Source organism: Silene latifolia, chromosome 11, assembly GCF_048544455.1.
Source record: "Silene latifolia isolate original U9 population chromosome 11, ASM4854445v1, whole genome shotgun sequence".
Classification (NCBI taxonomy): domain Eukaryota; kingdom Viridiplantae; phylum Streptophyta; class Magnoliopsida; order Caryophyllales; family Caryophyllaceae; genus Silene; species Silene latifolia.
The window spans coordinates 181,774,095-181,846,183 of record NC_133536.1 but is presented as its reverse complement, the minus strand read 5'-3'; positions in this window follow the sequence as shown (position 1 = coordinate 181,846,183).

Sequence of the window (72,089 nt, the reverse complement as noted above, 5' to 3'; positions counted from 1 at the left end):
TTTAGCTAAATGAAATGCACATTTTGCAATGTAAACTTTAAGTTTAGCCCAAAGATGTGACATGGGATTCAAAATGAGATATACTCCTAACATTTTATGACATCCTAACCTTAGGTAGACAAGCACATTGCTTTTTGACTCGGGATTTGACGTTTTAGGAAATGAAAACGGTTTTTGACCCGGACTCCAAATGAACTCTAATTACTATCAAAACGACCGTAATGACACCTAAATGACAACCAAGGGGTATAAACAAGTGTACGAGTTACCTTTTATTAACCGATTTATAAAACGTCATAAAATCGTAACATATGCTAAACATGCGGCCCAATCATCATTGGGTGTTTGGCGGGAGGTGTAGAAACGGGGTGTCTACAGTGGCTAACATAATCCCTGTACCAAAAAAGGATGCTCGAATCGAGGTTTGTGTTGATTTCAGAGATCTAAACAAGGCCAGTCCAAAAGACGATTTCCCACTCCCACACATCGACATATTGATGGATAATACAGCGGATCACGCACTCCTCTCTTTTTATGGACGGATATGCGGGATATAATCACAAATCAAAATGGTTGAAGAAGATATGCATAAAACGGCGTTTGTCACTCAGTGAGGTACTTATTGCTACACCATTATGCCGTTCGGATTGATCAATGCTGCAACAACGTATTAACGCACCGCAACTACCTTGTTGTATGACATGACACACAACGAAGTAGAAGTATATGTAGATGACATGATTGTCAAGTCCAAAGATAGGCAAGGTCACATCGCCAACCTTCAAAAATCCTTTCTCAGATTGCGGATGTACATCATGAGACTTAACCCTCAGAAATGTGCATTCGGAGTCACATCCGGCAACCTATTGGGGTATGTAGTTAGTCAAAGGAGAATATAGATTGATCCATCCAAGATCAAGGCCCTAATCGAGATGCCACAGCCGCAGACAGGAAAGTAAGTTTGAGGATTCCTGGTGAAGAGTCTATCACAACCGAAATACTCGAGAGGGAGGGGGGGGGGGGGGGTGAATTGAGTATTTAAAAACTTATGCCCACTTTTTATTTTATATCAACGATTAATTACTTAAAGTTTGTTGATTAAACTTTAACTAACTAATTAAATGATTATGAACGTAATGAAATTGATGTGAATATTATCTGCGCACATTTAGTCCCCTAATTGAGCCTATTTTGTATACTATTATAACATTTCATGGCCATTTTATCCGTCAAATGCTTTCTATTATTTTGCTTTCCTAGTGCATTTCGTATGTTTTGTAGGAAAGAAGATAATTAGGCGGAAATTCCCGTCTCCCGTGCATATTTAGAAGCTTTTTGACGATATTGGATGGATTAGTATGAAGAGGAGGCAAGAATGATGACCAAGGATGTAGGAATAAAGAGTATATAGAAGGATCATAGGGTTAAAAGTGAGGATGACAAGAAGGAAGGCATTACAAGAAGAAATTGCTCGGAACCAAAACGAGAGTTATTCCTTTGGCTCTGAAAGTATACTAGATGAAACGACGTCGAAAAATCAAGTGGTCTAGGCTTTTGAATCACTCCAATACGAGTCCGGATGAGGAAATGACGTCAGTTTTACAATCCGAGTTTAAGGCATGATACAGCTCAACCCGCTCGGGACAAATTCAACCCGCTCGGGTTGAGGCTCAGGATGCTCGTTTTCAGCTCGGGACGAGCGTATTGCTTGACAGAAAGCTTTTCCTTGCTACGTGATCCGCGCATATCCATATGGGACCATTGTTGAACCATATAGCTTATATGTTTATGTTTTGATGATGTCAAGGTGTTTTATATTTTATATACTTGTTGCGTGTAATCGTTTGTCAAAGTGTTTTAGAATCAACTTATTACAAACGAGAAATAAAGAAGATTGTGATAATTGTATGAAAAGTTCACGCCTCTATTCAAGATCAAGCATATAAAGATTCATTCAAGATTTATGTGAAGACGGAGTCTGTTTAAAGATTAATCAAGCTTGGATGATGACGTAGCCTATACTCGAAGATCTCCTTGAAGATTAGAATAGTATAGGTGATTATCTCGTAATGGTAATCAAGAATGAGTTTCTTGAATTGGTAAAGTTATAGCTTTGCAGCTATACCATTACTAGTAAAAGAGCTCAATGTTATAGCTCTTCTACTATAACATTGAGATGCTGAGTTCTTATACACGACTTATATTGTTTCGAAAATTGTTTTTAAAAATTGTTTAAAGTTTATTTTAAATGTTTTAATAAAAGTATTTATATAATAAAGCCCGGTTTAGTGCGGAGTTTGGTTTTATGTTGGACGTTGACTAGTAGCTATTTTGGACCAACTTATGAGTTGGACCATGCTACTAATTAGGGTTTCAACATAGCCTCTCTTAAAACCTAAATTCTAACTTATATGTTAAGACTAGGGTTTGCACGAGTCACGAGGTATATGAGCCGTGACATCTCGTGTTACCTGGGGTATATTTGGTAAAGATTTTATTCTATAATAATATCTTTACATATCTTATATATCTTACTTAATAAATTTGTTTATGATAAAAGATATTCTTATTTTAGGAAATCTTATCATATCTTGGAATTTATAGTAAAGATAATATTTGAATAAGATCATATTCTATCTCTTGGAATATTCTTTATTATCTTTAAGGCTTTTTAGGAAAGAGGTATTAGAAGATATGATTTGTTTACATATCTTATTATTTCGGCTATTAGGGTTTATGCAAAACCGTGTTGCCTAATCTTTCCTTCCTATAAATACTTTGATATTTACAACATCTAAAAGAGAGACCTTAAGCATAAAAATTGTTTTTAATTTTACAAAGCAAACCGTGTGTTTTCAAGCAGAAAAACCGATTTGTTATTTTGAAAGGTCGTGTGTTTTAGAGCTCGCATACTTGTTCTTATTTTATCGTTATAAGATAATAGTGCTTAGTTGATTTCTTACTTGTTCATTAACGTGAACCTTTGTTAGAATCATTAGTGCTTTCGTATTAGCGTAAGTTAGTCACTCGAGTATTTAACGGTACTCATTGAGCTACAGCTAGAGTTAGTTGTACGAGTTGGGTTAGTAAATTTGTAATCCGCAGAAAGGTACTAAATTTATTAATCGAGAATAGTGGACGTAGGTTTCGACTTGTGAAACTGAACCACTTCAAAAACCGTGTGTCTCTTCGTTCTTTCGTTTATCTCGCTTACTTTCATTAGTTGATTGGTTAAACTTTAATCAATAAACTTTAAATAATCAATTACATTCATACAATCGAAAAAGCTTTCAAAAGTTTTAAATCCTCAATTCACCCCCCCCTCTTGAGTATTTCGGATCGATAGACTCTTCAATTGGTATCAGAGCCTCGTGCTCTTGATTGCCTAACCGCAAAGAGACTGATCTATCTTGTTTTTCATTTATCTTATCGTTTTATTTTCCGCTGCCTATCACGTGATAAATGGATTCCAAATATCTCAAGTGTCCCGTCTTTGATGGGAAGAATTATGGATTGTGGAAAAACATGATGACTCGCTATGTAAAAGGTCACGATTGGGAGTGCTGGAGGATTATCCAAAACGGACCGCACAAAATTCTTGTGGCATCCGAGGAAGGCACTACCTATGAAAAGAAAGAAGAGGACTATGTCGAGGCCGACTACAAGAAGGCCGAAAAGAACTCCAAAGCAATAAGTCTCCTGCAAAACGGAATGACTCTACAGAGTTTGATCGGTTTTCTTCATGTTCCACGGCCAAGGAGATATGGGATGGGCTTGAACTAGCTTATGAAGGTACTTCCATTGTTAGGAAGCACCGAATAGATTTGCTTATGCAAAAATACGAGCTATTCATTATGGAGCCTAATGAGTCCTTAGATAATATGTCGGCAAGGTTTTCAAGCATCATAAACGAACTGAAAAACCTAGGTAGGAAATTCAATACTGAGGACATTGCTAGGAAGATTCTTAGGAGCCTGACTAAAAAGTGGCGTGCTAAAGTCACGGCAATGGAGGAATCACGAGATCTTGAAAACCTATCCTATCAAGAACTCATCGGTGCTCTTATGGCCCATGAAATTACTCTTAACAAGGATGACGCTGAACCAAGCCGTAATAAGAGTATAGCCTTAAAAAGCGAAGAAGTTGACTCGGAACTAGAGGATGAAACTGTTCTGTTTGCACGCCGTTTCAAAAATAAAATATTTCGAAACAAACAAACAAAATCATCCTACAACAACAACAACAAGTCGTTAAACAAAAAGGTCACATAATCAAAATCATCTTTCGCAAATAGAGGTTGCTTCAAATGTGGAGAATCTGGTCATATGATCAAGGATTGTCCAACATGGGAGAAGATAAAGGACAAGACAAAACGTGAGAAGACAAAGAGAGAATTCAAACAAGTTATGATGGCGTCGTGTTGGGGAGACCTTGACTCAGAAGATGAAGAGGAATCTGAAGACAATGAAGTGGCCAACCTTTGTCTCAGTAGTGTTTGTCTTGACCTAATCTTCGACAGTGACAATGAAAGCACAAACACTCACTCAAACTATTGCTTTCTCGGAGAATCAGACGAAGATGACGATGAAGAGGTAAGTTATCTTGAGCTTAAAAAATGCGTTAAGAAATTATCTAAAAGTGCTTTAATTGAATTCTTTGAACAATATCTTGATAAGTGTCACGAACAGGACTTGGAATTGAAAGATCTAAAGGAACAGATTCTCGAAATCGCAGAAGAGAATCATACTCTCAAGGCCAAAACTAAGAAGTTGAAATCTAAAGTTCTAGCTGAGAATGTAACACCCCCTCATACCAAGGTACCTTACCAGGACTACCCAAGCATGAAAAGCTGTTACCATCTCGGTTGCCCAAGGTTAGTATATATCAAAAGCGTCCGTCCTAAACACATTTATTAGAAGTACTGTAAAGTATTAATGTTTACAACAATCCAATTCCAAACCAAAACCAATAAAGTGAATACAACTGAGGACAATTAAAAAATAATAGCTAAGACTCGTGACTGTGATATTACAACTGGTGATGACGACTTCCCCATGACCGCCCAAGCTCACCAAATGCAATACCTGTCAAGTCTGCTCACCATCCCCGAATGGATCACCGCAGGTTTTACAAAACAACAACAACGGGGTCAGTACCATTCAATCAATGTAAGACAAACAAACAATGTAACCGACTGATCATCCTCCATAGTAACCGACTACACACCGAAGTGTGTAGCCCTGCCAGATTACCCATCGCAACAGGTAATCCACTCCGCCAGTGGGTGACCGCAGCCCATCCCCACCAAGTCCAGCTCATCAACGACCGACTAACAATCCCTGTCCCTTAATGTGCACATCCCCTCCCGTGACGGGTTCCACGGAGGGCGAACTAGGGTGTGAAGCCACTCCCGCAAGTGACTCCACCACAATCACACAACACCACAGCATCACAGCTGTCAAAACACCACAACCGTCACAACACAACCACATCACCACCGTCATCACAACACCCATACTCCGATGATCAACAGATAACAACAATTACAATACAAGCACAGTCTTAAATCAATTAACAGTAACTGAGTAGGGAAACCCTACCTTTTCGCAATTCGATATGCTCTAATCAATCATACAATATGCATAGCAATTACCACATCATCACCTACAACAATTATAATCAACAATCAACACACATATAATGACCAAACCCTAAACCCCCAAATTAACCCAAAACAATAATTAGGGCAAAACCCTAAAAGACAACTTAATGAGACTCATGAAATCAGAGACTTACCGACATAATCGACGCAAGGCAAGATTCGTTAGACTCACGAACAATCCACGTAAATGAGAGGGAGATTTGGAGAGGATTAGAGTTACGTTGTGTAGTTTAGGTTTTGTAAAATGTTTAGAAACTGTAAAATGCGTCTCAATATAACTCTAGTCCTTTCTAAATCAACCGCGGAACATATTGCCCTTCAAACCGGATACTCGGTCGAGTATAGAGTATATTCGGCCGAGTATCCTCTACTCGGTCGAGTATTACCCATACTCGGCCGAGTATTCCTGGGCAGTAGCCAAACAGAATACCCAACACACTTTGCTCGACCGAGTAGGCCATACTCGGTCGAGTACCAACCTATAAAATCCGTAGTGTTACAATCTTCCCCCCTTAAAAAGAACATCGTCCCCGAAGTTCCAACCCAACCTATAAAACATGAACACCTAACATTAACTCCACCAACCACTGTTACTAGTTAACATATCCTCTCGATATTGACTCCATAATATTATCGAATAACCACAATATAACGTTGCCAACCTTGTCTCACTTCCATAACACTCACTAGCAACTCAATACCAAGACAATCCACAAAACAAGATCAACCATCAAAACGGAATGAAACGGAATGTTACATTCTACCACCCTTAAAAGGAACTTCGTCCTCGAAGTTTACTCACACTCATAACATCCTCATCCAACTGTCAACACTATTGAAATATTCTCCCATTCCTAAACATCGAACTACTACAAGCACGGTCATGACCTTTAATAAAATCAATCAAAACAAATATCCGTCCTTTATGCTACACCAACACTCTACTTCCAATTATACTACCATATGCACAACCATCAAAATCTCTTTTATCGCATCCTACTTCTCTTAAGATAAATGTTACGTCCTCGTAACTCACTAATACTAAATCCTAGCTATATCGTCTCATTATCCTCATCACCACCGCATGTCAAAGATAACCACCTATAATCTAAACACTCGTCATGTATATATCCAAGGCTCTCTTACTTAAACATTTCTCATACCTCAACTCATTCGGCACACCACCTGACCTATACCATAAAACTCGTAGCAAAATCACCATACTAACTCTCCATTATTACTGCAAAACAACATACCTCTTTATGTGAAGCACCTATCTCCCAAAAGCATAACTCACGATCCACACTCGTTACGTACACTCACACTAGATCCTCAAGTTCTTTCCTTCATTACCGCAAAACTCATACATAACTTAACATGACACTATTTCCCCAACACGCTACACTCACTGTCTCAACAAAGGATTATGAACCACCTGCATCTTTCAGGTCATTACCACACATGTTTTACGAATCACTTGCCATTACCATGTCTACTAAAGCCTTATCTAGAACAAGATCAAAATTACTGTAACAACCTCTCACAACCGTGTCCCATCAACAGAATATCACTATACCATGACAACAACGAAAACATATATACAACTCTATTTCATATCATACTCTACCCTCATTCCCAAACTTAACCTGGTAAAGAAAACATCAATAAACAAGACAACTGTCTATCTGCACAAACTGAAACTCGCAGGGAGCAACATCAAACAAAACAACAATCTATGTATAACTGGTATGTACTGTCGAAACTCGAATCATAATCATCCCGCCTACTCCACCACAACCGGTGACGGCATCGCAACACCGCCACCAACCACCTTGATCAGCGATGCGAAAATGCCCGCATCACAACATGAAGTATCATGTCCGGACCACCACTCGAGGCACAACAACCACATCTATAATCATCACAATCACATATAATTCCCATAAACACTGACTCAGTATGACATTTCGAACAAGAAAACTCATTCAAAACCGTTCTACTAGATTATAACACAACATATTATACGGAATAAACTGACAAGAATCTCATGAACATCATCCTTACCATTTCACGGAATAAACATGTATCATCAATACACATACAATTTTAACTATCCATGCCAGATCAATCAAATTATTACCTTTTGAACCTCATTCCATTAGTATACCGTACCCAACATAAATTACAAAACATTCATATAACAACTTTATAATTATCACACCATACCACTTCTTGTGAGGTCAGAACCTCACACAAACATTTACACATATCATAGACCCGTAATCACATCCAACTAGTCAATCCTGATCACGTAAGTTACCCCCGATAAAGGTTACCTATCGCTTGAGTTTAACTCGTATGCCCCTCATAACACATTCTCCCATTCGCATACCCATCACCCCCTGCCAAATGTAACCATACCATTAATACTCAACTACTAACAACCGCTTCATATAACCACATCTTATGCTCTCTCACAGCCATACATATCAACCTGGTCTCTACAAAATCAACCTCTTTAGAATTGCTACTTTTCTAATATACCATTACCCTTAACCACTAGTCATAAACGATAACACTACCATTGTCCGGACATCAACCTCTTACACTCATCTCTAAACCTCACGATTTCTTTCCTAACTTTGGTTAACATCCCTAATAACGAACATCAAATCTATCAACAAAATTACCTTAACGTTCTTCCCAATAGTATTCTTAATTGTATTATTACCCGACTCACCACCAAGATTTCATATCGTGCAAATTCTCTACCCAACTTTTACTTTACTTAATTCCTCGAAACTCCTGACTAATCATGTTGTTCTGAAACTCCTATATAACCATTAACTCAAATCCTCATGATAGTATCATACATCTCGACGATTCCGTACTTTATATCACATAACTCCGGTGAACATTTTTCTTAGCTTTACTCCCCTCATTCTTTTCTTTTTACACTCGACAAAAGCAATTAACCACTCAACTCCTTATTACCTCTTACCTAACTCTTTAATGCTCCGGTTACCTTCTCATTGCTCCAAAACTCACATCTCATTATTTCATATCGATATCATCTAACTCTTTCTTACCATAAATATTATCTTATTATGCTATCACTCACCCTTGTCACCAATCCATCCATAGAATCAACGTTTATTTGTTCAAACAATCGCATCTCCCTTTTTACATCTCTAGAAATCAAAATTCATTTTATACCGTTTGTCCAAAGAATTACACACTAGGCTCACCCCTTGATATTCCAACTTCCCAAACTTAACCACTATCTACAAATCCACATCGTGATATAACTTCCTTTAAGTTCACTATATACCTCTCTTTCCTATCTTCTTACAACAACCTTCCATTACATATATCCTTAAGCAACTCTATCCTAGCTGTCTTCCTCCATAAATCCTTACACATCCAAATATGGCACTATTCGTATCCCTTATCTCAATCTTTCATTCTCATGCTTCTTTACACTTACATCACCCTTGCCCATATACACTTACTTTTATACTACTCAACACACGACTATATCACTCATCATATATCACAAAACATGCTCTTTACCTCGATTAGCTCATCATTCTTCCCTTTTCTTTTTCCACTATCCTTCACAACCACATTAACACATGTCTTCCTTACCCAACACATGTCCCTCATAAGCCATCATTCTCCATGTCATAACTTCCGGTAACTTACGTATCAAAACCGTCTCACATATAAAAGAATGCGTTAAGACTCAAAACATACATGTGTATATACCCTACGACTCAAAACAATGTAAAAACATAGCCACCGGCTCAAAACAAAATTAAGAACATAGCCACCGACTCAAAACAAAAGTAAGAACATAGCCACCGACTCAAAGTGGCCGCCCAATGAGGTACTCGGTCGAGTACTTAACATACTAGGTCGAGTACAAGGTACTCGGTCGAGTAACTATATTACTCGGTCGAGTTTTCGACTCCAGAAGCAAACTCAATTGTCGCAGAAGGATTACTCGGTCGAGTATTGGGAATACTCGGCCGAGTAGACCTTACTCGGTCGAGTATGAGACTAATTGGCCGAGTTCATGACTCCAGACGCTAAATAGTATTATCACAGAGAGATTACTCGGCCGAATATGGAATACTCGGTCGAGTATAAAAGATACTCGGCCGAGTAGGGACTACTCGGTCGAGTATCGGCGCTTCTCAAGACCGTCCGCCAGAAACAGTCATATCTCACTCGTTACTTGGTCGTTTTGGGCGTGTGACCTATCGTTAGAATCGTAAGAAGACAAGCTATCACCTTAACTTGAAATTACAGCAATATAATTTATAGAATTCGAATTATGACAGTTTTAAGACAACCCTTCCGTAATCGTTCTTTCTACAGATCAAGTTTCGTAAGTCAAAACAACTTGAACATACATAAGGCAACAATAACAATTTAAAACCTCTAAAAACCAGTACGTAGTTGAACTTTTATCATACTCACATTAAAATTAAACACGACATTCACATATATAAACGCATGCCCTTAACCATATGCTACTACCAACAATCAAGCATTATCATCATCATGTTCATATGCATATGTACCACTACCATACTTCATGCTCAAGATTGTATTAAACAGGTAACATGATCACATTCTCCATGCTCAATATTATTCAGATACGAATTCACAATTCACCTTTCATATTTTACCATGCTCCAACACTTAACATGCCAACATATTCACGCTCAAAGTTTAACATCAACAATCCTCGATACATCTTTCAACAACTATCACATTCCACTTCTTTCATCATTTCATCCAACCATGCATAAGATTCAAACTATAAATATCAAACACACATGACTCAAACCTACAACAGTTTCCCCCCATGTGACCGGCTTGAGATCGTAAGGGCCTTAATGCGACTTCGGGACGTCTCCCAAGTCTTTGCTGTTGGAGTAGTGTCCTCCACAATGAGTGCGTTTACATATTAAATCTCGTATAAGGAATATCAGGGATTTATTTATTTATTTGTCAGCTGGTCATCGTTAATTGGTAATGATTGGCTGACTAGAGTTTGACATTACTGTCGTGTGACGACGGTGATCAGCTGATCCCTTTAGGTCACACCTATAGGATGATGCCCAAATGGAAAAAAACTAATTATTTGTATGAGATACAAATTAATTAAATCCTTGTATTAATTGACTTTTAACAAGTCATGTGAATATATTATTTGATGACGAGTTACGGACTCGGGCCAAGGGGATTTATTATTTAATTATTTGATAATTAATTAATAAATTTATTAATTAATAGTTAATTAATACGAGTTGTGTATATAAGTTTTGAGGTAAAGGTTATTAGCTATTTAATTTACAAGAGGTTGTAAAATTAGCTAAATGGGATAATATTGACACATTGTATGTTGATAAAATGGTCTTATGATTACTTAATGGTTAAGTAGTCATTGGTAGTTAATTTGTATTATTTAAGTGTTAAATAATTAAATTAATATTTAATTATGTAAGATAATTAAATATAGGACTTATAAGCATTTGTGGGACAAATGTCGAAAATTGAAATGGACTAAATAAATCCACTAGTGCCGTTTTTTTCATGTGATTATAGTCATCACATGGTTAGACAAAATCCACTAGTTTTTGTCCTCCAATTGTTTACATTTGATGTAATCTATAAATAGTCTCATATACACACATCAAAGGAGAATTTTTAAGACAAAAAAATTCTTCATGAACAACCACTTGGTCGGTTGGAATAAGAAAGGAAAAAGAGGCTAAAATCTTCATCCTTTTCATCATATATCTTGATCAAAAGGTTGATCAAATCATCATCAAACTAATTCACATATAATAATATACATGATATAATATTATTAGTGTAATAATATTACATAATACAAGGTTACTACTAAAAATTACCTAGTTAGTATTTTAGTAGTTATTTGGGTTAATCTTGGGTGTTAATCTAAGGAGGTACTCTACTTTGGGTACTATAGTTTGGAGGATCTTCCTTAACATTTTATAGCTCAAGAACTACAAAGGTAGGAGACCTTTGTAGTGCCCATATTTTTGCCTTATAACAATGTAAGGAATTTTTGTCTTAAGATGGTTTTAGACCATCTCTTTTATACATTCTTTTGCATGCATGTAGATTTAGACCATTTTTAATTAACTTGTAATTTTAATATCATAAGATGAGTATTAATATGGTCTAAATAATTAACAAGTGGTATCAGAGCATTGTTAAATACATGCATGTTGTCTTAAGACGATTTTAGCAATTTATGAGATAAATTAATAAAATTGATATTATGTTACTAAAATTCGTTTTATCACATAATATAGTCTTGCATGTAAATAATATGGTCTTAGGATTATATGGGACGAAAATTTGATTTTTGTTAAATTTTTCCACTTTTTATAACTTAAATTGGCATAAAATTGAGTAAAAATGCATTAAAATTAATTAAGAGTTAATTAAATTGTGTTGCATGTTAATTTTATGCATGTTTATTTAGAAATAACCACATGCATGTTCTATTTATGAGATAAGTAGATACTATAAATTAATGTGATTAATTTAGGTTGTTTATTAATTTTTATTTGATAAAAATGGGTAAATAATGGTTATTTTGTAAATAAATATTGATTTAATTTTAGGGCTCGAAATTTCTGAATTTTTAGCTCCTGGAAATTGTTCCAAAATGTATAAAATTTTATTTTAAGTCATTTCAATTTTTATGGTTTGATTTAGAATTAAATCGTAAAAATTATCGCTTAACCGATTAAATTGTGAAATCTTTTTAAATAAATTTTAAAAACAAAAATTTTCACTTGCATGGCATTTTTGGTGTAAGACCAGAATGTTCATGGTTTTGAAATTTATTTTTCCAAGAATTTTTATATTAAATGAATTTTTTGTATGATAATTGTGAATTATTATATCATTTTTTGTCACAATTGTATTTTAATTCCCATATAAATTCAAGATAATTGTTGAGAATAATTATTTTGATATTAGACCAGATTAATATGATGAGTAAGTCTTAAAATTGTTTTAAGAATTGATTATGAATTTTTATTGGTAAAAATTCCGTCAAGGCAAGCTCAAATGATCATTGTTGGTAAGTTAGACGATTTGGCATGTCATTTTCCATAATGCATTTTATTATTCATTTAGATGAATGGTTTTTAGAATTATAATTATGTAATTTTTCCTAATATGGCCATAGGTAGAAGTTGGTATTTCCCGAAATGTAAGGGAATATCGACTTGTTTTGTAATTAATTGCGATTTCAGACGCCTAATTTGTAATTAATTAATAGTTTTTATTTTAATTTTATTACAAATTGTATAATAGGTTATTGTTATGTAATTTAATTATTAGTAATTAGATGAAGCATCTAAAGACGGAGTTTTCATGAAGACGGTGTTTTCGGAAAGGCGTTCCGAAATCCTAAAGAAGGAGGCCTATTTGTGAAGACTCAAGGGACCAAGGAGTTGGTTTCCGAAGTGTAATAATTTTAGTTAATTAGATTAACTAGGTGGCCATATTAGGACTTGTTTGTTTTAATTCTTTTATGCATTCATGCCAAATCGTCATTACATGTTTTATTTTTTTGTTATCGATTTAATTGTCTAGCATTCACCAATTTAGTTCACTTAAAAGTGATAGACAATTAAATTGATAGGATCTCTCACATTTTTTTAAAATTGAGATTAAGCCTTACCAAATAATAGCACCTATGAATCCCTTCTTCATTAGAGGTAGGTTCGGATCACCGAGGTACACTCTTTTTACGTTGGGTAAGTAGGGTAATAAAAGTTATTACGCGTGAAAATTGGTTGGACTCAACGGGATAAATATGGGTTGAATCGGTCCACCGTGCCCATATTTATTCTGGGGCTAAAAGATAGATTTTAAGAAAATCCGTCAACCAAGAGTTCTAGTAGTAGAATCAGTCAAAGTTGTTGACTCACCAAATTTATATAAATATGGGTTGAATCGGTCCACCGTGCCCGTGTTTATATAAAATTGGATCTTGGAATCATTTATATAATTCAGTGGGAGATCATTATATAAATGGGAACTTGTTAAATAGTTTCACAAGTTAAATATTTCTAGACGATAAATGTTAATCTTTCCTTTATTTCCTTTGTAGTAATCACGATGGCTTCTACTAGTGAAACCGCCACCATAGCTAGAGATTCATGGCTACGTTCTTTTATGGACAAATATGTATTAAAAGCCGACGGTAGTAATTTTAAATATTGGAAGAACAACTTCGATTAGCTGCCGCAGGTGATGGCAAATTACGCTACCTTGTCGATCCCTCTCCCCCTTCGCCTAGTACTAGGGCCACTGCCGATGTAAGGGAGGTTTTTTCAAATTATCAAAAGGAATCCGCTGCAATAAAAAATGTTTTGATTTTTTCAATGGATCCTGCTTTACAAAGGCAATGTGTCACGTTTCGTGATGCACATGAAGTATTCTCGAGGCTTTCAACTATGTTTTCTCAAGCCCCGAGAATAATTCAGTATGACACCGCTGTTCGTTTCTTTGAGGCTAACCGCAAAGATGGTCAACCTGTAATTTCACACGTACTTAAAATGATTGAGTACGTGGAAACTTTAGAGGGGTTGGGATGCAAGATCCCCGACGAACTTGTGGTGGACCGAGTGCTCCACTCTCTCTCGCACGTAAAGGGATTTACCCAATTTAGGGTAAATTACAATATGACGAACATGAAAAAGAGTTTACATGAGCTCCATTCTCTGCTTGTGCAAGCAGAGAAGGACATGGGATTGAGTGGGAGTACAAGGAAAGATGTGCTTGCGATTAACGTGAAGGGGAAGAAGCAGTTTAAGAGGAACGCAGGTAAGAAGCCCGTTCAGGAGGAGGGCAAAGGTAAAGCAATTGCGAATTGCTCTACCAAGCCTAAATCCATAAAGGGTAATCCTCTTAAAGATACTTGTAATTATTGTAATAACAAGGGACATTGGAGACGTAATTGTACAAAGTACCTGGATGACATAAAAGCTGGCATTGTGAAGCCGACATGTAATTTCTCAACTGAATCTTTTATGATAGACATAAATTATGCTTCAAATACAACTTGGGTATTAGATACTGGTTGTGGTTCTCACTTGTGCAATCATTTGCAGGGCCTAAAAAGCATAAGAAAGCTAAACAAAGGTGATGTCGATCTCCGAATGGGAAACGGGTCTAAAGTAGTTGCCGTCTCGGAGGAACTTATGTACTTAGTTTAGCTTCGGGTTTGGAGTTGCATCTTAATAATTGTTATTTTGTACCAACGCTATCTAGGAATATAATATCCGTATCTGTGTTAGACACAAAAGGGTTTTCTTTTGTAATTAAAGACAAGTGTTGTACTTTTTCCCTTAATGGGATTGTATATAGTCAAGCTATTTCAATCAATGGTATTTATATTCTAGATACTTGCAACGATGTTTATCATTTAGATAATAAAAGACTCAAAACAGGTGATCCTGATCTATCTTATTTATGGCATTGTCGATTAGGACACATCAACGAGAAGCGCATTAAAAGACTATTGTCGACTGGTGTAATTAAACCTTTTGATTTCGAATCATTTGGTACATGCGAATCTTGTCTTCTTGGCAAGATGACTCGTTCACCTTTTCTAGGAAAAGGATCTCGAGCTAGTGAGTTATTGGGTTTAATACACACCGATGTGTGTGGCCCAATGACAGTCACTGCTAGAGGTAATTATGACTATTTCATTACTTTTACCGATGACATGAGTAGATATGAGTATATCTACTTAATGAGGTATAAAAGTGAAGCTTTTGATAAGTTCAAAGAGTTTCAGAATGAAGTAGAAAACCAATTAAATAAGAAGATTAAAGCATTACGATCAGATCGTGGTGGGGAATACTTAAGCAATGAATTTAAAGATCACCTTATAAACTGCGGTATCGTATCTCAGTTAACTCCTCCTGGCACACCACAATTAAATGGTGTGGCTGAAAGGAGGAATCGAACTTTATTAGATATGGTTCGATCGATGATGAGTCAAACAGAATTACCTAAGTCATTCTGGGGTTTTGCCATTTTATCTGCTGTACAATCACTTAATAAAAGTCCCACTAAAGCAACTGACAAAACTCTATATGAGATATGGAAAGGGAAATTCCCGAATCTGCGATACATGAAAGTATGGGGTTGTGATGCTTATGTCAAGAGTAAATCTGACGATAAGCTTGCACCTCGTTCTGAAAAGTGTATTTTTGTAGGCTACCCTAAGGAAACTTGTGGATATTACTTCTACAATAGTAACGAGAACAAAGTGTTTGTGGCTCGTGAAGCTGTCTTTCTAGAAAAAGAGTTTATTTCTAGAAGACAGAGTGGGAGGAAATTTGAACTTGATGAAGTTCAAGAGCCACAAACCGATCGACTTTGCGCAGGAAGATGTTCCTTCTACGTCCGAATCGAGTTATTGTTCCTTCGAACCTAGGAGGTTAGAAAGGGTTAGTCGCCAACCTGATAGATACCTTGGTATTATCGAGGAAGATGGTGACTATGAGGTTTTACTTTTAGAAAGTGATGAACCCAAGACCTATAAAGCAGCTATTATGAGTTCTGACTCTAAGCTATGGCTCGAGGCCATGCAATCCGAAATGGATTCCATGTACGATAATCGGGTATGGGACTGGTTGACTTACTTACCTAAAGATGTTCGACCTCTTCAGTGTAAGTGGATATTCAAGATTAAAATCGGCATGGATGGACATAAAGATGTCTACAAAGCTAGATTGGTTGCAAAAGGTTTCACTCAGGTTCATGGTTTACACTATGATGAAACTTTTGCACCAGTTGCTATGCTTAGATCTGTTCGGATAATGTTAGCGATTCTTGCATTTCATGATTATGAGATATGGCAAATGGATGTCAAAACCGCTTTCCGAACGGGTTTCGGAAGAGGAAGTGTTCATGACACAACCCGAGGGTTTTGTGGATCCTAAGAATTCTAACAAAGTATGCAAACTTAAGAGATCCATTTATGGTCTTAAGCAAGCGTCAAGGAGTTGGAATCATCGTTTTGATCATGTTATTAAACAGAATGGTTTTTCTCGAAGTGTTGAGGAACCATGTTTATACATGAAGTTTAGTGGGAGTAAAGTTGTTTTCTTACTTCTTTATGTAGACGACATATTACTCATTGGGAATGATATTGATATGCTTGCTTCTGTTAAGAAGTGGTTGGGGAATCACTTCCAAATGAAAGATTTGGGAGAAGCTCAGCGCATCTTGGGTATCCGGATCTATAGGGATAGACCCAAAAGGATATTAGCATTGAGTCAAGAAGCATATATCGATAAGATTCTTGACCGATTCAATATGAAAAACTCCAAGAGAGGTTTTCTACCTATGGGTAGTGGGATCACTTTGAGTAAGTCACAGTGTCCTACTGAGCCTAAGGATATTGAACGCATGAAATCGATTCCCTATGCTTCCGTTGTTGGATCGATCATGTATGCTATGATGTGTTCTCGTCCTGACGTCTCGTATGCTTTGAGTATGACGAGTCGTTTTCAGAAAACTCCAGGTGAGAGTCACTGGATAGCCGTCAAGAATATTCTAAAGTACTTGAGAAGGACTAAAGATTCATTCTTAGTGTTTGGAGGAGAATCTGAATTACGTATAAGAGGTTATACGGATGCCAGTTTCCAAACCGATAGGGATGATTTGAAATCCCAGGCTGGTTTTGTCTTTTTATTGAACGGAGGGGCGGTTTGTTGGAGAAGTTTCAAAGAGTCTGTGACTGCTGATTCTACAACGGAAGCGAGTACATTGCACCTCTCGAAGCGCAAAAAAGAAGTTTGTTTGGATTAGGCAATTTTTAGAGGGACTGAAAATAGTTCCAACCGCCGAGGATCCTATCACTTTGTATTGTGATAACAGTGGGGCTATTTTTCAAGCAAAAGAGCCCAAGTCTAGTAACAAGTCTAGACATGTACTTAGGAAATTTCATGTAATTAGAGATTTAATCGAAAGGAAAGAAATTACAGTTTGTAAGGTTGGGACAGCTGACAACATCACTGATCCTTTAACTAAGTCATTGTATCAAGCTAAACATGATAGTCATGTAGTTTCGATGGGGTTGAGACGAATGCCAGAACTGTTGTAAATTATTTGATATGTAATAATCAAATATTGTATTTATTATTTCATATGTGATAAGTTACATTTATCGTTATATTCAGTTTTATGTCTGAATTTATATACTTTGTTTTCTCCAAATAGGTTGTAAAGACAATGTCGAACCCTATTAAGTGAACTGGATTAACATTGTATTTTGTCCCTAGTTACTTAATGAGGTGACGTCTCGGAGTGACTAGATTGTAAGGCGATAGATGACAGGTTCGACTGTCATATGGTCATAGTGATGACTGGTCGATTACATAGGCATATTGTGAGACAATTTGTCGGACAGTGACCGTTTATAGAGTTCTTTTGTTGCTAGGTCGTGGCGAGGACTTCTATTTATTCCTTCGAGTCAATTCTTTAGACTGGTGACTATTTGTCTGAGTTGGTACGGTTTTCCGGTGGCTTTGGTTTTTGTTCTAGGTCGCACCGTAAAAGGAGGCCGATGAGCATTTACTGGGTCATTGTGATCTGTATCGAATGAAGAAAATATGTCAACGGGATTGTCCTTTTAAGTCATATTTTATCTCAAGGCCACTCGAGGAGTGATGACTGTGAATGCGTGGCCACGCTCGGATGAGATCTATAGTAGATTATCCGGTCAGACAGTCATTCTCCTGATCGAGGAAACCACTTTATGATATGATCACGTGCAAGAACGACCTGAAAGACATCTTGCATTGAGTGGGAGATATTATTGGACAAGAGAATTGGTAAAGCACACTTGTGTCAGACAAGTGGGAGATTGTTGGAGTAGTGTCCTCCACAATGAGTGCGTTTACATATTAAATCTCGTATAAGGAATATCAGGGATTTATTTATTTATTTGTCAGCTGGTCATCGTTAATTGGTAATGATTGGCTGACTAGAGTTTGACATTAATGTCGTGTGACGACGGTGATCAGCTGATCCCTTTAGGTCACACCTATAGGATGATGCCCAAATGGAAAAAAACTAATTATTTGTATGAGATACAAATTAATTAAATCCTTGTATTAATTGACTTTTAACAAGTCATGTGAATATATTATTTGATGACGAGTTACGGACTCGGGCCAAGGGGATTTATTATTTAATTATTTGATAATTAATTAATAAATTTATTAATTAATAGTTAATTAATACGAGTTGTGTATATAAGTTTTGAGGTAAAGGTTATTAGCTATTTAATTTACAAGAGGTTGTAAAATTAGCTAAATGGGATAATATTGACACATTGTATGTTGATAAAATGGTCTTATGATTACTTAATGGTTAAGTAGTCATTGGTAGTTAATTTGTATTATTTAAGTGTTAAATAATTAAATTAATATTTAATTATGTAAGATAATTAAATATAGGACTTATAAGCATTTGTGGGACAAATGTCGAAAATTGAAATGGACTAAATAAATCCACTAGTGCCGTTTTTTTCATGTGATTATAGTCATCACATGGGTAGACAAAATCCACTAGTTTTTGTCCTCCAATTGTTTACATTTGATGTAGTCTATAAATAGTCTCATATACACACATCAAAGGAGAATTTTTAAGACAAAAAAATTCTTCATGAACAACCACTTGGTCGGTTGGAATAAGAAAGGAAAAAGAGGCTAAAATCTTCATCCTTTTCATCATATATCTTGATCAAAAGGTTGATCAAATCATCATCAAACTAATTCACATATAATAATATACATGATATAATATTATTAGTGTAATAATATTACATAATACAAGGTTACTTCTAAAAATTACCTAGTTAGTATTTTAGTAGTTATTTGGGTTAATCTTGGGTGTTAATCTAAGGAGGTACTCTACTTTGGGTACTATAGTTTGGAGGATCTTCCTTAACATTTTATAGCTCAAGAACTAAAAAGGTAGGAGACCTTTGTAGTGCCCATATTTTTGCCTTATAACAATGTAAGGAATTTTTGTCTTAAGATGGTTTTAGACCATCTCTTTTATACATTCTTTTGCATGCATGTAGATTTAGACCATTTTTAATTAACTTGTAATTTTAATATCATAAGATGAGTATTAATATGGTCTAAATAACTAACATTTGCGGTAGCTCCAAACAACTCTCCCCGGGTTCATTTTATTTAGACTCCCTAAGTTCATTGGGTTCATTAGTTTTAGGTGCCAGAATCTTCGGCTCTGATACCACTTTGTAACACCCCCTAATACCAAGGTACCTTACCAGGACTACCCAAGCATGAAAGGCTGTTACCATCTCGGTTGCCCGAGGTTAGTATATATCAAAAGCGTCCGTCCTAAACACATTTATTAGAAGTAATGTAAAGTATTAATGTTTACAACAATCCAATTCCAAACCAAAACCAATAAAGTGAATACAACTGAGGACAATTACAAAATAATAGCTAAGACTCGTGACTGTGATACTACAACTGGTGATGACGACTTCCCCATGACCGCCCAAGCTCACCAAATGCAATACCTGTCAAGTCTGCTCACCATCCCCGAATGGATCACCGCAGGTTTTACAAAACAATAACAACGGGGTCAGTACCATTCAATCAATGTAAGACAAACAAACAATGTAACTGACTGATCATCCTCCATAGTAACCGACTACACACCGAAGTGTGTAGCCCTGCCAGATTACCCATCGCAACAGGTAATCCACTCCGCCAGTGGGTGACCGCAGCCCATCCCCACCAAGTCCAGCTCATCAATGAGCGACTAACAATCCCTGTCCCTTAATGTGCACATCCCCTCCCGTGACGGGTTCCACGGAGGGCGAACTAGGGTGTGAAGCCACTCCCGCAAGTGACTCCACCACAATCACACAACACCACAAAGATCACAAACCTGTCACAACACCACAACCGTCACAACAAAACCACATCACCACCGTCATCACAACACCCATACTCCGATGATCACGAGATAACAACAATTACATCACAAGCACAATCTTAAATCAATTAATAAAGAATTGAGTAGGGAAACCCTACCTTTTCGCAATCCGATATGCTCTAATCAATCATACAATATGCATAGCAATTACCACATCATCACCTACAACAATTATAATCAACAATCAACACACATATAATGACCAAACCCTAAACCCCCAAATTAACCCAAAACAATAATTAGGGCAAAACCCTAAAAGACAACTTAATGAGACTCATGAAATCAGAGACTTACCGACATAATCGACGCAAGGCAAGATTCGTTAGACTCACGAACAATCCACGCAAATGAGAGGGAGATTTGGAGAGGATTAGAGTTACGTTGTGTAGTTTAGGTTTTGTAAAATGTTTAGAAACTGTAAAATGCGTCTCAATATAACTCTAGTCCTTTCTAAATCAACCGCGGAAAATATTGCCCTTCAAACCGGATACTCGGTCGAGTATAGAGTATACTCGGCCGAGTATCCTCTACTTGGTCGAGTATTACCCATACTCGGCCGAGTATTCCTGGGCAGTAGCCAAACATAATACCCAACACACTTTGCTCGACCGAGTAGGCCATACTCGGTCGAGTACCAACCTATAAAATCCGTAGTGTTACAGAGAAAGCAACAACGTTAGATTCGACTATGGCTGAAAAGAAGGAATTAGAGTCCAAAGTTATAGCTAATGAAGCTATAACTTCAGACGTAAAGCTTAACATCAAGCACCTTCAAGCCAAAGTTATAGCTAATGAAGCTATAACTTTAGAACTTAGAAAATCCAGAGAACTTTTGGAAACTAAGGTCGCATCTGATGAAGCAGTAATCTTAGACCAAAAGAAAGAGATAGATTCTCTTTTAAAGCAATTAAAGGAATCGAAGACCGATATGATCAATGTTAAGAAACAACACACCGATGTTGTGTTCATTCTTAACAAACGATTCTAAGACTTTCGTGATAACTTTAAAAAGGACAATGATATAGATCACACGAAATGTCAAGAGGAAATAAAAACCCTAAAAGACTTACTTCTACACGCTAGAAAGGTCCATGATAAGTGGGAAGGTAGCACAAAAGTCCTAAACTTCCTAACCGAACAATCTGACAATAATATGAAGGTGGGGTTAGGACATGAGTCTTTCATGACCATAGAGATCACTCTAAATGCAAATCAACACCTTCGGATTTTGACTTTAAAAAGGAAGTATCTTGATCTTCGAATACGATTTGCAATTCGTGGTCATACGGGTCACATTCAAATCAATTGTGTCAAAAAGGCTCATGATATGCGAAAAAATGCCGACCATGCTAAAACTGTTGACACGGTTGATGAGAATGATAAAACCCCCATTAAAGAACCTAACGAAGAAAGGAACAATAAATTTCGTTGGTTCTATGACATGGCCTTTGACTACAGCAAGAAACCTAGCACTTCACAAAACCCTTGTCGATCTCAACCTAGTAAACATATTCACAAAGGAAACAGTCATGAAAGACCTAGAGAAATTCCTAGAACAAGAAAAGACCCTAACCCAAAAACTTCTCCCAAGAAAAATAAACCAAGGGTTAGAAAAACAGTTGTTAGACAAGTGTGGATACGAAAGGAATTAGTATATAGAGTAACTAATCATAAGGGACCCAACTTAGCTTGGGTACCTAAAAATTGTATCTAATCCTTTCTGCAGGAAGTAGTGAAAGAAAACAACCAATGGTATCTTGACAGTGGATGTTCAAGACACATGACCGGAGATAAGAACCTGTTTCTTTCACTCAAGCCCTTCAACGGAGGAAAAGTGACGTTTGGGGACAACAAAAAGGGAAAGGTAATTGGCGTTGGCAAAATCGGAATATCTAAGTCTCACGCGATCAGTGACGTTTATCTCGTGGATGGTCTAAAACATAACTTGCTGAGCATATCTCAACTAAGCGACAAAGGTAACAAAGTAGTTTTTCATACTGATAGTTGTCGCTTTATTATTGAAGGAACTAGCAATGTTATTCTTGAAGGCCACAAGAAAAGAAATGTTTATATGGTAGATTTAAATGCTGTGCCTACTAACTCTTTCTCATGTATGAAAGTAACACTTGATGATCCTTGTCTATGGCATAAACGATTTGGTCACATTAGCTCACTAACCTTGAACAAACTCAAGAAGTGGGACTTGGTTGAAGGGTTACCTAAGATCAAGTTCAACCAAGAAAGGATGTGTGAGACGTGTGCTAGGTGCAAACAAGTAAGATCATCGTTCAAACCAAAAAGAGTAGTAAGCACAAATCAAGCCTTGGAATTAGTTCACATGGATTTATGTGGACCCATGAAGGTAAGGAGTAGAGGAGGATCCACGTACGTCTTAGTTCTTGTAGACGATTACTCAAAGTATGTATGGCCTATCTTCCTTCATTCAAAAGACGAAACGTTTGATGAATTTGATTGTCTTATGAAACGTGTTCAAAACAAATATAAGACTAATCTTGTACCTATTCGTACGGATCATGGCACCGAGTTTGACAATCAAGTTTTCATAGAATATTGTAGAGTTAATGGTGTAGGGCATAACTTCTCTGCACCAAGAACTCCTCAACAAAACGGTGTCGTTGAACGTATGAATAAAACTTTGGAAGATATGGCTCGTACAATGCTTTTGTGTAGTGGTTTACCTCGTAACCTTTGGGCTGAAGCCATTAGTACTTCTTTCTACATCCATAATCGTGCTATGATCCGACCCATTCTTAAGAAAACTCCCTACGAACTCCTTAGAGGTCGAAAACCTAATATCTCCCATCTTCGTTGCTTTGAGAGTAAATGTTTTGTTCACAATAACGGTAAAAACCGGTTAAGTAAGTTCGACCCTAGGAGTGATGAGGCGATTTTCATAGGATATTCAGATCATAGCAAGGCTTACAAAATCTTAAATACAAGAACTCTTTGTATTGAGGAAAGTGTCCATGTCATCTTTGATGAGGATAACATGTTTGATAAGCCCTTACAGGATGAGGAAGAAGACTTGGATGAACCCGACTTTCGTCTTTCAAGAGACGATCCCCCGGAATTAGAATTGGAGGACAATGAGATTGAGGGAACGAATGATGAACTTGATCGTTCCTCAAAAGATAAAAAGGAGAAAAAAAAAGTTATAGTTGATGATACTATAACATTGACTCAAAATAAGGACTCCCAAACCAATGTTATAGATGATGTTACTATAACATTGAATCCAAATCAAGGTGTAGAGTCCGAGGTTATAATCGGCTCTAATACAACACCCGAATTGGATTCAGGGGGAACTTCCTCTAATTCCGAGCCAAATGAAGTTGGGTCAAGCTCAAATAACGATGAAAAACCAAGCACTTCAACAAAGTGGAAATATAAGAGCTCACACCCCATGGACAATATTCTTGGGAATATTAAGAAGGGTGTTCAAACAAGACGTTCCTTGAATAACTTCTGCTCTTTCTACTCTTTTCTATCCATGATCGAACCAAAAAATATCAATGAAGCTCTTGCTGAATCAGATTGGATTATAGCTATGCAAGAAGAGCTACAACAGTTCGAAAGAAACAAGGTTTGGCATTTAGTTCCTAGACCAAAAGATAGTTCAGTCATTGGAACAAGGTGGGTCTTTAGGAACAAACTAGATGATGCCGGAGTCATTGTCAGAAACAAAGCAAGATTGGTGGTCCAAGGTTATAATCAACAAGAAGGAATAGATTATGATGAGACCTTTGCACCTGTCGTTCGTCGTGAAGCTATTAGACTCCTAATAGCCTTCGCTGCACACAAAGGGATGAAGCTCTTCCAAATGGACGTAAAGACATCATTCTTAAATGGATATTTACAAGAAGAAGTCTTCGTTGAACAACCTCCCGGTTTTAAGAATATCAAATTTGAGGATCACGTCTTCAAATTAGATAAAGCCCTATACGGATTGAAGCAAGCACCTAGGGCATGGTACGATAGATTATCTAAGTTTCTACTTGACAGTGGATTTAGTAGAGGATCCGTTGACAAAACTCTATTTCTAAAAACTGAGGGTTCTGATCTTTTGGTTGTTCATATTTACGTCGACGACATTATCTTTAGATCTACCAACCGAAGCTTGTGCAAATATTTTTCTGAGTTGATGACTTCCGAGTTCGAGATGAGTATGATGGGAGAATTAAAATTCTTCTTAGGTCTGCAAATACAACAAACTGAAGAAGGCATTAAGATCCATAAACAGAAATATATCGAAGAATTAATTCGGAAATTCGGGATGGAAAACTCTCATGCAATGCCTACTCCAATGGTCGAGAACAAGAAATTGACATTGGATGAAGACGGTAAATCAGTTGATGAAACTACTTACCGTGGGATGATTGGGTCACTGTTATATTTGACCGCAAGTAGACCTGATATAATGTTTAGCGTATGCGTTTGTGCGAGATACCAATCATCTCCCAAAGAATCGCATATGACGGCCGTAAAACGAATTTTACGATATTTAATTGGAACGGCCAACTTATATTTGTGGTATCCAATGGAGTGTAATTTTGATCTAGTAGGTTACTCTGATGCCGACTACGCAGGATGTTCTCTAGACAGGAAAAGCACGTCGGGTGTCGCCACATTTGTCGGACCGTGTATTATTACGTGGGGTTCGAAGAAACAAAATTCGGTTGCTCTCTCAACTGCTGAAGCCGAGTATATTGTTGCAGGACTGGTATGTACTCAACTTTTATGGCTTAAGCAACAATTACGTGATTATGGTATTGATGTAGGATGTATTCCTATCTTATGTGATAATACTAGTGCAATTATTATTTCAAAAAATCCCGCACAACATTCACGTACCAAACACATTGAAATAAGACATTATTTTATTCGAGACCATGTTGAGAAGGGGAATATAAAACTTGAATTTTGTAGTACTGAAAAACAATGGGCAGACATTTTGACAAAATCATTAGCTAGAGAACGATTTGAGACTTTACGGTTGGAAATTGGTTTAATCAGTGGTACCTAAGTTTCTATACACGTTCAATTTCCCTATGACTGACTAGTTAAGTTATGATTGTATGACTGTGTCCGTATATTGCGTTGCATGAATAATTTCGTTATTAGAATATATATTTGTTATAAATTTCTAATTGTTATTTAGAATTTTATTATTTATACAAACTTAATTCCTTATAAAATAAATATGGCACACCATATTTTTATATTTCCAATTCACAAAAATCTTTCCTAAATTGCTATTCTTGGTACACGGCTAAATACACTCCACATACAATTCATATTCCTAATTCTTATCTTTTACCTTATTAATTCTATCACTTAATTTCCATACCTACCATAACTCCTATTCCTATTTGACACTTACCATAATTGCATACAACTTGCTAAACCTAGACCTAGACTACTCCTATATCTACCCCTCCCTTGCGTGTAACCCGTCCACCACACCCCACTTGCATACTTTTTATCCTCTCAAAAAATTTACCATCATCACAATTTCCTTCTTTGCACAACCATCACCATCACTTCCTTTTTTCAACTATCACCATCAACATGAATCCAATCCATGCAAAAACCACCCGATTATCAACCCGTCACCACCAAAACCGCCACTCTCATAACCAAACATCAACACTACCACCACATGATCCCAATTCCACTAATTTTCCTTCACCTCAACCAAACCCAACTACGCCCCTGTTTCGTGGTCGGGACGAGTCGATGTCCAAAGGTAAAAGGCGCTGTCTTTTTAAAGGAAAAAATAAGGTAGTTGTTGATGAAAGTGAGGATGTGGAGGAACCCGAGGTTATAGTTCGGAATGGTGTTGCTCGTACCTTGCTTCGGGATGTTTCGAAAGCCACAACAAAGGAAGGGTTAAATCGTGTTCGACTTACTCATGACGAAAGCATCCTAGTTAATCGAGTTTTAAGGTATTCTATGAAGGAAAAGTAGATCTATATACTTACATATTCATATATGTTATAATTTAATTTGTCATAAAATTAACTAATGATCTTATGCATGCAAACAAATAAACAAAATAAGGAAGAAACATCCATTCTTACATTGGATTTTCGGTTCAAATGGGCACAAAAGAGATCTCCTTCTCTTTTGTTCTTGAGGTTTCATTTTGGATGAACAAAGACACAAGTGTAGGATCACTCCCAAGGAATTATACCCAAAGCACACTCTTAAATAAAATCAATATTATAAATACTAGTACAATATTAATTTTGTAAGAAAATTGACCCAAAATAATTTTGGTTTTGTCTCCTAAAACCGGGTAGGAGAAGGAGGAAGAGGGAAAATATTTTTTATCTCTCTAAAAATATTTTTTGATGAGATGAATGAATAATAATTATCACCCACACATGCATATGGTGAATAATAAAATTTTAAGCAAAAGAACCCTTGTTCTTTTCTAGGTGAAACCGAGTAGGAGGGTGGAGGAAGGCCAATGCATGGGCTTGGTGCTCTTCCACAAGACACACTAGGTATGCATGCCTAGTTGTAGAAAAATGATTACATCTTCCACTAAGTTAATTAACATTATAAGAATATGTTAATTACACCCAATATTTCGGTCCATATGGATAACATGGAATCCATTTTATTTTTGTCAATTGTCAATATGTCACATGTCATATGTTGCATAAATTTGTTGTGCATTTTTAACATATTAAAAATCAACGTATTATTAAAAATACGTCACATACAAAAATCGACTTAGTAATTCATAATTACTTGTACCAAAATATTTTACCAATTTATAAATCACAACAATTTGTATTTATAATAATTCATTCAAATTTAATTGTTTCCTTAAACAATAATTTCATCTGAGTAATGATACAATTCGATTACTCAGACCGTATCTCATTTTAATCAATTTCAATGTGATACGTAAATTTTACTTCCAAAATCGTCCGTCAATTTTCAAGTAATTTAATTAACTCGTAACATTATACGATTAATTAAATGATCAATTAAGAGTATTGCCCTATAGGTATGACCTGGGGATCAATCGATCACCACCGTCGCACGACAAGTAATGTCAAACTCTAGTCACCAATCATTACCGATATATGTTGATCGTTGACAAAGTAAAAATATTACTTCCCAATTGTATTCTTTATAATGAGATTTAAACATGTGATCATCATGATCATGATCGTGATCGCATTATTGTCGGAGGACACATATTCCAACAATCTCCCACTTGTCCTCGACAAGTGTGCGTCACCAATTCTCTTGTCCTATTACTATCTCCTACTCAATGCAAGGTGTCTTTCAGGTCGTACTTGCAAGTGATCATATCGAGAGTGGTTTCCTCGATCTGGAGAATAACTGATTGACCGGACTTATCTATCATAGATACTTTCCGAGTGTGGCCACGCATTTCCAGTTCATTACTCCTCGAGTGGCCCTGAGATATTGTTATAACCCTGACTAGGGGTGGAAAATTCTTATCGCACTCATTCCCTTCAACTAGCCACAGCCATCATAACCCAAAATGTGCCCATTTGACCCCATTTACGAAGGTCGTAGTAACACAAATCAAAGTTAATCTGAAACTGTGCCATCTTAGGTGAATAGTCTTTAGTCAAAAGAATCGACTCATTAGAATACTATAGTAGCTCTCGCCACGACCAGGCTATATAAATTGCCAGAACTCTATAAGCGGTCATAAGGCCCGACAAAATGTTCCTAACAGTCTGCCTATGTGATCGACTAGTCATCTCACATGACTCTATGGCACTTGAACTTGCCATCAATCGCATCACACTCTAGTCACTTCGAGACGTCACCTCATACAAGTGATTATGGGCAAATACTATGTTAATCCGTGTTCACTTTAACGGGGTTCAATTGTCACTACAACCCGTTTGGATGTAACAATGTATAAATTAAAGATAAAAGACAAATGTGATTATGAACATGAACAAAAACAACACTTTTATTTCATTTCAAAATCTAACATAGACTTGGTACACGTTTAAGTCCCATGGACGCCATATGTCCATCATGTTTAGCCTGCGATAAAGGCTTGGTGAGCGGATCGGCTATGTTGTCATCCGTCCCAACCTTACAAATCGTAATTTCCTTTCTTTTAATAAAATCTCTTATTACATGATATTTTCTAAGTACATGTCTAGATCTATTACTAGACTTCGGCTCCTTAGCTTGGAAGATCGTCCCACTATTATCACAATAGAGAGTGATGGGATCATTGGCGGTAGGTACTACTTTTAGACCTTCCGTGAATTGCTCGATCCAAACAGACTTCCTTAGAAGCTTCGATCCGCAATGTACTCAGCCTCCGTTGTAGAATCCGCATGATTCTGACTTCCTTGAAGCTTCTCCACTACTACGGCACCACCATTGAGCATAAAAACGAAACCAGCTTGTGATTTCAAGTCATCTCTATCTGTTTGAAAACTTGAGTCCGTGTATCCATTAACACGCAACTCAGTGTCTCCTCCAAACACTAGGATAGAATCCTTAGTTCTTCTCAAGTACTTAAGGATGTTCTTGACGGCTATCCAGTGACTCTCACCTGGATTTCCTTGATATCTACTCGTCATGCTCAAGGCATACGAGACATCAGGACGTGTGCATATCATGGCATACATGATTGATCCAACAACGGAAGCATAAGGGATCAACTTCATGCGTTCAACATCATGGGGTTCGGAGGGAGATTGAGTCTTGCGCAATATCGTCCCGGTTACCATAGGTACCAAACCCATTTTGAATTTATCCATGCTGAACCGTCGAAGAATCTTATCAACATAAGACTCTTGACTTAGTGCCAATATCCTCTTGGATCTATCTCTATGGATCCGGATACCTAATATGCGTTGTGCCTCTCCTAAATCCTTCATTTGGAAGTGGTTACCTAACCACTTCTTAACAGAAGACAACATTGGAATATCATTTCCAATGAGTAGTATGTCATCGACATACAAGATTAGGAACACAACATTGCTCCCACTAAATTTCATGTATAAACATGGTTCCTCAACACTTCGAGTGAAACAATTTTCCTTTATAACATGATTGAATCGATGATTCCAACTTCTAGATGCTTGCTTAAGACCATAAATGGATCTCTTAAGCTTGCACACTTTGTTAGGATTTTTAGAATCAACAAAACCTTCGGGTTGTATCATGTACACCTCCTCTTCTAAATGCCCATATAGAAAAGCGGTTTTGACATTTATTTGCCATATTTCATAATCATGAAATGCGGCAATCGCTAACAAAATCCGTATGGATCTTAGCATGGCTACGGGGGCGAAGGTCTCATCATAATGGAGACCTTGGACTTGGGTAAATCCTTTTGCCACTAGCCTAGCTTTGTAGACATCATCATGTCCTTCTATGCCATTTTTGACTTTGAATATCCATTTGCATTGAAGGGGTGTTGCCCCTTTAGGCAAATCTACCAAGTCCCAAACTTGGTTTTCATGCATAGAATCCATTTCGGACTTCATGGCTTCAAGCCATAAGGAGGAATTTGGACTAGAGATTGCGGCCTTGTAGGTGGCGGGCTCGTCACTTTCCATAAGCAACACATCGAGTGTTCCATCTTCCTCGATAATTCCCACATATCGATCGGGATGGCGAATTACTCGACTCGTTCTTCGTAGTGGAGAAGGTACAACCGTGTTAGACGACGAAGGAACATCTTCTTGCGTCTCTTTCTCGGTTTGTGGCTCTTGAACTTCGTCAAGTTCAAAATTTCTCCCACTCTGTCTCTTAGAAATGAATTTACTTTCTAAGAAGACAGCCTCGCAAGACACAAACACTTTGTTTTCTTGAGGTTTGTAGAAGTAGTATCCTCGAGAATCCGAGGGGTAACCTACAAAGGTGCATTTTTCGGATCTTGGGGCAAGCTTGTTGTCATTCTTAGTTTTGACGTAAGCATCACATCCCCAAATCCTCATATAGGATATATTGGGAACTTTTCACGTCCACATTTCATATGGAGTCTTCTCGGTGGATTTAGTGGGACTATTGTTCAAAGATCTAATTGCGGTTTGAATCGCAAATCCCCAAAACGAGTTCGGTAACTCGGTTTGACTCATCATGGATCGAACCATATAAAGTAGAGTTCGATTTCTCCTTTCGGCAACACCATTGACTTGTGGTGTTCTAGGTGGAGAAAGTTGTGATATAATACCACAACCTTTCAAGTGTGAATCGAATTCAAAGCTAAGATATTCTCCACCACGATCGGAACGTAGTGCTTTTATCTTTTGTCTAATTGGTTCTCTACCTTGTTTTGAAATTCCTTGAATTTCTCAAACGCTTCACTCTTATGTTTCATTAAATAGACATACCCATGTCTACTCAAGTCATCGGTGAAGGTTATAAAGTAGTCATAATTACCACGAGCGGTGATACTCATTGGTCCACATACATCGGTGTGTATGAGTCCCAATAGTTCACTAGCTCGTGTCCCTTTACCACTAAAAGGATTACGAGTCATCTTGCCAAGTAGGCAATATTCGCATGTACCATATGATTGATAATCAAATGGTGTAATCACATTAGTCGAAATTAATCTTTTGATGCGATTCTCGTTTATGTGACCTAATCGACAATGCCAAATGAACGCTTCACTTGGGTCACTTGATTTGAGTTTCTTTGATTGAATGTTATAGATATCATTAGTCGGATTTGAGGTCTCTAAAATGTAAATGCCATTGATAGAGGAAGCTTGGCCTATAACCAAGTCGTTCCTAGAAATAGTACAACAATTGTTCTTAATGACAAAACAAAAACCGTCCATGTCTAGCATGGCGATTGAAATAATGTTTTTAGAGAGTGTAGGCACATAAAAACAGTTATGTAAATACAACTCAAATCCATTAGGCAAAGCTAAAACATAAGTTCCTTTGGATTCGGCCGCTACCCGAGCTCCATTTCCAAGGCGTAGATCCACATCTCCCTTGCTAAGCCTCTTCACATCTCTTAAACCCTGTAAATGATTACAAAGGTGAGAACCACAACCGGTATCTAGTACCCATGTCGTAGTGGAAGTATAATTTATATCAATAACATAAATTTCCTTAGGAATTTTACCTTTTGGAGTGATGATTCCTTCCCTTATATTTCGCAAATATACGGGACAATTCCTAAGCCAATGTCCCATGCCATAGAAATAATGGCATTCATCATTAACTTGCTTGAAGTTTATTGATTTTCTTTCCCTTATTCTTGAACCTTTTGCCCTTAGAAGCAAGAACTTGATTGCTTGAGCTCCCACTAGTTTTGGCATCTTTATCTTCCAGAGATAAAGACCCTATAGATTGTATGAGGTAGTCTTCCTGAGACGGACTCACACGAGGTCTAGTAGTAGTAGGTGGTTTAGAAGAAGTGATGAAGTTAAGGTTTCCATCCGAACCTATCCCAAAATAAAGTTCTCTAGTAGTGTCGAAATCATTGTTGGAGCAAACGTCGTCAAAAACATTGTGGTAAGACTCAATAGTTATCGGTGCGGTAGCGTTTGATGGATTCATTGTAAAGAACTACAAATATGGAGGAAAAGGAAATATTAACATTTGTCTTTTTAAATCATACTTGTAAAATATTAACAAGATATGAACATTTATATAGTGACCTCTACCCAACTATCATAAATGATTCAAGATCCAAATTCATATTAACTTGGGCACGGTATGGCCGATGAAACCCTTATCAATATAACTCGGTGGATTAACGTTTTAATCGATTCTACTTTTAGAACTCTTGGTCGATAAAATTACTCTAATAATTATCTATAGCCCAAAACACATTCGACAAGGGCACGGTATGGCCGATGAAACCCTTATCGAAAAACTTTTGTTGAGTTCAATCCAAATTTCGAATAAATGTGTCCATGATCCAAATCCACATCAACTTGGGCACGGTATGGCCGATGAAACCCTCATTAACATGAACTCGGTGGATTAACATTCATTACCCACTTCCCCTACGTAACAAGGTTTGTACCCCGGTAGGGCCGAGTGCACTCCCTCGCGAAATAGGTTTTCATGGTTTCTACTATTTGGTAAGGCTATGTCTCAATTAATTGTTTTAGCGAGAGGTCATGTCATTTTATTATCTATCACGTTTTAAGTGAACTAAAGCGGTGAACTACGATAATTCTAATTGACACGGTCGATAAACTCGATGAAATAAGATGCATGTTTTAGTTATGGCGATTTAGCGATGCATGTGACATATAAATAAAATGCAAACATAAAAAAATCCTAGTATGGCCTTCCTAAAATAGAAAAACTATTTAATTATTACATATTCGGAAACCAACTCCATTGGTCCCTTGAACTTCGGTTGTGGCACGCATCTCGAGGTAACACCGTCTTTATGTATCGCCATCTTGAAGAAATCCGTCTTTGGGTACTCCGAGATAAATTAAATTACATAGCAAATTACATAATTTCCTATTATACATTTGTAACTAAAATAAAATAAAATAAATCTATTAAATTACAAAACGGTGATACGAGATCACAATAAAATTACAACCGAATCGATATTCCCATACATTTCGGGTAATACCAATTAAAACTAAGGCCATACTAAGTAAAAATTACATAATTCAAAAATTACATAAATTAAATTATGACAATCATAAAGAAAATGCAGCATTATAATATGTATGAACATGCCCAATTTTATGCTAAATCGCCTTTAATTAGCCAATATCGTATATTACTTGGTTTTTACGGATTTGCGTGATTTCAACATTTTACAATCACAAAAATTACATAAATTCATATTTATGCATAAGTTAATTACCCTAACCTCTTAGGACTCAAAATTTAGTCTTCACTAATTATTTGACCATAATTAACTCATATTTATAAAATTTGTTCATTAATGGACTTAAAATTACAAAAATAAGCTATAAACTTCAAATAAATCACAAAATTTCAAATAAATTCAAAATTTGAAATTTAAACTCATGAACATTCTGGAAAAATACCATGACACTCATAATGTTCAAAACCTTAGGTTAAAAATTTCGAATTTTTCCGGAAAAACAATGTTGCGGTTTATCGGTTTTAACTAAAATAATCATAAAAACATATGAAAAATTATATACATTAACTTTTCAATTTTAGATCTGAAAAAGATAATAAAATGCAACATATGATGTTTTTCTTTAGTCATAGAGTATGTTTTATTAATTTTTCATTAATTAGGTCACTATTCATGCCATTTTTCTTCAAAAATCCATAAATCATGCAAAAGGACTTCAATATAACCCATTATTTTACACACATCTTTTAAAATTGCATGTGACAACATACTAAATTTCTATGACCAGATTCGAAATTTATCTCATATTAACCTATTTTTCACCTAAAATCGATTTGAATAATGAAAAATCCATTTTTCGAGCATAACATGTCCAAAAATTATAAAAATTTACAAGTCATCTCAAAATAATAGATGTGATAACATATCCAAAAATCACTGGAAAATTCGAAGTATAGCTAATTTTAGACCGAAAATGACATTTTTACTCATAAAATCATATTTAAATGCCATTATTGTATAATTTGAACAATAAAAAATCCGTAAATTAACCAAAATATCCTAAAAAAATTTTAGGACCAGAAATTTAACATGCATACATTTATTTCGTGATATCTCATAATAACACAAATTATTCAAGTTTTATATGTTATTCTTATAACTCGGAAAAACTTTTAACCGATTTGCATGCAAACAACCATGGCTCTTGATACCGATTGAAGGAAAGGTAGATCTATATACTTACATATTCATATATGTTATAATTTAATTTGTCATAAAATTAACTAATGATCTTATGCATGCAAACAAATAAACAAAATAAGGAAGAAACATCCATTCTTACATTGGATTTTCGGTTCAAATGGGCACAAAAGAGATCTCCTTCTCTTTTGTTCTTGAGCTTTCCTTTTGGATGAACAAAGACCCAAGTGTAGGATCTCTCCCAAGGAATTATACCCAAAGCACACTCTTAAATAAAATCAATATTATAAATACTAGTACAATATTAATTTTGTAAGAAAATTGACCCAAAATAATTTTGGTTTTGTCTCCTAAAACCGGGTAGGAGAAGGAGGAAGAGGGAAAATATTTTTTATCTCTCTAAAAATATTTTTTTGATGAGATGAATGAATAATAATTATCATCCACACATGCATATGGTGAATAATAAAATTTTAAGCAAAAGAACCCTTGTTCTTTTCTAGGTGAAACCGGGTAGGAGGGTGGAGGAAGGCCAATGCATGGGCTTGGTGCTCTTCCACAAGACACACTAGGTATGCATGCCTAGTTGTAGAAAAATGATTACATCTTCCACTAATTTTAATTAACATTATAATAATATGTTAATTACACCCAATATTTCGGTCCATATGGATAACATGGAATCCATTTTATTTTTGTCAATTGTCAATATGTCACATGTCATATGTTGCATAAATTTGTTGTGCATTTTTAACATATTAAAAATCAACGTATTATTAAAAATACGTCACATACAAAAATCGACTTAGTAATTCATAATTACTTGTACCAAAATATTTTACCAATTTATAAATCACAACAATTTGTATTTATAATAATTCATTCAAATTTAATTGTTTCCTTAAACAATAATTTCATCTGAGTAATGATACAATTCGATTACTCAGACCGTATCTCATTTTAATCAATTTCAATGTGATACGTAAATTTTACTTCCAAAATCGTCCGTCAATTTTCAAGTAATTTAATTAACTCGTAACATTATACGATTAATTAAATGATCAATTAAGAGTGTTGCCCTATAGGTATGACCTAGGGGATCAACTGATCACCACCGTCGCACGACAGTAATGTCAAACTCTAGTCAGCCAATCATTACCGATATATGTTGATCAGTTGACAGTAAAAATATTACTTCCCAATTGTATTCTTTATAATGAGATTTAAACATGTGATCATCATGATCAACAGTCGTGATCGCATTATTGTCGGAGGACACATATTCCAACATTCTATTCATGGAGGAAGGTACTATCCGAAATCTTGGTTGATTAATGTTCCCGCTCTTAAATTCTTTGTTGATTTTCTTGATTTTCAAGGGTGGAGTCATATTAGTCAGTTTTCGGGTCCTATTTATCCAGTTGAGGTGGTTCAATTCTTTGCTAGTGTATCAATTAAGAAAGGAGTCTTGCATGCGGTTGTTAATGGGGTTGATGTGACGGTATCTGATTCGGATGTTTGCTTTGTTTTTTCGGTTCCCGATGACGGAATTGAAGTAAATCCGAGTCTTGAATGGTCTAATGTAGTGAGTGAAAAGGAGATGTTAGTTAAAAGGTATTTTGAGGAGGTTGGGACGGACGGAGGAAATATTATGGTTCGTCCTCTCTCGGCAAAAATCAAGTTCCTCTTGAACTTTTTATGGAACACGGTTGTGCCGAGGAGAGGAGGTCGTGATAAGGTGTCGAGTTATGAAGCTATCATGGTTTATTCTTGGTTGGAGGGACAAAAAGTGAATTTGGGTAGTGTCTGAAGAAAAAGTAGATCTATATACTTACATATTCATATATGTTATAATTTAATTTGTCATAAAATTAACTAATGATCTTATGCATGCAAACAATAAAACGAAATAAGGAAGAAACATTATTCTTACATTGGATGTTTCGGTTTTATGGGCACAAGAGAGATCACCTTTCTCTCTTGTTCTTGTGCTTTCCTTTAATGGAAGAACTAAGATCCAAGTGTAGGATCTCTCCTTAGGATTTATACCCAAAGCTAACTCTTAATTAAAATTAATATTATAAGAACTAGTACAATATTAATCTTGTGAAAAAGACCCAAAATAATTTGGTATTTATCTCTCTAAAACCGGTTAGAGGAGAGGAGGAAGGAAGAATATTTTTATCTCTCTAAAAATATAATTTTGGGTGAATGAATAATGAATAATGCAACAACATTTTGATGTATTGTTTTATCAAAAGTATAAGGCAAAAACCCTTGCCTTTCTTTGTCAAGAAAACCGGGTAGGAGGGAGGTAGGGGAGCCAATGCATGCCTTGGTTTGTCTTCACAATTCAAACTAGGTGTGCATGGCTAGATAATTAGGGTAAATGATTGTGTTCTCCACTAATTAATCAAACACAATATTAGCCTAAACCTCCTCCTTATTTCGGCACATATGGATAACATGGACTCCATATTATTTTTGTCAATTGTCAATATGTCACATGTCATATGTTACATAAATTTGATATGTATTTTTAACATATTAAAAATCAACGTATTAATAAAAATACGTCATATACAAAAATCGACTTAGTAATTTCATAATTACTTGTACCAAAATATTTTACCATTTATAAATTACAACAGATTGTATTTATAATAATTCATTCAATTTCAATTGTTTCTTTAAACAATAATTTCATCCGAGTAATGATACGATTCAATTACTCAGACCGTATCTCATTTAATCACATTTCAATATGATACGTAAATTTTACTTCCAAAATCGTCTGTCAATTTTCAAGTAATTTAATTAACTCGTAACGTTATACGATTAATTAAATGATCAATTAAGAGTGTTGCCCTATAGGTATGACCTAGGGGGTCAACTGATCACCACCGTCGTACGACAGTAATGTCAAACTCTAGTCAGCCAATCATTACCGATATATGTTGACCGATTGTGATAAAAAATACTTCCCAATTGTATTCTTTAAAACGAGACTTAAACATGTGATCATCATGATCAACAGTCGTGATCGCATTATTGTCGGAGGACACATATTCCAACAGTGTCGTGTTGCACCGTATAATTCAAACAAGTCTCACGGTTACAAAAGAGAAATTGAGCACAACAATCGACTTACCATATGGGATGTGGGTGTCTCGGTTGTTGGAGATAAAACGAGTGGTGGGACAAGATAGTTACGGTGTTAGTGCATGGGATTACATGTGTGATAGGTTGATCAAGCTTATGGGTCTTGTTGTTGATGGACCCGAGTTACTTCTTGTTAGGGATGTTGAGAAAACCCCGGGTGATTCGGGTTTGGGAGCTATGGAGGCGAAATGGGAAGGTTTTATGAGTGGTTTAATGGAGAAGTTTGAGGAGCATTCAACAAATTTGGCTACGGTATTGTCACGGGTTGGACCATCTCGGTCTTTAGACTCGGGTTTGGATGCTTCTCGGGTGTATTCTTGGATGGAAGCGGTGGATAAGAGGTTAGCAGGTTTTGAAAGGGAATTGAAAGCAATTCGTGGGGAAGTGTTCCCACACGGTGACCGTCTTACTTTCCTTACGAGTCAAGGTGGAGCGTTGGTCATGCACGGAAAGGCTATAGCAAGTGATTAATCGCTTACATTGGAGGCCACGAAAGCTCTCTCCCTGAAAGTGCTTAACTTTGAAAGGAGTATTCATACTCTTTCTCAGCTTGTGCGGAGTTCTTTAGATCGTCTTGATTCTTTAGAGCATCGTACTCGGCCCGACTACGTGAAACTGTACCGTACCCGCAACATTTGATCTACCCTTGCCTTACCATAATTAGCCCTGTCTATTTTTAGCTTTCTTTTTCTATTTCTTATGGTGTGTTTAACAAACTTATCATTCGTCCCACTTTTGGCATGCACTTGTGGTTATGGCCCAAGTGTTTCTTTAAACATGCATGTTATTCGACCCATCAGCTTTATGCGTGTTTTCTTAAGTTTGTTTAATAATTAAACTTCTCGATGCTTTTAGTTGTGTATGATAATATTAATTTCTATGACGTTTTATCTCTTGTCTCATCTTATATTATTCTAGTCATTTTTGATTTGTTCTTAGCTTTTCGATGATGTCAAGAGGGGGAAAGAACGTCTATAGTAAGCATCTATCTAAGCTTGCTCCTTGTCAAGACCGATTGTCTCTTAAAGTCCTTAAAGTTTAGGTTTTTGATAAATCGTTTTGATCTTGCGTTGATCTTTATTATTAAGATGACGGTATTATATTGAGGGTGAACTACATACTTAGTCACAATTTTAGGAGGCTTGCCATCATCAAAAATGGGGAATTTGTTGAACCATATAGCTTATATGTTTATGTTTTGATGATGTCAAGGTGTTTTATATTTTATATACTTGTTGCGTGTAATCGTTTGTCAAAGTGTTTTAGAATCAACTTATTACAAACGAGCAATAAAGAAGATTGTGATAATTGTATGAAAAGTTCACGCCTCTATTCAAGATCAAGCATATAAAGATTCATTCAAGATTTATGTGAAGACGGAGTCTGTCTAAAGATTAATCAAGCTTGGATGATGACGTAGCCTATACTCGAAGATCTCCTTGAAGATTAGAATAGTATAGGTGATTATCTCGTAATGCTAATCAAGAATGAGTTTCTTGAATTGGTAAAGTTATAGCTTTGCAGCTATACCATTACTAGTAAAAGAGCTCAATGTTATAGCTCTTCTACTATAACATTGAGATGCTGAGTTCTTATACACGACTTATATTGTTTCGAAAATTGTTTTTAAAAATTGTTTAAAGTTTATTTTAAATGTTTTAATAAAAGTATTTATATAATAAAGCCCGGTTTAGTGCGGAGTTTGGTTTTATTTTGGACGTTGACTAGTAGCTATTTTGGATCAACTTATGAGTTGGACCATGCTACTAATTAGGGTTTCAACATAGCCTCTCTTAAAACTAAATTCTAACTTATATGTTAAGACTAGGGTTTGCACGAGTCACGAGGTATATGAGCCGTGACATCTCGTGTTACCTGGGGTATATTTGGTAAAGATTTTATTCTATAATAATATCTTTACCTATCTTATATATCTTACTTAATAAATTTGTTTATGATAAAAGATATTCTTATTTTAGGAAATCTTATCATATCTTGGAATTTATAGTAAAGATAATATTTGAATAAGATCATATTCTATCTCTTGGAATATTCTTTATTATCTTTAAGGCTTTTTAGGAAAGAGGTAGTAGAAGATATGATTTGTTTACATATCTTATTATTTCGGCTATTAGGGTTTATGCAAAACCGTGTTGCCTACTCTTTCCTTCCTATAAATACTTTGATATTTACAACATCTAAAAGAGAGACCTTAAGCATAAAAATTGTTTTTAATTTTACAAAGCAAACCGTGTGTTTTCAAGCAGAAAAACCGATTTGTTATTTTGAAAGGTCGTGTGTTTTAGAGCTCGCATACTTGTTCTTATTTTATCGTTATAAGATAATAGTGCTTAGTTGATTTCTTACTTGTTCATTAACGTGAACCTTTGTTAGAATCATTAGTGCTTTCTTATTAGCGTAAGTTAGTCACTCGAGTATTTAACGGTACTCATTGAGTTACAGCTAGAGTTAGTTGTACGAGTTGGGTTAGTAAATTTGTAATCCGTAGAAAGGTACTAAATTTATTAATCGAGAATAGTGGACGTAGGTTTCGACTTGTGAAACTGAACCACTTCAAAAACCGTGTGTCTCTTCGTTCTTTCGTTTATCTCGCTTACTTTCATTAGTTTATTGGTTAAAGTTTAATCAATAAACATTAAATAATCAATTACATTCATACAATCGAAAAAGCTTTCAAAAGTTTTAAATCCTCAATTCACCCCCCCTCTTGAGTATTTCGGATCGATGGACTCTTTAACCAGCAAAACGGAGATGCTCATCTCCTTGGAGAGAAGCTCTTCCTCAACTCAAGACTTAGCATTGTTATTTACTAATCTACCCTTGCTTAACCTAATGATGTACCACTATATATACTCCATTTGTAATAATAGAACCATCAAGTTTTCTTAGATTAAATAAAGTTCTCTTAGATTAGATTAAGCTTTCATTAGGAGTAGATTAGAATAGATTACTCTTTAATCTTTCCACAAATCACACATTAATCTTTCCTTAATTATTGTTCAAGTTTATTATTGGGTAATTCAAGTTTATTATTGGGTAATTGAAGATTATTGGGTTATTATTGGAGAATTGACAACTCTTCATCAATCAATCAAGTTCTCTTCTTTTATTCTTTGCTTTATTATTTGGAATCATCTTCATAGGTATAATCTCTTTTACTCTTGTTTAATTATTGTTAATGACATCATTTATTCATCATGTTTGGCTTTGTTAGTATGATTGACAACCTTATTAACATGTTAAACTTGATCATGAGTGAGTAGTCATTTAGCTAGGATTAATGGGGAATTAGGGAAACAAACATGGGGAATTATTCATGCTTAATCTAATATGTTTTCATAATTAATTTGCTTGCTTGTTGTGATTTCAACTTATGCACATGTTATGTTTGATGAAATGCGAGCCTATGAATCCTTGTATTTTTTACCCATCACTTATCTTTTCAATGAGACTTGTAAGACATAAACCAACTCGAGTCTCATTAGACCATGCATATAGTTGAATAGGAAGGACTAAGTCGACTTGTAGATGTTGTACAATCTAATTGATTCGGCTCCGGGACCCAAACCTTCTTAGGGATTGTAAGATATACACTAACTCGATTCCATCACAACAATAAGTGCTTGCATCTAGTAGAGAACATGTTTTTATGATCAACTCTCATTAATCCCTTATGAACCCATGATATCCTAGCATTTTTAGTCATTTGTTTACATCCTTCCTTTAATTGCTTGTTTTACTTTCCATTGCTTCTATTAGATTAGAATCTTCAACCCATTACAATTGTGACAACCCCCAAGCACAACTATAATTAGATTGAATAATTTAAGTACCACCGTCCCATGGATCGACCTCGACTTACCACTAACTAGTTGTTTGTTGAGAATATAAATGTGTTTGATTGAGAGCCCCAACGACACTCATTATCAAAATGGCGCCGTTGCCGGGAACGGTGTTGTGTATTTGAATTGTTCGTTTGTCTAGTTTTAGTTGTGCTTCTTCTTGAGGGATCTTGGTTCGTTGAGAATTTTAATTCTTGTACTTGCTTTATTTAATATGCTTAACATGTCTACATTCACTTTTTGGCAACATGAAAATGAGTCTTTTCATAAGTACATTGCTAGATTTGAGGATTATATGACTCATGCTTGGCATCATGGTTTTACTCTTTCAAATTATGAAGCATGTTGTGTTGTTTATGATGGCATGAAGCTTGAAACCCGCAACTTGGCATTTCACTTGAGTGGTGGTAGAATTTGTGAGATGAGTTGTGAGGAATTTTGTGAATTTGTTGAGTTCATGACCATCCACTGTCTTAAGCAAATTGTACATTACATATTTGAGAGTGCCAAGGAAGGTATGGAAGCGATAAAAACCACATTTCAAAAATTCATTGAGGAAAACTATGATGAAAATGAGATTTGTGAGAATGAGAAACCTTCCTATAACCTTGAGCCAACCCACTATGTCCACAAATTTGCCCTTCCTTGGGAAGATGGAGTGATAGATGAAGAGAGTGATGATGAGGAGTACATTCTTGATTTTGAAACCAATGCTTGGATGCCGTCACCTTACTCTTCTTGTGTACCAATGAACCCAACTTCCATGGAATTTGATGTTAATGGGAAAAGTGAGAGTGATATGGATGTGAGCTTGAGTGAAAACTCACCCTCTAAGGACGACATATTATAGGGAGACAATTGTGTTGAACTTGGTGAGCCTTGTTATGACAACCCCTTTGATAATGGACCTTGTTGGGATGAAGAATATGAGAACATTTGGGAACCTCAAATAGACACCCTTGAAATCACCTTAGATGATAATGAGACTACTTGCATTGAATGTGGTGATTTTGATTATTTAGAGGATGAGTTGAGTGAATTGCAAATCAACTACCTATTTCATGTTCCTACCATCCATCACATTTCTTATGATTTTTGTCATAGTATTCTTGACATGCTTGTTCGGTCTTTTATTTGGGCATTATTTCATTGCATAATCTTGTGTTGTTATCCATGCCTATTTATATCTCACTCCCAAGAATTTGACCGACTTCTACGTGCTTTGAGTGCTAGTGATAACTTTCTATGAAATTGTTAATTGACAATCTTTGGTTTGATAGAGTTCCTCAATAACCATTAATTTGTATATATGCATTTAGTGTAATTTTGCATTCATTGCATGAGAGATGAAAGGGAGGGATCTCATATTTTAATTGAGCTTTTTGAAGGAAATTAATGAAAATGAGAAGATGGAAAATGTAAAGAAATGAAGAAAATGGAGATTTTGGGCTTGTGAACATCTTTTCTATCATTAAAAAGGTGTTGGGATGAATTTTTTTGAAATCTGCGCATCCCGAGTCCAATCCGCGCGGACTGAAAGACAAGAAAAAAGGAAAAATCTCCCTGCTTGAGAATCCAAGCGGATTCTGGAGAAAGTGCGCGTCCTAGAGCTTCAACCCGAGCGGGACGAAATCAGCCCGAGCGGGTTGAGGCTGAACCCGAGCGGGTTATTTTCAACCCGAGCGGGTTGACCCTGAAATTCATCTTTTTCTCTCATTTGGCTCGTGTCATGGCTATATATGCTTCCTATCTACCATCATCATCTTCTACAATGATTGTAAGAACCCTTTTCTTTCCCTATCTCTCATGTATAGTTGTATTTATTTAGTTGCCTCATGATTAAACCCCTTTCTTCCTACATTAGCAATAGTGTTTAAAATCGGTTTTGGGAGATTAAATCATGAAGCGACATACATATATCATATAGTTTAGACTTGTATTTGTGATATTTTTCATATTGCATTTACATTAGTTAGTTTATTTAGTATAGTTTGCATTGTATTCTATCTCACATGGTTCATGTAGTTAGTTACCTATAGACTAGAATTCATACATAGTCACTAATGACCAATCCTATTATTTTCTACACTAGAAATAGTACTAAAATCGGTTTGGGGAGGTTTGATCATAGGTGACCATAGTTTACTAGATATCATGCATCATATAATATAGTTTAGATGGCATTCATTTGTTATATATGTCATATAGAATTGACTTTAGTTAGAGCATGCATTCATTCATATCATTGCATTTATTTAAAAATTCAAAAAACATGTTCTTTCTTTTTCATTCCTACTCCTACATGTACATTGAAGACAATGTCCAAAATAAAGTGGGGGATGTGAATTTATATTCCAAAAATACAAAAAAAAATTGAAATTTTGAAAAACATGTCTTTTTATTTCATAAACATAAAAAACCCATAAAAATTTGGAAAATTGAAAAAACCCAAAAACATGTTCATTTCCTTTATAATATAGTCTTGTGTATATATTGTGTTTGTATATATTGTGTTTGTCCATCCTTTTTCACATTGATCGACTACGCCACATCCGAGACATGAGGATATTGAAGACCGCATGGTATGATCTTTCCAATCTCCTTTTTCCTCTTTATGTTAGTGACTATGTGGCTTTATTTTGATTGATGCGGTATAAACAATGTGATTATAGGACTTGCATTTAGATTATTTGGCATACTAGTTGGTAGAAGCATATGCATTAGGATATATATATGTTAGTTGCATCATGGCATGTAGTTGCATGTTAGAAAAATTTTGTGAAAGCATCTATTTGGGAAACTTAACAAGTGTATATAAGGCCCTTGTAGATACTTTTTCTTCTTAAGACTTTGCTTTTTAGAATGCTTGTAGAACACCCTACGATGTGTCATGTTAGTATCCTTTGACCCATAGATTAAGGCCTAGTCAAGAGTACCTTGTGGTGTGATAACTCCTTGGCTACCGTTTATTCCAAGGTGACCCTTGAAACCATGCAACCATCCTTCATCCATGTTCTACCATATTTTGTCATCAAAGGGAATGGGCACAAAAATTGTTCAAAATTTGAGTTCAAGAAACGAAAAGTCAAAAAGTTTGCAATTGCATCAAAAGAAAAGAGGAGCAAAAATAGACTTCTATGCTTCAAATACAAGCACTCTCACTACAAATGGGGTAGCTTTGAAAATGTTCAAAAATAAATGCAAAAAAAAGTTGAAATTGTCAAGTGTTAAAAATGCCAAACATCAAAAGAAATGGCAAAGAAAGTGTTCTCAAATGTCAAAATGCCATAAGAAATTGGGGGAAAAAAAAGCAAACTCCCACATGAAACTCAAAATCTATTGATCCCTTTTCCATCGAATCCACTTTTGTGCATGGTAGAGAGGGGACGACCCTTCTTCTTGTCTAGGCAATTATCTTCATCGGTAGGTTCATAGCCCAGCTCGAAGGGGATGTTGGGGACCTTAGCCTGTTTCAAGGGAGGTAAGGTGCTCTACAGCGGATTGAGGGGTAAACCCGGGAAATAACCCTGGCGCATCAGACTGCGGTTGACTGTGAGGTTGGCAAATGGGTCACAATCAAAGGGTGTTGATTCATCGGATAGGGCATTCACAGCTTGGAATCCCCACATCTCACTGTTGTTCTCCTCAATGGCTTGGGAGGCTATTCCCTTTTTTATGACGGCTTTGATCGGGGAAGCAGGGATTGTGATCGTCTTCCCGTTGAAAGGGACCCTGATTTTCTGATGAAGGGTTGAGGTAACTGCCTTGACAGCGTAAATCCAAAGGCGTCCCAGAAGCATGTTGAAGGAGGCGTCGATGTCGACTACCTGAAAACTGGGTTGCCTTTCCAGTGGTCTGGTTGTAACGGTTAGGGTGATAAGCCCCACGACCTTAAGACGAGTGACGTCATAGGCGCGTACTCCTTGATTGGTTGGGACCAAATCAACTTCTTAGATACCTAGTTTATGAGTTGTTTTGAGGGGAATGACATTAACCGCGGATCCGTTATCCATAAGAATCATAGGTACATTCTTTTTTAGGCAATGCACGGTGATGTATAGGGCCAGGTTATGGTTGGAGCCGAAGGGAGGGATATCCTCATCAGAGAAAATGACCAGGTTGTTCAGGTCGGGGACATCTCTTGTCATATGTGCTACCACTTCTTCAGGGGAGGAGGAAGAGGGAACAGTCAATTTTCCCAAGGCTTGTAGCAGAGCTTGCCGATGCTCGAAGGATGTAGCAATCAGTTGCCAAATTGAAATTTCAGCTTTTGCTTTTTGCAATTGATTGAGGATTGAATTCTCGGGAGCCTTTGGTTGAGTGTCTACGTCTGGGACAGTTTGGTCATTCGTCATTGGAACGATTGTTGAACTGTTCGAGTTTTGATAGGGGCGTCCGGACCAGGTTAGATGACCGATCTCTTTTGCCTGTTTCTCTCTTCCCGGGATCACATAGACATCCTCAGCGTCATCTCTCCAGATACCATTGACTTGGGGATCTCGAGGGTACCTTGGAAGGGTATTCCTCAGGTGACAGTTTTTGTAAAGGAAATTTTTGTGAGGGTAATTTTTGTGAGGGTAGTTTTTGTGGGTTGATTATTGTGAAGTGCGTGCCAGAATGGTCGCGGGAGAAATCCTTCCTGATGAGGGTAGTTTTGGGTGTTTGGAGGACCCTACCTCGGATGTGGTGTTGGAGGATTGAAAATCAATCGCTGGTAAGCATCGTCAAGTCGAGTAATCCTTTCGGAGAGACTGGCTATAGCCTCCTCAACTTGTTGAAATATGGCAAGCATGGTTGCGGCGCTGAACATAAATACCTCGTCTGAGGCATCCTTCTCCAAGGCATTCACCTCATTATCAATTGGTAAGATGAGGTGTGAGCAGTCTAAGGTCGGCTCATCATCGAAGATAGTATGGATTCCCAAAGGGTTTATCTTGTTGTGTGGTTTAGTTGGTGGAGGCAAAGGTAATTCCCCTTTCTCGATCATGTCCTGAATGACGTGTTTAAGCTTGAAACAAGTTTCCGTGTCATGACCTTTCCCTTGGTGGTATTGGCAGTAGGCATTAGGGTTCCCGCGCATGAGACGGATCTGGAGTGGGTCCGATTGGTTGTAATTTCCCTTGGTCCATAAGCCTTTTCAGGGCGCTTGCATAAGTTGACCCTATGATGGTGGACACTCTTTTAGGGCGCTCAGCTCTTTTTGCGGTTGGCTCGAGGAGGTTGACCTCGTCAATTTTATTTGTCTGACCATAAGGGCGCGATCTGGTTGAGGTAGATCCCTAGTAGCCTCTACCGTTGGTTTTTGATAGGACACCCTTTCGGAGGTCGTCTTCAATGCGGGTTCCAAGGATTTGTAGATCCTGGAATGTCTTGATGTTTTGGTATCTCAATAAGTTAGCATATACCGGACGGAGATTGTTGACAAACTTTTCCACCAAAGTTGACTCACTCGGCTTGCTGACCAACTGAGTGCTTACCCTCCTCCAACGGGTTAGGAATTCCGTGAATCCCTCCTTCTCATTTTGAGTTAGGACCTCAAGGGTACGGGTGTTGGCTTTAATTTCGACATTGTCGGCATATTGCTTAGCAAATTCAACTGCGACCTCATCCAAGGTAGTGAGGTTCCTCGGGTCAAGGGAGTAGTACCATTGGCGAGGGATCGGTTCCAAGGATGATGGAAAGATCCAAGTGAAGAGTTCCTGTTCGACCCCTTTTATGGCCATGTAGTCTTTGAAGGATCGAATGTGATTGAGTAGGTCCTCCACTCCCTTGAATTTGGGCACATCAGTCAAGGTAAATTTGTTGGGTAGTTGATCCTCAACGATTTCAAATCTTCGATTGTTCTCAAGGTGGATGTTGTTACCCCGGGCTAGGAGTTGTTCTTCCAAGAGCTTGAGCCTTTTCTCAGTTTAAGTCAAGGGCGGAGGGTTGTGTTCTTTAGTTTCCTTATTTTCCAGGGTGTCGATAGGGGTCTCGACACGGTCCAGGGTGACCTTAAGAGCAGTGAGTAGGCTGGCTAGCTAAGCAGTTGTAACATCTCTGTTGTCATTGTTGTCGGGCGAAGCTGAAGACAGGGCCATGGTTCCGAGGCAGAAAAACAACTCACATTACAACTCAATCCAACACGGTTCCAAGACTGAACGCAGCCAACACAAACGACGGAACAAAGATCAGACTCAACAAGAGGAGGATGATCGTTTGTGGTACCTCGGTGCTTACTCGAATTATAACGTGACGGTGTTGACCGGACTTTGACATGCGTCCACATAGTAGTGTGACACCGCTTGACGAGTCTCGTGGTGAGACGACTCATAAGTAAAGACCCATAAGTACGTTTGCTTCGACTCGATAGACAGGAGGCGGAATTGGATTAGTGGACTGAAGTTTTCAAAAATAGGGATTTTAAAAAAGATTCATTTGTCGCTTTATGGACGGCTTCCAAAGAATAGGGATCTCCGCAAGTCGGTCAGATGAAAGGTCGTCTTACGTTTGTTTTCAGAAGACGGTTTGAGTTTGAGTCGGCTCGGAAAACAATGTACTATTTCCAGAGACGGTTTTTGAAATTCAAAATTGTATGTTTTGAAAATCGAGTTCTTGAAATGTTTGAAAAGCAACGGTCGGCGAAAGACCGAGGTTTGAAATGGCCATTATAACGGCGCAAAAGGGTGTTTTTGAAAGTTTGAAAATGGCACGGAAGGACTTTTGATCACATAACTTATAAGAACTCGTAGTTTCATTATATTATGCATAATGCTGATACGGATTTTGGCTTAAAGGGGTGGGTTACACACCAAGCAATCAAACCCCGATTTTCGAGAGGGATACCAATCCAAACAAAATATGTAAGGAGGGTGCCCTAGCCTCGTGCTCGAAGGTGATGAAAGCTCTTTGACGAAATAGAAATGTGTATCGTCAATGGTATGCTTGACTCAATTGGGATTCGAGTGCGGGGATGATAGAACTCACGCCGACGAGACGAGCCAATTAGTCGAAAAGGGTTAGGTTGTGGTCCCGGACAAGGAACCTGACTTATGACTGTAATATCAATTAATGCATTTCAACCAAGACCTCATTCGAGCCTCACCATCTAGGGATCACAAAGACACAAGTGCCCTAGTTTTCCCCAGCGGAGTCGCCAATCTGCGGACATGGGCCCACTTGCGCATGCCCAGCCGACCTGTGGACCACGGCAGCGGTCTTTTTGAAAGCCACGCTAGGCGGCGTGAGAATGCTTTCGACGGGATCATTTTAGATCGGTCGCTTTCGTCTCGGCAAGGGTCTCGAAATGATTAGAGATGTTCGGAGTCTCCACCAAGCATTTGTGGGATGCTTGGAACCCGTTTGAATCCACTTTATACCTCGGTCAAACGAAGCACAAAGCAGGGTTTGACATAGGTCCTAAAGATAAGGAATCGTCCCTCTTTAGCATCCTATCACTAGAATGACTTTCGTACGCCCTGGATAAGGTCGTCCACTATCCAAAGTTTCTGAGTAAGAGGTGAAGGTACGTATTGGGATGCCCTTTAATCAGACCCCTAATCCCGCCCGCGGTAGCGGCCTCTACTGATCGATCTTGGTTGGTTAAATGCAAAAGTTGATAAAACGGTTTAAATGCATGAATGTGCATCCAATAGTTTAAACCTAACATGTGAGCTTTCTATGTTGGTTGATTTAATCCAAGTATCAAGTATAAGATGTCAAGTTGGATTTATGGTTGATTTGCATGCAAGACGGGAATTAAACATCCATTTACCGAGTTAGGTTCATGGTGCATAACATGATCCATTTGTCTTAGTAAGGCATTTTGCAAATATAATATTTGAATGAGCAAGTTCGTCGTCTGATCCATCATGTATTCGGGTTAACTGAAGGGATTGTCCTGGACGAGTGCTAGAAGGGGAACAGACCCTGCATCAGGCAGCCAGAAGAGGCACGAGCCTATTGGCATTGCAAAGGGTTCTCCCCTGGTTTGAAAATAGAAAAAAGAGTGGCCTGATTAGGCGCGGGTCAGTCAACTGATGTGAATATTATTTGCGCACATTTAGTCCCCTAATTGAGCCTATTTTGCATACTATTATAACATTTCATGGTCATTTTATCCGTCAATTCCTTCCTATTTTGCTTTCCTAGTGCATCTCATATGGTTTGTAGGAATGAAGATTAATGAGGCGGAATTCCCATCTCTCGTGCATATTTAGAAGCTTTTTGATGTTATTGGATGGACTAGTATGAAGAGGAGGCAAGAATTATGACCAAGGATGTAGGAATAAAGAGTATATAGAAGGATCATAGGGTTAAAAGTAAGGATGACGAGAAGGAAGGCATTACAAGAAGAAATTGCTCGGAACCAAACCTAGAGTTGTTCCTTCGGCTATGAAAGTATGCTAGATGAAACGGCGTCAAAAAATCAAGTGGTCTAGGCTTTTGAATCACTCCAATAGGAGCCCGGATGAGGAAATGACGTTCGTTTTACAATCCGAGCTCAAATAGACTAGCTGTCCGCCAATCCGCTCATCCCGAGACTCAAGACGCTCGTCTCCCCTCCGAGAAGCTCGGATTTTTCGGCAGACAAGAATGAAGAAGAACACTACCTTAGATCTGAGCGTCCCGTGCTTGATCCGCTCGTCTCCTCACCTAACAATCTGAGCGTCTTCCTCCATGATCCGCTCGGATCATGAGACAGGATCACCGTGCCAGTACCAAGCCGCTCGGGACGAGTATATTTTCTGGAGACCACCAAAACGGAGATGAGCATCTCCTTGGAGAGGAGCACTTCCTCAACTTTTCTTAAGGGTCTTAATGGTAATTTATCCTTAGTAACCCTAATCCTTGCACCTAATCTCTAGTATAAATACCCCCTTTGTACTACTTAGATTAGTATGCTCTCTTAATTAAGTTTTCTTAGATTAAACGAAGTTCTCTTAGATTAGATTAGAGTAGATTAAAATAGATTAATCTCAATCATTCCACAAAATTACATTAATCTTTCCTTAACTATTGTTCAAGTTTATTATTGGATAATTCAAGTTTATTATTAGGTAATTGAAGATTATTGGGTTATTATTGGAGAATTGACAACTCTTCATGAATCAATCAAGTTCTCTTCTTTTATTCTTTGCTTTATTATTTGGAATCATCTCAAGTTTGGTATAATTTCTTTACTCTTTATTGTTTATTTCCTTAAAACTCTTATCATTTTTATACTTGTTGTGATGATTGACACCATTAATGACATATTTCCCATGATAATGAGTGAGTAGTTCTTTGACTAGGATTAATTGGGAATTAAGGGAAATACAACATGAGGGTTGATCCATGCTTAATCTAATATGTTTTCATAATTAATTTGCTTGCTTGTTGTGATTCCAACTTATGCACATGTTATGTTTGATGAAATGCTAAGCCTATGAATCCTTAGATTTTACCCATCTCTTATCTTTTCAATGAGACTTGAAAGACATAAACCAAGTCTAGTCTCATTAGACAATGCATATAGTTGAATAGGAAGGATTAAGTCGACTTGTAGGCGTTGTACAATCTAATCGATTCGGCTCCGGGACCCAAACCTTCTTAGGGATTGTAAGATATACACCAACTCAATCCCATCGCAATAATAAGTGCTTGCTTCTAATTGAGAACATGTTTGTATGATCTATCTCCATGAATCCCCTATGAACCCATGATATCCTAGTATCTTAATCATTTGTTCACACTCTTCCTTTTATTGCTTGTTCTACTTTATTGCTTGCATTAGTTTAAACTCACCAACTACAAACCCAAATCAATTGTGACACTAGCATAAATTGAGATAGATAGACTTAGAACCCAAAGCACACCGTCCCATGGATCGACCTCGACTTAACCACTAACTAGTTGTTTGTTGAGAATTATAAATGTGTTTGATTGGGAGACCCGACGACACGCTCCCATCATCAACGATAGAATATATGTTCTGACCATTGAAAAAGTTTGTGAATCGTTTTGAGGAACGGATGTTTGAACCCGTTTTGGTTTGAAAAGGCCGTTTAGACCGCTTTTGTGTTGATTTGAAGACGGGACTTAAATAATCGCCATTGTTTTGACGATATTCGATGTCGGGTTCGATCTTGCGAGCTTGACATGAATAGTTTTGAAAAAGATTATGAACTAATTGTTTTAAGTCTATTTGCATATAATTAGTCGACATTCATCATCGTACTCGGGTTAAAATCAGACATGGTATGTAGAACCAAGGATGACTTTGTGTTGGTGACTAATACATTTGTTTTGAAAATGTAAAGAAATGATGAAAGGCTTTAAAATACCCTTCAAAATGTAAAGAAATGAAGTAAAAGGCTTTAAAATACCTTTTAAAATGTAATTAACCAAATATTATCACCGAAACACGGATTAACCGTCATGGTATTAGGAATCAAGGGTGAAAAATGTTTTATGGTTAAAAACTTGTAAAAAATGGTTTGAAAATACTTGAAATGGTAAAAACCGATTATAAATATGAAATGAAAATAAAGGAGATGAAGAGACCAAACACGGTTTGGATTTGAGGTTGAGGTAAGCTGCTTTAGGCGCGAGCCTGTGTGCTACGTAAGTAGCCTCTACCTCAACCAAAAATCTGGTTTTGGCTCATTCTTCCCATGTTTTTGACCATGTTATGCATGATTTAGCATGTTATAGTCATGAAACATATCAAAACATGATAAAAGAAGATTTTTACACCCTCATACTTACATGCTAGGCTTATGGCGAGAAATCGACGTAAGTGTATCAACTCGTTTGGTCGAAAAACTCGGTTTAAAACCATTTTTGTAAGTAAAAGGAGTATTTTATTAAGTTTAGTGATGGTGTAGTGGTCGAGATGGTCGGTCAAGTGGTTTAATGCACGATGACGGTACCAAACAATGTGTAAGGCTTGTGTTTACGATCGGTAGGTCATAAACACGTCTCAAATTGTGACTTAGGAAGTCGAGTCTAGAATTTTAAGGGAGAGGTGAGGGGGCGGACACTAGTGTAACTCTAAAATAGTGGCATTTGAGGGGTATTTATAGGAAAATGAGTGGTTGTGTGATTTTTGAGCGACGTGGCCACCTGGGCTGCTCAAAGAGGCGTGAGCCATGTAGCACGTCTTCGAGGTGTCTTGTCGCTATCACACAAGTGCAATCATGATTTGTTCTATCCTAAGATTTGGATGAACATGTTTGGTACTTGACTAGGTAATATTCCGGGAAACCTTAACATAGAAGCATTTGAATGGTTTGTTTTTTGTGTTTGACTCGGTTTGACTCGTTGTTGGAGTTGGGATTTGAATTTCGAGTCGGTATTTGGTCCGGTGTCGGTTTTGACTCTAGTTAGTGTCATTTGTTTTGGTACGAATGAGGGGCAAAGCCCCGAAATTAATTGTTATTAGCTATTACACAGGGGATAGAAACCCCAAAAATATCCTCCCGAAGGATAGGACGCAACTCATTAAAGGGAATATCTAAAAAAGTAGGAATAGTACTAGACTGAACTCCGTAATTTGCTAATAAATCGGCTGCTCTATTGGCTTCTCGATAAGTGTGTACCAGCTTGACGGTCCAATGACTTTCATCGATTAGCTCCTTGCATCTTTGAATGATAAACTTCAAGTTATTACTTACCAGCTGATCTTCATTGATGAGCTTAACACACGGGGAATTATCCATGTGTATTATGAGCTTCACGATATTGAGTGACTTTGCCTTTTCCAAGCCCGTTAGCAAAGCAAGAAGTTCGGATTTCGTGGACGTACATATTCCACAAGAGAAGTAATAGGCCGAAATAAAGTTACCTGTTTCATCCCGGAAAATTCCACCCCCTCCCGCTAATCCTGGATTACCTTTTGATGCCCCATCTGTATTTAGAAGAATCCAACCGTGAGGCGGAGGGAGCCATCTTATGAAAATATCAGAATTAGTCGGTCTTGAAGGTGGTAAGAAGAAGTCAAATCGATCAAACGCTCTCTTTGAGTTAGCAAATTTCTGGTGGAGGAACGCACGGGGTTCCATTGGGTTGTCGAATGCACGGTCGAAGACCACATTATTCCTCAATTTTCAAAGCCACCAGCATGTGATAGCAAAGAGGATAGGCCAATCCGCCACCGAAGACACGATATCATTGCTTGCGTTTTTAGTAATCCAATCAGTAAAAGGTGAATTAAAAAAGAAGGAGTTGGAGGAAGAGATACCGAGCAGGTGCCAGCTTTGCTTCGAAGTATGGCAAGAATGGAGGAGGTGTTCGGTTGTTTCTTCCTCTGCCCCACACCGCGGACACAAGGGATTATCCCCCATGTTTCTTCTTACCCAATTCACATTAACCATCAATCTACTATGGGCTGCTAGCCATAAGAACATGCGTATGCACTGCTGTACTGGTAAACGCCAGATAGTTCGCCAAATAGGAGGTTCAGAGGCTATGGAGTAGTCGATGCCTCGCAAAAAACCGAGAGCTGACTTGATGGTGAATTTTCCGGATGAAGTTCCTTGCCAGTACAACGAGTCCTCTAAATCCGGGTCATTGACGAGAGCAATGGAAGCGATCTTTTGAAAGATTTCTTGCGGTAGAAAATTGGAAAAATCATCCCACTTCCATCCGATATTATTACACCACATGTCACTGACTGTTGCTCCTAAAATATCATCCGGGATAGGAAGAATCGTGTGGTCACTTAGGCAAACACTATCCACCCACGCGTGGTCCCAAAAAAGAGTTCGACGTCCGTTACCTACTGCCACGGCCGAGCCACGTACAATTGTCCGTGCTTGAGAAGATAAGCCGGCCCAAATGTTTGACATGTTAGTTTTTGCTTGAAAAATGTCGATGTCAAGACAGTTATTACAATATTTAGCACGAAGGACTCGTGACCAAAGACTAGATGGCTTAGCGAGAACCCTCCAACCTAGCTTAGTGAGGAAAGCTGCATTAGCTTGTCGTGCCGAAGAAATGCCGAGCCCACCTGCAAATTTCGGCTTCTAAATGTTTTCCCATGAAATGAGGTGTATATATTTCTTACTTTCATCCCCGCCCCATAGGAACCGTCTAGACTTTCTATCGATGGAATCACAAATAGACCTCGGGATTTTCGCCGTTTGCATACTATAATTTGCAATGCTTGTAAGAGTAGATTGAACGAGAGTAGCACGTCCAGCTAGAGATAACCGTTTGGAGGACCAACCTGCTAGTCGATTATTGACCTTGTCTTCTAGGTGAGTGAAGGTGTGTCGGGTAACTCGCCCATTGATGGTAGGCATGCCGAGTTACGTGCCCAAGTCATCTGTTTCTTCAAATCTGAGCGTATGGCTGACTGCATCGCGAATCTGCTGGTCCGTATTTTTAGAGTAGAAAACACGAGATTTTGCATTACTTATCTTTGCCCCTGAAGCTTTACAAAAATTCTCTAGCACAAATTTCATAACCAGAGCTTGTTCTTCAATAGCTTCCCCAAATAGGACCATATCATCCGCAAAAAAGAGGTTGGTTATTTTGGGTCCATCTCGGCAAAGGACAATAGGTTTCCAATTTTTATTACGAACTTCTTGGTCAATAGCTTGTTGTAATTTCTCTAAGCACATTACAAAAAGTTAAGACGATAGAGGGTCACCTTGACGGACTCCCCTAGTTGGAGTAAACTATTCAGTAGGCTCACCATTCCAGAGAATTTGCATACGGGGCGAGGTAACACATTCCATAATTATGTCGACGAGGAGCTTGGGGAAGCACATATCGCATAGAGTATTACATATAAGTTCCCACCGAAGTCGATCAAAGGCTTTTTCCAAGTCTATTTTAATTACCATAATACCCGTCTTGCCTTTCTTCTTTCGCATAGAATGTATAGCTTCTTGAAAAACCACTATATTATCTGTAATTTGTCGGCCCGGAACAAATCCGATTTGCGAGTGTTTTGCTTATAATTTTATAGGCTACGTTACACAAGCTAATAGGACGAAATTGGGTTATGGATTCTGGGGCATTTGTTGGAATATGTGTCCTCCGACAATAATGCGATCACGACTGTTGATCATGATGATCACATGTTTAAGTCTCATTATATAGAATACAATTGGGAAGTAATATTGTTACTGTCAACTGGTCAACATATATCGGTAATGATTGGCTGACTAGAGTTTGACATTACTGTCGTGCGACGGTGGTGATCAGTTGACCCCCTAGGTCATACCTATAGGGCAACACTCTTAATTGATTATTTAATTAATCGTATAATGTTACGAGTTAATTAAATTACTTGAAAATTGACGGACGATTTTTGGAAGAAAAATTTACGTGTCAAATTGAAATGTGATTAAATGAGATATGGTCTGAGTAATTGAATTGTATCATTACTCGGATGAAATTATTGTTTAAAGAAACAATCAAAATTGAATGAATTATTATAAATACAATCTGTTGTGATTTATAAATTGGTAAAATATTTTGGCACAAGTAATTGTGAAATTACTAAGTCGATTTTTGTATGAGACGTATTTTTATTAATACGTTGATTTTTAATATGTTAAAAATTACATAACAAATTTATGTGACATAAGACATGTGACATATTGACAATTGACAAAAATAATATGGATTCCATATTATCCCATTGTGCCGAAATAAGGAGGTGGATTAGGATAATATTGTGTTTTATTAAGTTAATGGTAAACACAATGATTACCTATTAATCTAGCCATGCAACCCTATGGTGCATTGTGAAGACAAATGAGTCCATGCATTGGCTCCTCTCCACCTCCTCTTGGCCGGTTTTTAGAGAGGAAAAACCACTTGGTTTTCCTCTTATTTTTACTAATACACTATAATGTTATGTGTGTATCATTCATTCTTTTCACAATCTAAAAATAAGAGTTTTAGAGAGATAAAAACTCCCATCTTCTTCCTCCCCAAAAACCGAAATATACAAGTGTTTTATAAATATTTTGGTTCAATTTTCTACCTAATTAATATTATACTAGTTCTTGTAATATTAATTAAATTAAGAGAAAGCCTTGGGTATAAAGCTTAGGGAGAGATCCTACACTTGGATCTTGGTTCATCCATAAGGAAAAGCTCAAGAACAAGAGAGAAAGGTGATCTCTCTTGTGCCCATTAAACCGAAATCACCAATGTAAGGACATGATTTCTCCTCTATTTTATCATTGTTTGCATGCATAAAATCCGCATTTAATTTTATGACAAATTAATTTCGACATAAATGAGTATGTTAGTATGTATATGAATCTACATTTCCTTCAATCGGTATCAAGAGCCACGGTTGTTTGCATGCAAATCGGTTAAAAGTTTTTCCGAGTTATAAGAATAACAAACAAAACTTGTAAAATTTGTGTTATTATAAGATATCACGAAATTAATCCATGCATGTTAATATTTCTGGTCCTAAAATGTTTTAGGATATTTTGGTTAATTTTACGGATTTTTATTGTTCATAATTTACAATAATGGCATTTAAATGTGATTTTATGAGAAAAAATGTCATTTTTGGTCTAAAATTAGCTATACTTCGAATTTTCAGTTGGTTTTTGGATATGTTGTCACATATATTATTTTGAGATAACCTGTAAATTTTCATAATTTTTGGACTTGTTATGCTCGAAAAATGAATTTTTCATTATTAAATTCGGATTTAGGTGAAAAATAGGTTAATATGAGTTAAATTTCGACTCTGGTCATAGAAAATTAATATGTTGTCACATGAAATTTTACAAGATGTGTGTAAAATAATTGGCTATAAAGAAGTCTTTTTGCATGATTTATGGATTTTTGAAGAAAAATAGCATTAATAGTGACATTATTAGTGAAAAATTAATAAAACATAATCTATGACTTAGGGAATACGTCTAATGTTGCATTTTATTATATTTTTCAGATCTAAAATTGAAAAGTTAATGAAAATAATTTTTCCATGTTTTTATGATTATTTTATTAAAAATCGATAAACCGCAACATTGTTTTCCGGAAAATTTTCGAAATTTTTAACCTAAGATTTTGAACATTATGAGTGTCATGGAATTTTTTCCAGAATGTTCATGAGTTTAAATTTTGAATTTTGAATTTATTTGAAATTGTGTGATTTATTTGAAGTTTATGGCTTATTTTTGTAATTTTTGGTCCATTTATGAACAATTTTATAAAATAAGGGTTAATTATGGTCAAATTATTAGTGAAGACTAAATTTTGAGTCCTAAGAGGTTAGGGTAATTAACTTATGCATAAATATGAGTTTATGTATTTTTGTGATTATAAAATGTTGAAATCACGCAAATCCGTAAAAACCGAGTAATATACGATATTGGCTATTTAAAGGCGATTTAGCATTAAAATTGAGCATGTTCATACATATTATAATGCTGCATTTTCTTTATGATTGTCATAATTTTAATTTATGTAATTTTTAATTATGTAATTTTACTTAGTATGGCCTTAGATTTTAATTGGTATTTCCCGAAATGTATGGGAATACCGATTCGGTTGTAATTTTTTATTGTGATCTCGTATCACCGTTTTGTAATTTAATAGATTTATTTCATTTTAGTTACAAATGTATAATAGGAAATTATGTAATTTGTTATGTAATTTTATTCATTCCGGAGTTCCAAAAGACGGATTTCTTCAAGATGGCGATACATAAAGACGGTGTTACCTCGAGATGCGTGCCACAACCGAAGTTCAAGGGACCAATGGAGTTGATTTCCGAATATGTAATAGTTAAATAGTTTTTCTATTTTAGGAAAGGCCATACTAGGATTTATTTATCTTTATGCTTGCATTTTATTTTATGTCACATGCATCGCTAAATCGCCATAACTAAAACATGCATCTTTATTTTATCGAGTTTATCGACCGTGTCAATTAGAATTATCGTAGTTCACCGCTTTAGTTCACTTAAAACGTGATAGATAATAAATTGACATGACCTCTCGCTAAAACAAACAATTGAGACATAGCCTTACCAAATAGTAGAAACCATGAAAACCTATTTCGCGAGGGAGTGCACTCGGCCCTACCGGGGTACAAACCTTGTTACGTAGGGGAAGTGGGTGATGAGTGTTAATCCACCGAGTTCATGTTAATGAGGGTTTCATCGGCCATACCGTGCCCAAGTTGATGTGGATTTGGATAATAGACACATTTATTCGAAATTTGGATTGAGCTCAACGGAAGTATTCGCGACCGTAGTTGCATGTGTTCCGGGCTATAGATAATTATTAGAGTAATTTTATCGACCAAGAGTTCTAGAAGTAGAATCGATTAAAACGTTAATCCACCGAGTTATATTGATAAAGGTTTCATCGGCCATACCGTGCCTAAGTCGATATGAATTTGGGTCTTGGAATCATTTATCTAGTTGGGTAGAGGTCACTAGAAAAATGCATAAAACTTGTTTAAATCATACATTTTACAAGTATTATTAAAACGACATTTGTTTTAATCCTTATATATTTTTGTTTTGTAGACCACTTCTTTTTCATAACAAATGGCAACATCAACACCAACTCCTAATGCTACACCACTCGCTAGTTCATCTTGGCTCCGATCCATTATGGATCGATGTAAACTTGAAAAGAATGGGTCAAATTTCTCCGAATGGGATGCCCAACTCAAATTAGCCGCCGAAGGTGACGACAAGCTTCGTTACCTTACCGAGGCCTCTCCACCCGAACCCTCCACTAGGTCCACCGCGGCCACTAGGGAAGCATATGAGGCTTACCAAAAGGAGTCCGCCGCAATGAAAAATGTCTTAATATTTGCGATGGAGGCGGACCTCCAAAGGAGAGCCTTTAAAATGGGCAATGCTAATGAGATTTACTCCAAAACTTGTGACCATGTTTTCACAAACTCCGCGGATCGTCCAATATGAAGCGGCCGCGGCATTCTTTGATCTCGACTTCAAAGAGGGCCAAAAGGTTAGCCCTCATGTGCTCAAACTCATGGAGCTTGTCGAGACCTTGAAAATTCAAAAGGTTGAAATCCCCAAAGAACTCATCGTAGATAGGATTCTACACTCCTTGTCCAAAGTCAAGGCATATGTGCAATTCCGGGTGAATTTTAACATGCAAGACAAGGACGTGTCTCTTGAGGAGTTGCACAAGTTACTTGTGCAAGCCGAGAGGGACATGGGGTTAAATGTGAACCCTCCCAAGGATGTGCTTAACATAAGCACTAAGAGTAAGGGGAAGTTCAAGAAGAATGGGAGAAAGGGCAAGAAGCAAGCTCCCACATTCACCAAAGCTCAGTCTTGTGAAGCTAGCACCTCCAAAGTCAAGAAGGGTCCTCTTGATAAGTGCCATTATTGTAATGGCATGGGACATTGGAAAAGAAATTGTTCCAAATACCTTGGTGATATCAAAGCTGGAAAGATCACTCCAGTAGGTAAATGACTATCCTTCTTTTATGTTTCAAATTCAACTATGGTAATATGATTCAAAGTTGTGATAATGTATCTCCCTTTTTATTGTAAATAGGGCCTCCACCAAGCAAAGACAAAGGAAAGGAAAAGCAAGCATGAGAAACCATGGAGAAGCTAAGGATAGCTTTTATGGAGCTTTGCTTTTCATTGTCTTATTTTAAGTTGTGTTTTGGATTTTTAGAACTTTAAGTTTCCGTGTTCGACATGGAAAGGTATTTTGGATAATGGTTTGTATTTTGGATGATGGTGACTTGGTTTGCAACCCAAGTCACCCGTTTTATCATTTATCCTTTTATGTTCTAAAAAAAAAATTCATCTTTAAATGCTTGCACTTTGAAACATAACATTAGTCACTTAAAGTGATCTAATAGACAAATATAATGACGGGTTTCATTATATGTCCACATGCTTAAGGCTTGTGTATGATCATTTATAAAGCGATTTTGAGTCTATGAACTCTCATAAAGGAATGTCAATCACCAAGTACACATATGATATCAATAACTATTAGTCTATCTATGAGATAGTTTTCCTTATACTTCAACATCATTAATTTGTGTCTCATATGCTATCTTTGAATATATAGTGTATTTATTCTAAAGATAGAGTGGGAGAAATATGAGGACACAACACACAAGACAAGATAAAATTGTGTAAAATTGTGTACTTGTGTAAGTGAAGATCTTCGCAAGAGAAAATGATTTGAATGAAGGTATATCTATTTACATAGTATGCCGAATAGATGAGATCTATGGTCTCAAGTTAGTTCGATATGACTAAAGAGACCAAGTGCAGTTATCATAAGAGATTATTCTCAAGATAACTACACGAGGAGACCAAAAGAAAGTTTTGGAAGAAAAATGACTAATGTAAAGTCTTAACAAGTTTTTGACTTAGTTTATGAAATATTTGACCAATAGTTTCAACCTTGAGATTTACTTAAGAGCCTAAATGAATCAAAGTAACATACTAGTTATGATCGAGTTGCAAAGATTGATATACCGATATCTTCAATGGCCAAAGTTTTAACCACGCAAATGTCATTGCTTAACCTCCCTATGAAATGGTTAAACCTCCTTCCAAAAGGGTAATTGTGAAGGACGTATTCTAGATATTGTTTATATTTGAATAATGACATTACTACACAACATTATGACATGAGTGTGTTGGAGATTTAAAATCTCTTTCCGTAAGGTTAAGATGAGACCTCTTCAAAATAGGTATTTTGAAAGGATATGATGGGAACATATATGGTTTTATCCTAATAACTTGGCAATGCAATTTATATTTCAATTCTTAATAAGAGTTTCGATTGAGAAGTCAATTTCGAAATATGTAGAATTGAGTGGGAGTTAGGAAATTCTCATGTGAAGACATGGAATTTAGTGGGAGCTATCATCCTTGAATGTATAAAACTCATTACTCATTAAAGAATGACGAGCTAATACCTTCTTTCATAAAGAAGCTTTTGAGTTTTCAATTCTGGATGAAAATGGACTATGATGAATCCAATTACATCAAGGGATGTTGGGTTAGTATTAAGAGATGCACATCGTGTCAACATTAACATAGGTTATTCATGTAAATGAAAATGGAATTACCATTAGCAGTCATGGTCGTTCATTGAATCTATGAATGGTTGATCTCATGATTATTTGTAACTAATGTTTCCGCCATTAGAATAATCATGTACATGTCCAATTATGAATCATATGCATAAGAGCATGATGATTGATTTGTGAGCCATAATAGAAACGTCATGAATTCTCAAGTAGAATCCGATGAGCGATTTGAGTGTTTGACGGAATGCTCTATTGTGTGTTAAGAGGTTGCACATATTGTAGAAAATCCGAGCACATATGAGGATTTATGGGAATCCCAAATTCTTTCAAGCCTAGAAAGAGAAATGACAAGTTTTTGGAAAAATGCTTGGTTGAATAAGAGGTTATTCAAAGATCAATCTTTCCTAGTCAAGCTAGGACTTGTGAGAAGTGCTAAGCTAAATAATCTTGTCAATTGTTACAAGATTCTACAAAACATATACCTAGTGCATTGTGTGTGGATGGAGTACTTGATCAGTACAAGTTATATCATTCATCACAAATTCGTTCGCTATGTGATAGTCGATAAGAAAGTTCTTTCAAGATTAAAGAACCGAAACCAAGGTCGGGAACCTTGATGTGTACTTGGTAAGATTCATGCTATGAGAGAGAACATGAATGTGAAGGAAATTGCAAGTGTAAGAAGTTTGAACACATGGACACATGGGATGTTAAACTTCTGTTGCAATCAATAAGTGTTTACACTGATGATATACATCACAAGGTTGTAATATGATATTGACTACCCGAGTGTGATGTCGACATTTGTCGTTTGAGTTATTATTAACTCACCTTGTACATTGTTATATCCAAACGGATTGTAGAGACAATTGAACCCCGTTAAAGTGAACATGGATTAACATTGTTTTTGCCCATAGTTACTTATATGAGGTGACGTCCCGAAGTGACTAGAGTGTGATGCGATTGATGGCAAGTTCAAGTGCCATAAAGTCATGTGAGATGACTAGTCGATCACATAGGCAGACTGTTAGGAACATTTTGTCGGGCCTTATGACCGCTTATAGAGTTCTGCAAATTTATATAGCCTGGTCGTGGCGAGAGCTACTATAGTATTCAAATGAGTCGATTCTTTTGACTAAAGACTATTCTCCTAAGATGGCACAGATTTGATTAACTTTGATTTGTGTTACTACGACCTTCGTAAATGGGGTCAAATGGGCATATTTTGGGTTATGATGGCTGTGGCTAGTCGAAGGGAATGAGTGCGATAGGAATTGTCCATCCCTAGTCAGGGTTATAACAATATCTCAGGGCCACTCGAGGAGTAATGAACTGGAAATGCGTGGCCACGCTCGGAAGGTATCCAGAGTGGATAAATCCGGTCAATCAGTTATTCTCCAGATCGAGGAAACCACTCTCGATTTGATCACTTGCAAGTACGACCTGAAAGACACCTTGCATTGAGTGGGAGATAGTAATAGGACAAGAGAATTGGTGACGCACACTTGTCGAGGACAAGTGGGAGATTGTTGGAATATGTGTCCTCCGACAATAATGCGATCACGACTGTTGATCATGATGATCACATGTTTAAGTCTCATTATATAGAATACAATTGGGAAGTAATATTGTTACTGTCAACTGGTCAACATATATCGGTAATGATTGGCTGACTAGAGTTTGACATTACTGTCGTGCGACGGTGGTGATCAGTTGACCCCCTAGGTCATACCTATAGGGCAACACTCTTAATTGATTATTTAATTAATCGTATAATGTTACGAGTTAATTAAATTACTTGAAAATTGACGGACGATTTTTGGAAGAAAAATTTACGTGTCAAATTGAAATGTGATTAAATGAGATACGGTCTGAGTAATTGAATTGTATCATTACTCGGATGAAATTATTGTTTAAAGAAACAATCAAAATTGAATGAATTATTATAAATACAATCTGTTGTGATTTATAAATTGGTAAAATATTTTGGCACAAGTAATTGTGAAATTACTAAGTCGATTTTTGTATGTGACGTATTTTTATTAATACGTTGATTTTTAATATGTTAAAAATTACATAACAAATTTATGTGACATAAGACATGTGACATATTGACAATTGACAAAAATAATATGGATTCCATATTATCCCATTGTGCTGAAATAAGGAGGTGGATTAGGATAATATTGTGTTTTATTAAGTTAATGGTAAACACAATGATTACCTATTAATCTAGCCATGCAACCCTATGGTGCATTGTGAAGACAAATGAGTCCATGCATTGGCTCCTCTCCACCTCCTCTTGGCCGGTTTTTAGAGAGGAAAAACCACTTGGTTTTTCCACTTATTTTTACTAATACACTATAATGTTATGTGTGTATCATTCATTCTTTTCACAATCTAAAAATAAGAGTTTTAGAGAGATAAAAACTCCCATCTTCTTCCTCCCCAAAAACCGAAATATACAAGTGTTTTATAAATATTTTGGTTCAATTTTCTACCTAATTAATATTATACTAGTTCTTGTAATATTAATTAAATTAAGAGAAAGCCTTGGGTATAAAGCTTAGGGAGAGATCCTACACTTGGATCTTGGTTCATCCATAAGGAAAAGCTCAAGAACAAGAGAGAAAGGTGATCTCTCTTGTGCCCATTAAACCGAAATCACCAATGTAAGGACATGATTTCTCCTCTATTTTATCATTGTTTGCATGCATAAAATCCGCATTTAATTTTATGACAAATTAATTTCGACATATATGAGTATGTTAGTATGTATATGAATCTACATTTCCTTCAGCATTAACCTTGGGAATGAGTACGATATGAGTGTCATTGAGACCCTCTGGTAAACCCTTTCCTTCGAGAGCTTTGAAGACCATGTCAGAAAGGGATGGTTCAATAAGAGACCAATTCCTTTGGTAAAAAAGAGCCTGAAAACCGTCAAGACCCGAAGCTTTTAAAGAGCCCATTTGATTAACAATATTCCAAATTTCTGAGATTGTAAAAGGTTTTGTAAGCCAATCCCAATCTTTACTGTTGAAATCTTGAAATAAGTCCCATGGAATGTTATCCACGCTACTCGTGTTTTGATCATCGGTGTAAAGTGCTTTGAAGTATTCGACAATGATGCTTTTCACTTTCGTGGGTTGATCATGCCATAATCCCTCTGCATCCTTTAAAGCGGTTATTCGGTTTCGCCATCGACGAACAAGAGTACTTACATGGAAGTACGATGTATTACGGTCCCCATCTTTAATAAATTCTAATCTCGATTTCTGGTACCGTAGGAGTTCTTCTTGGGCTAGGACCTCATCTAACTCCCTCCGTAATTTTGCTTCTAGCTTAATGATACGTGCATTTTATATAGTCTTTTTAAGCCTCTTTGTGCACGTATTTCTATGCTATCCTCGTAGTTTTATGCTACGAAATGCACCAAATATTCTACTTTGGTTTGTTTTGCTTTATTTGCAGGAATGGACCTGAAAGTGATGGAATCAAGCCTTTTTATCGCCCGATTTGCATGCATTTGGAGGATAAGTAGATTTGGAGCGGAAATGTTGTTGTTACGGGATGCGTGGAGTCATTTCGGGAGTTAAATAACCAAGTCGATGCTGAAACTTACGAAATAATGGGCTGGCTGAAGTCAAAGTTACTCGATCGAGAGCTTTTATGGTTGATCGAGTGCTTTTGGATGGAAGAAGACCTCGATCGAGTACAATTTGTATTCGATCGAGTTGTGTTATTTTAGGGTTTCCTCGATCGAGTGGTTATTTCACTCGATCGAGTGGTTTTACCGAGTTTCTGCTCGATCGAGCAGTTTCAAATTGCTCGATCGAGTAACTCTCTATTGGGCTCGGGCTTTTTAGCTTTAATTTGTTTTTAGGTTAAATAAAAATCGTCTTTTTTATATAAAGGACGACGACATAACACTTTAAAACATCTCACACATCATCACTTTTACAATACTTTTTCCCTGTTACTGTTGCTACTTTGTTCTTCTCTGTTTTCCGGATCTTATTCTGTAATTTACTCTTCCCTTTCACTCTCTTTATTTAATGCTTATTATTATTCTTTCCTTTGTTCTTGTTCTTTCTTTATTTATGTCTAGCTAATTCCTCTTCTAGGATTTAGGGGATTCAATGAATTATCGTTAGTTGCTAATTAGGTTTACAGATCTTTCATTGTTATCATGTTTATGTTGTTAATCACTGCAATTAACTGTACCTAGCTACTTGAATCGATGCATTTAGCTTAATTAATCTTGGTAATCCTTAACCTAGACCTGAAGGTTGGAAGGGGTGAGACCCGCAGTGAACAATAGGATGCTTTAGTGAGGGCGGAAGCTAAGCTAATAGTATTTTAGGGCGAATTGAGACCGGAAGGAGATATTCGTTGCCCCTTAGACCGATACAACTGACTGATCTGTGACCTTAGCTGCAAATAACTGATATTCATTGATGACCCGACAATCCTAGTTTCTTCTCTCTATTGCTAGTCTCTCTTTCTCTTTTTCTCTCGCTTTAAATCTTATTTAGTTTAGTTTAAACAACTCAAACCCCCAGTTTAGTGACCTCAGACGGACTAAATTGACAAGTAGATAGTAACCGCCTCCCTGTGGAGATCGACCCTACTTACCGCTGACTTCTGTTAGTAGTACTTAGGTATTTATTTTTGGTACTAAAACGACAGTATCAAATTTTGGCGCCATTGCCGGGGAGGCAACTACTTTATTTACTTGTTTAATTTTGTCTGTTTTTAACCTCAAGTGATTTTTCCCTTGAGGCCGTTCTCATCTTTTTCTTTAGTGCTGTTTTGATAGGTCCTACAGGTCCTACCTAGACAGTTCTGGGTAAAAGATCGTCAAGGGTAAGGCTTGAGTACCTTTGACCTTCCACCTATGTTCCATTCTATGGCGTAACAGGTGGTGTACTGTGGAAGATGTGGTGCTGCTGGGCACAATGCACTTGTTTACTTAGCAGGAAATGACGAGGTTTATGCGTTCAAGCAGCATAGACAAGCTAGTCAACCTTCTGTAGTTGTGCCGCAACATCTATCTTATCAACGAGGCTATCACAAGCCTCCATTTGTCTGGCCACTACAATAACAAGCTCCTCCTCCTGATAAACGGAAAGAAGAGATTGCTGAGCTGAAATCTTTGGTGAAGGCACTTGCGCTGCAATTGCAAGAACATGATAGACAAACTTGCGCACAAATTGATGAGCTTGAGTCTGAAATAGCTCAGTTAGATGCTGAGTCGAACATTAGGCAACCAGAGAAGGTATGCGTTACCTATACCGAGAGTGGTCTTTCCCACGAAGGACCCGCGTTGCCTAGCGCTGTTGATGATTTGGATGACTCGGATTACGACGGTCTATCAGATAATGACTCTTCACACGAAGACTTATGTACTGTACAGCAATCTTCACTCGATCGAATGGATTATAGTGGTCGATCGAGTGAAATAACTGAAGAAATGTTCGGATTACGACGGTCTATCAGATAATCAACTTCTTGTACCTTACTCAACCTTACTACATACTCGTTTTTCTTTGTAATGTATACATTTGCATTACAAAACTTTCTGAATACGTGTCTAGATCCAATCAAGACATAGGCTTTCATGCCTTAAAATAGCTCCCACTGTTTTCATAGTGTGCGGGACTCATCCTTCTTGCACATCACATGATTGCAAGCGTACTCAATTTCCGTTGTAAATATTTCTCATTGTTCTTTATTGCCTAGAACGATTCTAGAAAATATATTTCTTAAATAACATAGCCACAATGGTATCTTAACCATCCTAATGTGTTTTGATTATGGTTTTGTCGAAAACCATGTGCAATCTCAATTGTCAATTGTCATTTGTGTAACACCCTTACACAAAATTGCATCAAAAACACTTTGTTTTACATCCTTAATGCTTCTGCAAGCACATAAGGGTAATTTTATGGCTTACTTGGTAACTATTACTTAAATTCGATTTGAAACAATTCATCATACTCAAAGTATATGAAGTGTTATACATCATTACTCATTTAATTGATTCGGCAGCGGAAGCAAAGGGAATCAATCAAATATGTTCAACTTGATTGAACTAGTCATGATACTTATCAACATAAGACTTCTAATTTGACGCTAATATCATGTGGATTTATCTCCATAAATCTGGATATTAAAAATGTATTATATTACTCCAAAAGTCTTAAATCATTCTCAATGATCAATATGTCATCCACATATTAGACTAATTAAAATTTCCGTAACTCCCACTAAACCTCATGTATAAACACAATTTCTCGACTTATCGAGAAAAGTTTTATAACATGATTAAAACATTCATTCCAACTCATTGATGTCTTACTTAAGACCCTCTCTTAAGTTTCACATTATCTTAGGATTTTAAGAATCTACAAAACTCATAACATGTATCGAATACATTCCTTCTATGAAGAAGTGGGTTTTAGATTCACTCGCTATATATATCTCATCATAATGAAACACAATCCCTAAGAAGATCCAAATAGACTTAAGCATTTCAACTAGTGCAAAACCCTTTGTCACTAATCAAGCCTTTTATTTCGGATTTTCATGGCTCTAAGCCTTGTATTGAGTTGTGACTTAAACACTCTCATGTAAGTCAAACGTTCATTACTTTCCAGAAGTAACCAACTTGAATCAAACAATTTCATTGTAAGTTGTAAGCTCTTTTACTTCCTTAAAAGTAACATGAATTCATCATCTTCAACAAGTGATGACTTTAACTTCCTAGGTTTTGAAGAAACAACGTTTTACACAAAACGTCTCATGTAGCCAAGAAAGACCACTTTCTTGCGACATAACATCCCTTGACACAATACAATTTGTGGCTCTTGAATATTTTCTCCCACTCTGTCTTCTAGAAATAAACTTGTATTTTAGAAAGACAGCTTCACGAGCCACAATCCCGTTGTACTCGTGATTATAGTAAGAAAAATGAGCATTTGTTTCTTTCGAAAAAACTTACAAACATGGTACCCTGCCATTTCATATCTCATATGATTCGTTTTAGATTTAGTGGAAAAATAATTTAGACAAAATGATAAAATTCCCAAAAGGATCAAGTAACTCAAAGTAACTTGATTGAAGTCCAAACCATACCGAATAGCGTTTGAATTCTTATCCAACCACACATTATCCCATAATGTGAGTAAAGAGAGATTAACTTGTGATACTATATCACATTTCATTTGGCTTATATCAAAGTCTTCACTTCGATAATCCCATCACGACTAGATCGTGATTCTTTGAACTCTTTGAACTTTTTCAAAGATTTCTCTATTTACCTTATTAAGTGAATACATTAGCGTTAACTTAAATCGTTGGTAAAAGAAAAAGATCAACCTATTTTGGATCAATGATTTAAAACCTCGATCTCCTTTTCAACCAAAAAGCACGAGACATCTTGCTTTGAATACAAGATACGCATATACCATAAGATCTAATGGTTTCAAGAGTACTCGATAACTCTTTGCGTTCATCATTCCAGAGTTTAAGGTTTAATCTTGGGATACCAATTTGAGTCTTGCATCATCTACATGATATATCATTCCAGTTTGGTTTAGAATATATTCACCTTGATAATGGGCTAGCCATACATCAAATCACGGTGTATAGGGTCACAAAAGTGAAACCTCTTTTGTATCTTAACAAATTTATATTCTTATTTGGAGTTTATGCACTTAATAGTCACAATTAAGTACAACTTTAAACTCAAAAACTAGATTGAGTACACAATGACTCTATCTCTCAATATCATTGTTGCTAGTCGTCATATTCTAATCATCCTATATATCAAATACAATGATGAAAACCTCCACTGGTTTCTAATATTGACGAAGTAGTACTAGCAAAATTTATGTCAATCAAATAAACATTTAAAGAAGAAGGTCCCATTAGATGTCCCACAACTAACTTGTTGATTCTTCAATAATTTGGGGTAGTTTCCTTTCTAGCGTCCAACAAGTAAGACAATGGAAACTTTATCGGTCGGGATTGATAGGTTTGGTATCGTTATTCTTAATAACTTTACTTTTAACATTTCCTAGTATCAATTCCATTCTAATTTTACTTCTTTAAAACCTTATCCTTTTCTTAACGGTTTAAGAGAATGCTCCCACTCATTTCAATGAGTCTTTGCTAAGAGAAGCAAAATTGAAATTTATGAAGACTACTCTTCAATTTATTCGTTTAGTCTTAAAACTTTCATTGAAGTGGTTGCGGTATTTTGGTCAATTTTGATTTCAAACAAATCTAGTTACCAAAATGATGTAACGTTTCAAAGTACTTAACTTAATTAAGCATATGAGAAACAATTCATTGTAAGTAGATATGTTAGTCAAGAATCAAAAACCCTTTTGATCACGAATAACTTTCATCTATACTCTTCACAAGAGATCTTTACAATGGATAATACGAGGTTTTTAGAAGAAAAATTCAAATTTTGTCTTTAGTTACGATGTTTTAATGGAGATTTGAATAAAAATCGAAATGATATCGTATATGAATTGTGGTAAAGAAATAGAACAAAATGATAACGGAATAGTGAAAACAAAAACATTTGTCGTTATAATAATACTTGTAAATAATTTAACAAGTAAAGCATTTATATAGTGACCTCTACCCAACTATTATAAATGATTCCAAGACCCAAATTCATATTAACTTAGGCATCGGTAAAGCCGAATACAACCCTTATCAATATAACTCGGTGGATTAACGCTTTAATCGATTCTACTTTTAGAACTCTTGGTCGATAAAATTACATTAATATTTATCTTTAGCCCGAAACACATCCGGCAACCGTCGAGAATACTTTCATTGAGTTCAACCCAAATTTTGAATAAATGTGTCCATGATCCAAATTTACATCAACTTGGGCATCGGTAAAGCCGAAAACAACCCTCATCTTTATAAATTCGGTGGGTAGACATTTATCACCCACTTCCCCTACGTAACAAGGTTTGTACCCCGGTAAAGCCGAGTGCACTCCCTCACGAAATAGGTTTTCATGGTTTCTACTTTTTGGTAAGGCTATGTCTCAATTGTTTATTTTAGCGAGAGGTCATGTCAATTTATTATCTATCACGTTTTAAGTGAACTAAAGCGGTGAACTACGATAATTGTAATTGACACGGTCGAAATACTCGATCAAATGATAATGCATGTTTTAGTTATGGCGATTTAGCGATGCATGCAACATATAAATAAAATGCAAAGCATAAATTAAATCCTAGTATGGCCTTCCTAAAAATAGTAAATCTAATAAACTATTACATATTCGGAAACCAACTCCATTGGTCCCTTGAACTTCGGTTTTGGCACGCATCTCGAGGTAACACCGTCTTTAATGGATCGCCTTCTTAAGTGGCACCGTCTTCAAGGATCTCCGGAATAAATAAATTACATAACAAATTACATAATTTCCTATTATACATTTGTAATTAAAATAAAAATAAATCTATTAAATTACAAAACGGTGATACGAGATCACAATAAATTACAACCGAATTGATATTCCCATACATTTCGGGTAATACCAATTAAAAACTAAGGCCATACTAAGTAAAATTACATAAAATAAAATTACATAAAATAAAATTATGACAATCATAAATAAAATGCAGCATTATAATATGTATGAACATGCCCAATTTTAATGCTAAATCGCCTTTAAGGAGCCAATATCGTATATTAATCGGTTTTTACGGATTTGCGTGATTTAACCCTTTATAATCACTATAATTACATAAATTCATATTTATGTACAAGTTAATTACCCTAACCAACTTAGGACTCAAAATTAGTCTCCACTAACATTCGACAATAATTAACTTATATTTCTTAATATTGTTCATAAAAGGACTTAAAATTACAATATAATGCCATAAACTTCAAATAAATCATAAAAATTTCAAATAAATTTGAAATTTGAAATTTAAACTCATGAACATTCTGGAAAAATACCATGACACTCATAATGTTCAAAAACGTAGGTTAAAAATTTCGAAATTTATCTAGAAAAACAATGTTGCGGTTTATCGGATTTATCAATTATTACCATAAAAATATGAGAAAAATTATTTTTATTAACTTTTCACTTTTAGATCTGAAAAGTAAGATAAAATGCAATATGTGACATTTTTCCTTAGTCATGAAGTATGTTTTAGCAATTTATACTAATTAAAGTCACTATTTATGTTATTTTTCATCAAAAATTCATAAATCATGAATAAAGACTTCATTATTTCCAATTATTTTACACACATCTTGTAAAATTGCATGTGACAACATACTAAATTTCTATGACCAGATTCGAAATATTACTCATATTAACCTATTTTTCATTTAAATTCGATTTTTATCATGAAAAATCCATATATTGAACATAACAACTCATTTTATTATGAAAATTTACAGGTCATCAATAGATAATATGTGTGAAAACATATCCAGAAACCACTGGAAAAATCGACGTTTAGCTATTTTTCGTCCAAAAATGACATTTTTATCAT